General features: G+C 34.4%; 1 protein-coding gene and 1 pseudogene across 1 annotated transcript; both read left to right on the top strand.

Moving 5' to 3' along the window:
* The first annotated feature begins 16721 nt into the window (after positions 1-16721).
* LOC131152120 (glycine--tRNA ligase, mitochondrial 1-like) lies at positions 16722-57883 on the top strand (annotated as a pseudogene).
* A 3852-nt stretch (positions 57884-61735) lies between these two features.
* On the top strand, positions 61736-69858 carry LOC131151085 (ATP-dependent 6-phosphofructokinase 6-like). The gene is made up of 13 exons (XM_058102274.1): positions 61736-62176; positions 63929-63975; positions 64067-64106; positions 64437-64499; positions 64586-64723; positions 66245-66403; positions 66525-66578; positions 66756-66824; positions 66942-67071; positions 67892-68148; positions 68701-68749; positions 68854-69008; positions 69420-69858. The coding sequence occupies exons 1-13, from the start codon at positions 61952-61954 to the stop codon at positions 69600-69602; spliced, it is 1569 nt and encodes a 522-aa protein (XP_057958257.1). The 5' UTR covers positions 61736-61951; the 3' UTR covers positions 69603-69858.
* The last annotated feature ends 2231 nt before the right edge of the window (positions 69859-72089 follow it).

Here is a 72089-nt window from a genome sequence, read left to right as displayed (position 1 = left end):
CTTATGAGCTTTTCAGGAACCCCAGATAAGAGAGCGGGAAAAGCCCCGCTGATCTAGAATTGTCAGTTCGCCCTTTTTTAAGGGTCAGTTTTTGGTAGGGGATAGTATGGTTTTGTGGGAATTGTCCTTAGATTTCATTTTTGGGATGTATATATGAGGTACAGTGATTATAGTAACTCTGGTATTGTAGTGCATGTTATGATAAGATATATAAGATTGTACGCTTTTTGCTGCGTAGGCTTCTGCTATATATATATATACTCTGATATATCCCTGGTACCCACAGGTCTAGGTGGATTGTGACCTGCTGAGCTGGAATGTGTGATGTGTGGTATTGATTGATGTAGATTTCATGATGATAATAATAATAATAATAATAATAATAATAATAATAATAATAATAATAATAATAATAATAATAATAATAATAATAATAATATATGTGGAAAAATGAGCAAGTCGTGACAAAAATGCAACTTTACAGGCCGTTTGGTATCATTATCAAAAATTAAAAAAAAATAAAAACTAAAAACCAAAAAACTGAAAATAAAAACTAGAAACGAGTAACCTATTTGGTCAACATTTATAAAATTAATTCAAATTAAAAAATTTAATTAAAAAAATGCTCATTTACATCTTTAAATCAAATAATATTATAAAAATATGATTAAAATAACAAAATTATGAATAAACATGTTAAAAAATTACTATAATAAAAATAAAATTTAAGATAGTTATTTTATTTAATTGTTCTATTTTCAAAATTCACTTTACAATAAAAATTTTATTGGACATGAAAATTGAAAAAATAGTAAAAGTATTTTATAATTGACTTCATTATTATTTTTTGAAATATATATTTTTAATTATATTTAAATTCATATGTTTATTTAATTTTTATTTTAATTTAAAAGTGTATAAAATGAATAATTCAATCCAAAAAAAAAAAAACTATTTTGAATATTAAAAAATCCGGAAAAGGATGCCAAAACAACTAAAAATCATAAAATCTGATTTTCAATTTTTTGGCGAATAGTTGAAAATTGACAATATAAACAAAAAACTAGGGGTGGCAAAAATGGGTTCATGGGTTGGGTTCAGGCGGGTCATAAACAGGTCGGGTCATAAATGAGTTGGAGTTAAAGGCATCACAACTATGTAGACCCTAACCCGTTCGTTTAATAAATAGGTCACCCATTTAAAAATATAATTTATTTATTTTAAATATTTATGACAATTTAAAAAAAAAAACACTCATTCTCCTTCATTTTATTTATAATATTTAAATAAAAAAATATAAAATGTATCTTCACTCTCAGCCCAAACCCAAACACGATTACATGAACATTGCAAGCTTGTCTCAAACATTCAAACGACATATTTGAGAAAGTAATCACTCTTCCGATATGACGACACATGTACTCCATAAACCAAGCACTGTCCATGACAAGAAACCCTAGAAAAATCTATAAAAATCTCCATAAACACAGTCTTGATGAGATCGAGTGAACTGTGGGAAGGCTAGGTGCTCTGCCAGCTGCCGTAAGGGAATTGGGAAATCTGAGATCTCACTCTCATATCTGGCATGCCTGGGGGGTACTGAGTTTTTCTAGTGCCGAATGCCGACTGCTGTAGTGCCAGGAGTGAGGCTTCTGTAGTGCCGAGTCGCCTATGAGTCTGTGACCTATGAGGCTATGTGTCACCATAAAAAAATTGATTTTTAGTGACGAAATTATTAGTGACGGATTCCGTAATAACCAAAAAAAAAAATGTAGAATAATAATAATGGTATTTTAGTTATTCTTCACAAGTGCTCAATCCTCTCTTGCTCACTTATCTTGTAAGATTCATTCCTTGAGAGAATAGAGTGAGGATTTGGTTATGTTTCATATTGGTTCGTTTAAGGAGCATTAAATTGTATTTCCAATCTCTTGTAAGGTTCTTTATGAACCATTGTTGTAAGGTTCTTGGTGAACCGAAGCGAAGGCTCTTGGTAAGCACGGTAGGGGTTTGATCCCGAGTGTAGGGATTTGTTCTCAAGTTGTAAGGCTTCTCCACCAGTGAAGGAGTATCTTTAGTGGATTGTGAAATCCTTGGCTTAGTGCTAAGGCATGGATGTAGGCTTGGTGCCGAACCACGTAAAAATACCGGTGTTGTTCTTTCTCTCCCTTACACTCTTTATTTTATATCATGTGCATGATTTATATTTATATTACAATATAATTTCTTGTATCTTGCCAAGAGTTTTTATTTTGTAGAAAAATACGTATTCCACGAAAAGAGTCTATTCACCCCCCCTCTAGACTATATACTCCGGGTTGGGACTCCCAACACCTACCTTCCGTTATTGCTGTGGCCTTTGGTTCCCATATGGGTGGAAGACCTCTAAGTATTTTTCTAATCATCTCATAGGTAGTGTAGGTTTTTCCTAAGGCATTAAGAGAATTGATTATGTGAGTGAACCTTGTATACATACTAGTAATAGATTCATTTGAGTTCATTTTGAAAGCTTCATATTCACTAGTTAGCATATCAATCCTATTGTCTCTAAGAACGACTGTTCCTTCATAGGTTACCTCTAGCTTATCCCAAATTTCTTTGGCTGTTTTGCGGGTCATGAATCTATTGAATTCGTTAATATCTAGAGCACAATATAAAGCATTTATAGCACTTGAATTAACTTGTAGCATTTGTTATCTAAGTCAATCATGTCCTTTTTCTCCTTAGGGACTTGTTTTCCATCTACTAGTTTGAAGGGTATTAGGTCACCATCCATGACAACCTCCCAAGCTTTCCAATCCATAGTTTGAAGATATATTCTCATACGCTATTTCCAAAAAGTATAGTTCATTCTACAAAAGATTGATGGTCGGGTTGAGGATTGATCCTCTCCAAAGGGAGCTATTCTTATGTGTGCCATTTTGATCTTTATATAGCTTCTTGTTAAGATTTACTATAACCTGACTCTAATACCAATTGAAAGTAGAATAGTGATCCCAAGAGGGGGGGGGTGAATTGGATTATTTAAAAATTTTAAGTTCTTTTTGAATCCTTTTACTTGCTTGTTTAGTAGTCACAAAAAAACTTAAGTAAATTAATCAATTATTAATCAAAACCAAAACACACAACAATTTGCTGAAAACTTAAACAATCCAATCACATAATACCAACAACCAAAATAACCAAGAAGTTGCAACTCTTTGAATTGCTTTCAACTTTTGTAATTAGCCCTGTAATTTGAATGCAAGCCTTGTTTTGATTTTGATTTGTAATTCGCTCTCTTAACCAAGATTTCTGAAAATTGACCAACGTACTCCCTTGTGGGTTTCCACAAAAGGTTAATTAAAAACGTACTTTCTAAAATCAAGAGTCTTCTTTGAATTTAGTGTTTAAACCCTGCAACCTGCACTTAGCATACACAAGAATATATATGGTGTAGAAATTAAAGAGAGTAGGGTTGAGAAGAATACCAAGTTTTACAAGGTTCGGCTTATCCCCAGCCTACGTCCTTGCCTTTGGTCAATTCCACCAAAGGATTCCACTATGTATGCTCTTTTCCGGGTGCAGCAAGCCTTTTACAATATTTCCTCTTTTTCAGGAAGAGAAACCTCTCCAAGCGATCAACCCATGCTTGGTACAATGATCCAAATCAGTTTTGAACCATCAAAATACAACGAGAAGGCTACAAGAATCTGAGTATAATGAAACTCTCAAAACAGAGCAGAGTTGTACAAGTTAGAGCACAGAATATACTTTAATCAAATAATAATATAGAAAATATAAAGCTCAAGTATAGAGATCACCAAGGGTTCTTTTAGTGATTGAGAAAACTTGGTGTTAGAACCGTAGGTTGAAGATTCAGCAGCAATTTCAGAAGTTATCTCTTAGATGGAGTGTGAGCAATAGAGAACTTTGAGAGAAATTGAAAGCTTGAATGCAAGAATGTTGTGTGATTACTTGGTAATTAATTTCTTGGGATTAAATGAGTATTTATAGGCTTTTTAGGATTAGCTTCCTTATTCCCCAAGTTACTTGGAGTGTCCACCAAGTTTTTATAACGTTCGTAATTGAAAAACTAATTTTTAAAATTTTCCCGTTGAAGTTTAAAAATTTGAAATCCCGTGGAGTCAATCGGCTGGACAGGCGACTGAGACCCTTTTGTTTGACAGAAATTAAAGTCAGTAAATTTTCAATTGGCTGACTGAACCACGTTCAAAAAGTGTCAGTCGGCTGGACATTGTTAGTCGGCTGAGTAAGGTTAGTTCATTTTGTCAGTTGGCTAGGCAGTTTATTTAACTGTTGCATTCTTGTCAGTTGACTGACTGATCCTAGTTCATAATGGTCAGTCGGTTGGGCAGGTTTTCAATATATAACTTGTGTCAGTGAGTTGAGCCATTCCAGGGTGTTCTGGTCAATCGGCTGACTAGTCCTTTCTTTTTCCAAAAACTTCCGATTTTGATTTGTAAACCCTTTTAATTTAAAAGACTCAAATGTCACTTTATAAAATCATTTTCCAGGGTTTTCAAAAACTGGTCTCTAAGTGTTTGCACCCTATTGAGCTTCATATTTCTAAATTATATTTGATTTGAAGTACTTACAAACGACTTTACTAAATATGACTTTTTAAGTACTAAGTCTTCGAGTCTCTTGAGGTTCATCTTGGTTTCGAGTCCCACTTAACCTTTAAGCTTTTTCATTTGTCTTTTATTGCTTCAATACTCGGAAACGCTTTCACTTGATTTGACTTTGATTTCCAGCTTACTTCCATGACAAACATGAGTGTAGTTTTATGTAATCCCGAAATAAAATCACTCAACAATACACATTAAAATATCCTTCTTTGTTATCATCAAAACAAGATTGAAAAGCCTAGTTAGGCCAACAATACTCATTTTTCATTTCTTTTCGTTTCATAACTAACATTTTTTCAGTCGTTGTGAATTAATCTCGGCATCTTTTCAGCCGTGGTTGGTTAGTTTCAGCATCTTTTCAGCCGTGGTCAACATCTTTTCAGTCGTGGTTGGTTAGCTTTGACATCCTTTCAACCTTGGTCGGCATCTTTTTAGCTGTGGTTGGTTAGCTTCGACATCCTTTTAATCGTGGTCGGCATCTTTTCAACCATGGTTGGTTAGCTTTAGCATCCTTTCAGCCGTGGTCAGCATCTTTTCAGCTGTGGTTGGTTCCATGATTGCATTAATACTCACATGCAGCATATTTCATATATCATTGTCATACTCAGTTTATTTTCTGTATATCTTGCATCTCATATATATAATATAATTCCACACAAAAAATTTATTTTACTCATGCCACACAATTTAGCAGTAAAATTTATACGTATATTTCTTTTAAAACAAGTCAACCCACATTTAACATTTATATGCTGAAAATATACCTTTCATTTGTTACATAATTATTCTAAAAATATCTTTCACTTTCATCAGTTCATTTTCGCATATATGTATCTAATAAACAGCCCTAAGTTCGGAAAACATAATTTAAATAATTGACATTTTTAAATCTATACTGAAACATATACACGTATATATAACACAATTCATTTTCCATAAAGTTCATAAAAATTCTGATTTAATATATATATTTTCCCTTATCTTGTTTCGTGAACTACACTAATAGGGGACCCCAAAAAGATACCCGCGACGCTCACCCAAGTCCTGAAATAAAAATCATAATTTCATTAAATCAACCCTAAATAAAATACTATTTTAATATTTCCTAGGCCCATAAATTTCAAATAAATAATTATACCCTCAAATATAACCAATTCACTTATTTTTCCAAATCTCACTCTCGCTTTAGAGTGGTGCCTAAGATACCCATATTAAAAATTTACTCCAACCAAAATGACAACGATCGCGACTAAGACCTCGTAGTGGTGTCTGATCGTCGATTTAATGACATATTTAATGAGAAATTAAAGATTTAGAGGGAATATACATTTTCCCATGAGTGATACCTACGTTGCTCCCACGATAAATTAGTTCCCGTAGAAATGTCAGTGGCGGAACTAGGAACCCAACGGTACCTTCCGTTTCCCGATTGGCCAAATATCCATCAAGAAATTGAGGAGAGAGGGAAATGAGACAAAGGAGAGACGAGAGCACGAGACGTCACTGGTTCTCAGAAAAATTCTTTCCTTCCTGAAGCTATTATGAAGCTTCAGGAAGCCTTTAGTATATACCTATTCTATTATAATATTTTACTTTATTATATAAACATATATATACCTTCATCCTTACTTACACACACACACACACACACATATATATATATATATATATAACTAACTAACATATTATTTATTTAGTTAATTCAATTTAATAATGTCTAATTAATTAGTTAATTAATTAATAAATAATATTAATTTAATTTATTTTTACTATTCCTTTTATTTTTTATTTAATACATTAATTTAATAATATTTAATTAATTAATTGATAAATAACATATATATATTATTTTTATTATTTTTATTTTCTTTTTCCGGGTTACTACACCTATACTTGTCGATAAGTAGATCCTGAGAGCATAAAAATCTCAAAGTTGTAAAGATACCGAGAGTAGAAAAATGGGCTCGTCGACGAATGCCCTGTTTTCGTTGATGAGTATCCTTCTCTGGATCGTTGACGAATCTCCTGTGCTCGTCGAATAGTGTGCCTGGGCTGCGAACAGTTTTTTGATTTTGAATTTGAACGTAGGGGTGGTTGGGTAATTGGAGGGAAACCTCCGAAATACTGTTATATATGTCATTTTGGACATGTATTGAGTGTGTGTGATCATTTTGAGAAGTGTATTGTGTATTTTGAGATTTCCTAAGTGAAATTCTTGTACCATTACTTTCGTGGATGTAGGTTTTGTCGAACCACATAAATTTTGTTGTTGTTCTTATTATTTATCATTTTCTAGTTGAATTTTCATTTTTTTGTTTTATTTATTCCGCTGTACTTAATATTTCTCCCAACCAAATCACAATAAAATACCATTACATTTTAAACGTAAGGGCGATAATTTGTTAATATGTTTTCTTATCTGTTTCACCACAATAGAACATACATTCCTAATTATTTATCGTTATAAGATCCTACTCAAAAGTTTGCATGTAATCTATCTTCTATTCAAACACAAAATAAAAAAAATAACATAATGTTCAATACTTAATGTTCTCTTGACTTCAAAGATACCTGAAGGTCACAGGTTCGAGACGTAGAAATAGCCTCTTGCAAAAATATAAGGTAAGACCTTGCATGCGCGAGAATTTTGTGTAGCGAGCTTTATATTATGGTCCAATTATAAATATTTTAAAATTTAAGAACTTATTTGCCAGTAACAAAGTCTTATCAAACATAGGGACGTGGTAGCGTGGGACCAGCTAAAATTTTTTGGAGGAGGACATGGTAGCGTGGTATGGTGTAATTTTAAAAAGTAAGCAGAGACCGAAGAGACCATATATATATTTGGCCCCGTCGCCCTCCCCACAATCCTCCAGCTTTCTCCCTTCCGCCATTTCTACTGCTTCCTTTCACATCATCTCGCCTTTGCTGCTGCTGCTTCTTCTCTCTCTCTCTCGAGTTTTTTCCCGTTTTATCCCTTTCTTTTTTAAATATATTAAATAATACCTTTTCTGGGAAAATATTTCTCGGAATAACCCTGACGTAATCTCGCTACTTGGAGTAGCGAGATTTGCCACGTGTCATTTCCATAAAAAAATTATTTAATATATTTTTTAAAAAAATAAAAATTCGAGAAATAAATTATTCTGCGTAATAAATTATTTCATAATTTATTACGCAGAATAATTTATTTCTCGATTTATCATTTTAAAAAAAATATATTAAAAGAATTTATTGTATAATAAATTGAAAATTTGAACTTTATTTTAAATTACCAATTTTAATTGTACCTGAAATTAATATATATATATATATATATATATATATATTGACACAACAAATATTATTTAGAGTTTGACACAACATATATATATATATACACTAATAGTTTGTTAAAGGGATAGAAAATATAACGTTCAAAAATATTATTCATTTTTAAAAAATATTTAAAAATAATAATATATATTTAGAGTTTGAAATTTAAATTATAAATATGATTTTTATGTATTTGTACAAAAAATAAATATTTTTTTTATAATTTTACCTAAATTTAAATTTGACTCTCGAATTCAAATTCCCAAATATAATTTTTTTATTTTAATTATTAACATGAATAGAAAAAATCAAAGTAAAAAGTTGATTCTTTTTAAGAAATTAAAAAAAAAAAGTGTGTTAGAGGTTAAATATTCTTAAGTCAAAGATTTGTATAATTAATGTATTTATTTGTGGATTCTAATTATGTGAGATACTCTTTCTAAAACTACTTCTTAGGTGTTTCCCTTATTGTTTTATTCAATTAATAAAAAAAATAAGAGAAGATTAAGATATGATAATTATGTATACATTTATTATTCAAAGTAAAGATGGATTATCTTTATTATAAGAGACGAGAAAAAAAAATGTTAAAGACTTGCTTAGTTGTGGAAGATATTTTTTATTTTCTAATATTTAAAATTTTAAAAAGTTATAAAAATTTAGCTTTTTTTAAAACATATTTTGAATATACATATAAAAAAGGTATAAAATTGGGTGTAAATACCCAGAAAATATAATAAATAAAAGAAATTCGAAAAAAAAAAATTTTGGCTGAGAAAGGAGAAAAATTGGCGACAATTTTCTAGAGATGAGAGAAAACCGGTGACAGTTTTGGGGATTTGTCGCGGGACAGTAAATAAAAACCATTTCAAACTCTAAATAATTCTCTTTACATTTTGTTAATTTATTATTTATTAAATATAATTCCGCCTAATTATCAACAAGACATTCAAACTAGGATCATTTGTTAGCAATTTTTAAAAATTAAATTGTGATATCCAAAATAATATGTGAATCGCTTTAATTTAAAATTTTAAATAGAAGATAGTGCTTTTGAGATTTAGTGAAAAATATAAAAATCTATATTTTAAAATTTTGAGATTTGTTCAAAAAATATATATTTATCTTTATATTTAATATGAAAATATATATTTTAAAAAAATTATTCTGCGTAATAAATCGAGAAATAATTTATTACGCAAAATAATTTATTTCCCAATTTATCATTTTTTAAAAATATATTAAATAATATATTTTTTATGGAAATGACACGTGGCAAATCTCGCTACTCCAAGTAGCGAGATTACGTCAAGGTTATTCCGGGAAATATTTTCCCAGAAAAGGTATTATTTAATATATTTAAAAAATAAAGGGTTAAAACCGAAAAAAACTTGAGTTTTTTCCCGTTTTAACTTTTTTTCAAAAAAATATATTAAATAATACCTCATTCTGGGAAGTATTTCCCAGAATGACTCTGACGTAATTTCGCTACTCCAAGTGGTGATATTTAACCAAATCTCGCTACTTGGAGTAGCGAGATTTACTTTTGACTGAATGGCTCGTGCTAATGCGTGGCAAATCTTGCTACTCCAAGTAGCGAGATTTAATTGGGATAATTAATGCTCTGCCAGCCACCTTTCGACGCATGGTAAATCTCTGCCAACCACCTTTTGACGCGTGGTAAATCTCGTTACTCCAAGTAGCAAGATTTTGTTGGGATAATTAATGCTCTGGCAACTGCCTTTTGAATTACCATCCACCCGGCTTTCGACGCGTGGCAAATCTCGCTACTTGGAGTAGCGAGATTTGCTTCAGAATAACCTCGCCCGTTCTTCCTCCTTTCTTGTGCGAACAGAGTACCTGTTGCAGAGCCGAGCAGGTTACCGTTAAAGGAAGACTCCAGAGCAGGTGACCGTTGCGGGCTTCATCAAATCGAAAGTTATATAAGGAGATAGGGTAAGTTATATTTTCCATGTTCAGTGCATAGATTTTTAAATTATTTTTATTTCATCCAAAGCTTTGATAATCGGAGAGAGAGTTTGTGATTTGTGTTAAAAGATTCGTGGATAAACATTACTCTTAAGTTTTGTATTTCATTGCTTTGGTATTTGAATTTAATTTTTTGCCGATAATATTTTATTTTTTCCATTCAAACTGTTGTTCAATATTTATTTATTTTTTTTGGATTGTTGTTTCATTGTAAAATGCATTATCTTTCCTGCCCTAGAATTTGTTGAAGTTTCCTCCACACTAAATTTGTTGAATTTCCTTCTACTTTTTTGAATATAATTGTGCAATTATTATTAGATCATATGGTTTACTTTCAAAATGGGAAATTTTGTTATTCAATCCTTGAATTTTCTTCTACTGTTTTTAATATAATTGGGCACATCCACTAAAGTTTTTCAAGAACATGTAAATTGTATGGTTTTAATTGATGGTTTGAGTTAATGTGAGTGCACATTGTAATTATAAATTGTATTGTCATTTATCGTATTAAGTGCATATACTTTTCTATGAGTTAACGAAATTTAGAATTTAAATTTTGACTTATTTTATTTCCTACACAAACTTTAATAATTTTAGCTCATTTAAGAATGTAATGCCTATGATATATTTCATAGATAACGCATAGAGTATATATATACACGTGCCTTTGATGTTTCTTATATTTAATTTCAAGTTTTAATTTTCCTTGAATTTTAGTTTCAATTCCTAATGAATCAATTGGCGCCTAATGTTGCGCAACACACGCTGCCCTGGTACAGATTCAAGCTGGACATGCACCGGGAGCACGAGGTAGTGTCGGTTATGTGTATTGATAGTATTTTTCAATATTTGCATATATTCCCATCCCACCTCTGACATTTACTATATGTATACGCGCAGTTCGTATGGGCGCCCTACACTGATGACATTGTTGCCGACCTACCAACTGGTTATGCAGTTGGGTCGGACCTCTGGGTTGCCCGAGTGCCACTCATATGTTTTCATATTGTCGAGTGGCATCTCCCAGACCGAGTGATGCGCCAGTTTGGCTTTCGACAGGGCATCCCCGGTCGCTTCTGTACTTCGGGGGTCGATGTACATGGGGAGGACTTGCACGAGATTGATGGTCGTGGTCGGGGGAACACAGATTGGGCTGCAGAGCACGCCATGTACGTCAGTATGTGGGTGCATAGGCACGAGTACATTGTCGAGGGAGTGCGGGCAGATGGCCCGATGCGTCCGGAGGATCCGTATTACGCGTGGTACAGGTCGATCACACGTCGCTTCGTAAATAGGACTGTAGCGATCCACATGAGCCTCGTACACTTACTCAAACGTATACCTAATTTGTTACCGTTTACATTAGTAGTTCAATGTTGTAACCACTATTTTCGTATGCTGCAGGCTGACGTATTATACCAGGTCTACTCGCTATCATCAGACCCCGCTGTGAGCAATTTAGCGAGAGTTGGTTTGGACATTGTCTACGAGGACGAGAGACGGATCCCTGCCCCACACCGGACCCCGGCCCCACGAGGTGGTCGAGCAGCTCCAGTACGAGGGGGTCGAGCAGCTACCTCCAGTCGTTCATCGAGTCCGGCCTTCTTACCGCCCATTGTACATGAGGAGTATGTGTTTGGGCCGTCCGCATCGTATGCCCCATCGACAGTTGCTGATTTTGCGGGACCCTCCAGTAGACTGACGAATTATCGATCTGACTCTGCCGCAACGCCATCGATGTCGTACTTACTAGACGACCCTCTCGATGCGGAGGAGGTGGACGCACCCGGCTTGCCAGCTCGGACTTGTCCAGAGACTACATACGACATAGCTCTCCGTCCGCTTCACCTAGAGAGGGATTATCCAGTACGTATGGGCGGAGAAGACAGACATGTAGCCCCTCGACGTGACCGAACGCCAAACGCGGACGAGCAGCTAGGTGAGGGCAGACGCACACGGCAGCCACCCCGACACCGGAGACGACCTCCATGCGGTACCGAGTAGCCGATATATGTATTTGTTAATTAGTTCATACTTTCATTTGTACATCAGATATATGTTTACAACTTCATTTGTACATAATGTATTTATTCATTATTTATTTGGGCATAATGTATTTATTAATGACTTCATTTGTACAGCATCTATTTGTATAGAATATATCATTTGTCTTTTATTTCTACTTGTTTGAAGTATCATTTGTACATAATGTAATTGTTTGGAGTATCATTTGTACATAATGTAATTTTCTTAATTCTGAATCTATAGAGCAGCAATAGGTAAAGTGACAAGCAGGTATCATTTAGTGTAGTAATTTGATATGTTGAATGTATACGAATCTGATGAATGTAACATTGTGAACATACTGGTATCAATTGTATTTGAAGAATGTTCTCTTTGCACAGGTGCGTGGATGGATATGCTCAATTTGTAAACAGGACTCTGCCGAAATTAGTATAGTATTTTGATAGGTTCAATGTATACGATTCTCGTGAATGTAACGTTGTGAACATACTGGTATCAATTGTATTTGAATAATGTTTTATTTGCACAGGTGCGTGGATGGATATGATCAATTTGTAAACAGGACTCTGCCGAAATTAGTATAGTATTTTGATAGGTTCAATGTATACAAATCTCGTGAATGTAACGTTGTGAAATATAAATTAGTCTCTCTATGTATGCTTCTTAGGTTTTATTTCTACTTTTAATTTCACAATATTGAAAGTAACACCAAATGGGCCCCTGAGGAAAAAGGAAAGAATTCAATTAGGTTCAATTCAACTTGAATAGGGTTGAAATGTATACTCAGTAAAAGAGCTGTATGATATGATGATTTATCTTTAGAACTACCAAAAAAAATATAATCCTAAAAAGTGTATACCGAGCTATTTGTATTTCTATAATAGTTGGTTCGTGGCATCATTGTATCCTTCGACTTTCGGATGATTCAGAATTGTGTTACTGAAGATACAAAATTTTCATGAACATAAGAATTTTAATGTTTTGACCACAAACATATTGCTAATAGATTCCTTGGCATGGAGCATTAATCTTTTGTTCATAATAAGATTGATATGGAAAGGAGGGTATGTCTTCTTATTTTAAATATAAATTAAGATTTTTTGTTAATTAATACCAAGTTGCGAATTTAGATATGAATGAACAGCTTCAATGAAAAATCTTTATTCTCGATAATGGAATTCAAACTAAACGAGGGAAAACATTGGAATACTTTGGAATCATTGAATGCACAAACCAAATGCTAAGCAAAGGCACAATAGAACCAATCATTAAATTAGAAATGTAATGACAATCCAAAATGTAGAAAGTTAAACATGAGCCAGACAAAAATAATAACCTATGATCTGTAAAGGAGGAAGTTCTATTAACTCCTATCGATAATGGATACATATATGATAAAGAAGTAAAAGTTAAAAAACATTAAATGCAGGACAGTGTTGTCCCAACTCTATATGCTAGAACATGTTAATAACATAGAAAAAGGAAATAATTTACAAATTTTAGCTCATTTTGTATGATTCATGAAGGGTGAAACCATTTAACATTCGGAAATGTAAAAACAATCTGAAGGGGGATTGTCGTCTGAAGGAGAAGCAGAATCAGAATTCACCTTCTCTCAGCTCCTCTCTGCCTTCTCTTCATTACCACCTACCCTGCCGAACACTGAACTGCTCTTCTTCTCTAGTGAAATACATGGATTCTCTGCAGGCATCAAAATGTCCGTCAGCAGCTTCTGGCCTACTAGCTGAGGCTGTTGCTTATTATCTTGTCCTCTTTTCTTTCATGCAGTTGTTGCTGTCGATTTAGCATTTGTTGCTATTTGTTTTCTTTTACCCCCATTCTTTCCATATTCTGGGCGACCAGCTACCACATCCACCTTAAAATCTTCATCGCTGAAATCATCGTTTTCATCTTCCCCATCAGATATCTCTGTAATAGTTAACGACTTTTCTATGCTGCAGCCTTTGATACTTTCTTCCTCGCAGACACTTGGGGAATTTCATGTTAATTCCCAACATCAACAACAATAAGTTTTGAAATGAGCAAAAGACTCCATAAGTATAATTGTAGTAGTCATTTGAGGAATAATGACTAGTCTATCTGATCTGAGATCATTAGGGTGTTCCCTTACTTTGACAAATGGTACGGTTTGGAGCAAATTGGCCAGGGTGATTGCTAAACAGAGATGGATTCTGGGGGATCTGAGGGCCTAAAAAAACCTGTAAAGGCTCTTAATGCATCTGACTTCTTCCAACAAAAACTGCACGACATTCCCTCGGATGGTGACCTGCAACTACTACTGAATGAAAGGAGAGGGACTGTGAAATTATAGATGGGAAAGGAGAGGGAATGTGAAATGATAGGTGGTCTGGGTGTGCTGGATCTGAAAGCCTGGCATCTTTCCTTGCTCACAAAAACACTCTGCAATATCCACTCTAAAAAGGCTTTGTCTGGTCCAAATGCGTCAATCAAATCTACCTAAAAGGTTCAAGTCTGTGGGAGGCTAGGATATCAAATGATGAATTCTCACTATACAAAAAGCTCAATAGAATTAAGAATCAGATTATGTGAAGATGTGCGAACCACCTGGATGCATTGTTTCAGCCTTTTGAGGAATAGGACCTCGATCATTCTAGCTCTTTCATTTGCTATAACTTCTAGATAACTAAAGGAACTACGGTTCCTTGGTCCATGGTGGTTTGGAAGAGTGGAAGTACCCCTATACCTGCTTTCACTCTTTCGCTGGGAATTATAAGGAAACTACTTACTTCTGATAGGCGTATTGGGTTTGAAGGAAACCTGTATTGTTCCTTTGGGTTGGTAAGAGAGTTGGTTTAGCCTCTACTGTTTATCTCATATGGAATGCCAGAATTAGGAAAAGGTTTGAAGGAAAATTCGTATCTCCAATGGAGTTGATTGTGACAATTTAGAAACATATATCAACAGTACTAGGCCAAAAGGTCCCTACAGTTGCTCAGGCTCTCTTAAGATCCTAAGTGTTAACTTTATTGCTTGTAATTTTGATGGAGTTCATTTTCCCCCCTATATCTGCCCAGTGTTCCATGTAAATACTCATTTTGATCAATATATTTACTTTTCAATCAAAAAAACAATATGATAAATTGATGGATCATCGACTTTCTTTGTGCGACAGATAGCGGTAATAAATGGAACATAATATTTAAATATTTCCTACTCAATAATAAAATATATAAATATTTTCCTATTTAATTAAATATAGTTAATATATTAGCATATGAGTGCTGAGCTAATTTCTAAAATCCCCTCGAAAAAAAATTATTAAACAATAGTTTTTGTTAAACTTATTTTTATTAAGCATTCACTTTTTACGTGTCTTATTGTAATTTATCATTATCATTATGGAATCTTTTAAAAAAGAAAAATTGAAAGATTAGGAGTTAGGTAGGTAAAAGAGAAATTAAAATAAATCATAATTTTGAAATTTAGAGATGGATTTGAGTTTTAATATTTTATAAAAAGGGTAAAAAAAATTTCCAATATATATTGTATAATACTTTAATTAATTCTTGGCTTGTAAAGTAAAAGATAACTTGATGCTTGTACTATGGGGGGGATATCATACAAATTTGTTATGAAAAATATTAAATTCAAAATTTTGAATAGTATATGAAACAATTTTGAAATGAGGATACACTTCTTAATTTTGTTGTCTTGCCTGATCTTAATAAACATTTAAATGGATCCAAAAACATAAGGGGGCAGCAATACAATATTAATGAATTTTTTGTAAAATTATAATTGTATTATTATTATTATTATCCCTAAGATCCAGCACTATTTATGATAAGTATTTTTGTCATTTGACTTAATAAATGAAACTGTCGAATCCTTCTAATTTAAATATTAATATGAGTAAAGATATTTTTAAAAAATAGGCTAAAATCAACAAAATTAGATTTAATTTTTTTAGTTTTATTTTTAAAAGTAACTAAGACTTAAAATTGGGATTAAGGAATTGTGTTACAGATGACCTCCTCTTCCTCTTTCTTAATTAGTCTCAAGCGATAACCACCCTTAAGCCTCCCTATTAAAGAAACTTTTTCTTTTTAAGAAATGAATTACTAAAAAGATGAATTACATTTTTATTGTGCATGTCAGTCTAATGGATGTGATCTGCAGGTTAGAATTTTGAACAGTTGCTGCAGAGCATGCACAGTAGCCTGCATATAGCCATTATTTCTTACCATCCTATTTTTGCTAGCATCCATCAACTACAAATACTAATAAGTAATAAAAATAATATAATGTATATATACATATTTAGTAATTATTTCTATAAAAAATTTTAAATCCCATCTTGGGATTTGCTGCCGTCCAAAGAGACTAAGCTCTCTGTCAACCATTTGATATTGTCCAATAAGATACTGACAAATCTGAGTTGACGTGGGCCATCCAACTCTGCTTATTTTGGGGCTGTCCACCCGAGACGATCCATCCAACGAACCAAAAAACACCATAGCACAAGGAACCGAGTTTTTTTCCTTATTTATCATTTTTTAAAATATAGATATTAAATAATATTTTTTTACAAAACTAATTCTTAAATAGACACGTGGAAAATCTCGCTACTCCAAGTAGCAAGATTTGGTTAAATATCGCTACTTGGAGTAGCGAGATTACGTCAGGGTTATTCTGGGAAATACTTCCCAGAATGAAGTATTATTTAATATATTTTTTTAAAAAAAAGTTAAAACGGAAAAAACTCCAAAAAACTCTCTCTCTCTCTCTCTCTCTCAGTTATCTGTCAGCCTTCTGCCCCCTGCCTCTCGGGTCTCGCCGTCGTTGCCGACCTGCATTCCAACTCTCCGTCTGACCCTGTCTATTCCTCTGTCCTCTTTGTCTCAGGTGAGTCATTTGAGCCTGCTTAAACTTATAGTCTATTTTTGTTGAATCTTCAGTGATTTAGAATGGTTTTCCTTTGCCGTGATCGAGTTGAGATTTTGGGTTTAACTTGGTGCCTTGAAATAATGGAACTTCGCTGTCTTTGTTCGTTTCAACTACGTGTATAAGCTTTTGATTCTGTGCTCTATTAATGGGGAAAGTGGGCGTGTGTGTGTGTGTGTGTTTTTTTTTTTTTGAAACATAAAGTTCAGTTCTTAATTTTATTTTTATTCCTTTCCTAAACAGTGCAGCCATTTATTTATTTATGTTTATTACTTCACTTGATTGATCAAATTTTCTTAACTCCTTCATTTGTTTTTTATTGACCCATGATATTGGATTTTTCCTTTGTTGCCAAAATTTCAGCTAAAAATTTGTGCAGAATCTTACTGTTGGATTCTAAATTCTAATTTTGATTCATGATTCAAACCTAGATTTGGCAAAGCTCTCCATGAAATATTTGATCAGAAATGCATGGTTTCACGATCCCGTGTCACACGCGTACCTTCAACCTTGTGAGACGGTTTTTACAAGGTACAACCGTGAGCTAAAATGGACAATATCTCACTGGGTCAAGATCATTACCGTTGGTATAGGGAACAAGTCGGTCACAATGAGTGGACGCCTCAACTGCACAGTTGGAAAAGACAAAGTATATAAAGGCATTCAAGGCAATAGTGGATGAACTTGAAACGGTAGAGGTGGAATTTGTTGAACTCTAGACGTTTGTGTGAAATGTGTTAAACTCTAACCTTGCCTTTGGGAGGGTTTCAGGCCTTGGATTTGGACTTTTGTGGATTTGAACAAAACATAGTATAAAATTATATTGAGTTTCATTCAAATCTACGGAAATCCAATTATGAGGTCTGAAATCCATGCTTGATGCTCCCAAACACTACCTAAGGGTGTGCCAAGAGAATTTGAGGCCACCCACGAGAGCAACAGAGGAGTCTTTATAGCTGCTGCTGCCTGTGTTTGAGGAAAGGGTTTCTAAATTAGAGAACCTTCTTCCTTGACTGAAATCCCAGAGAAAATATAAGGATGCACATACCTCGTGATTAACATATAGGGTCATTGTTCCCCCTCTTATCCCCTTACATTATGCCCACAAGACATGGCATTTTGATTTTTTTTTTATTCTTTGTTTAAGGCCAGGAAAGGTATGACTGAAAGAAGAGTTGGAGTTACCTTTTGCTCAGTCACCCCATAAAAAAAAATTTCAAAATTTTCTAGGTAGGGATTGGAACAAAATTTTTTGTCTTTTGCATGTAATGAAATTTGATCAAAGGAAGAGCTGGAATTACTTTATAGTAGGGGCATCTGCTTAATTTTTTTTCTTGTCTCCCAGTATTTTATTTCACATTTCTCCAATTTATTTTGTCTAACTTTGTTGGTCATACTTATTTACCTTTTTTTAAGGGGACATTTCTTTACCTTTGTGATGACTTGATATTGCATTTTTAATTTTTTGAAGGTGATGAGTTTGTGTCCCTCTCTCTCTCTCTCTCTCAGCCATTGTACATCGCCTCCGTAAACGTACTTGTGCTGAAAGTTGGTCTTGTTATTGTGTATGTGTGCATGCAAGCATTTACCTTTTAATTGTCAGAAGACTTTATTTTTTAAGCAAGAGATAAGAGTCATACCTTAGCTCCGGCTGGGATAACAAAGCCAAATGGCCATATACAGTTGTACAACTTGGAATGAACAAGAAGCCCATCAAGAAATTCTAGTGAAGTCTCAAATGCTGAAAGTCACAGTAAATCTTACAACTAGATTTATCTGTCGTAGAATCAGGATTCCATGGCAGTGATCTTCTGTCTATCAATATTTCATCAGTCAATCAAGAACTTCATCCTCTTATCCTTGAGCATTTGGATTTTATGTTTAAGACGACCCAATGACATCAGTGATTACCTTGATGTTCTCATATATGTAAGCATTTCTTGCTTTCCTAGAGTGGTGAACTACAACAGCCCAAATACGTTTGCAGACTTTTTCATATTTCGAAGCTCCCATATTTTTGATAGCCAGGTCAAGTTTGAATTTCAGTCTATAAAAGCTCCTTGAACATTCAGAACTATCACTTTTTTATATGTGCATTGTTATAGAAAGAAAGAACAAATGGTTCCTTGTTCCTAGGCTTTGCTTGCAGAGTATACACACTTGATCTGTTAATTTACCACAGGCTGCAAGCTTTTCCAGTGTTGTTCTATTTTGAATAGCTAGTCAAACTATGAAAGCATGTCTCTTTAAATGCTTAGTCCATATAGCATTTGATCAAGGATCAAAACAGTTTCATTTCCAATTTTAGTTTTCCTAAGAATTACAAAAAAAAAAAAGTTTGTTAATTTTTTAGTTTTACAACATTTGAATAAAAATGAAAAACAATAAAAAGTTTTGGCACTATTCACTTGTGGACTAGTTTTATTTTTCATTTCTAATTTTTCAAATGATTCCAGTAATGCCACATTGTTATCCAATTTTCTAGATTTATATAGGAAGTTAGAAGACATCTATCTATTTTTTTTGTATATTTTTTATTTCTTACTGTCATTGTTACTAAAATCTCGATCTGGATTGTAGAATTGTATGATTCTATGATCCAGGTATACCCAAACGATCCAAGTTCCAATGAAAATAGGAATCAAGTAGAATCGTGGTAGAATCGTAGGATGGGAATTGTAGAATCTTTAAGTTGAATTGTATGGATCCAACTTTTGTTACCTGGGTTGGATTTTTTAATTTTTTAAATTACCCCTTTTGGGCTTCAATAATATGGCTTAATGTGTATTTTTCTTGGCCCAAAGGCCCCAAAAGTTTATGTTTGGTTGAAGTCTTCAAAAACTGGGGCAAAATTGCTCTCCGCCTCCCATCAATGAACAGATTCAGTAGAATCTGCACCTGACTTCCCTGGAGTTTGACATCTCAGTCCTACACTCCTTATTGAAGTTTAGCAACCCAGCAACTTAATTCCTCTCTTGTTTGACAACCAGAGAGCCCTCCATGTAGTGACTGGTGTTCGATCAGCAGTAGCCAGCAGTCTTGCTGTTTGATCTGCAGCTCTTTGGTGTTTGACAACCAGAGTTCTTGGTGTTCGAGAATAATTCAGTCCTTTGTCCCCTTCCCTTTTTGGTGTTTGACAAGAACACCTCAGTCCTCTTCAACACTGTTTCTTGTTTGATCAGCATAAGCCAAGAAAAGAGCCAAGCCAGCAGGCCTAGCAGAGATTGCAGAGGTATGCTTCAAAACATATCTGCTTCTTGAAAAGACTCAACTGTGGGCACTGTTTTCCTAATGCTACTTTTCCTCTTTTTCTTGCTCTTCTTCTTTTTCTTTTTATTGTTTGAACTTTTTCTTGGATTTTTAACTTCTTATACTGACTTAGTTACTAATCAAGCTTTTAGTCATAAGACTTGTCATAAAGTTCCACATATATAATTTTTTAATATTTATTTTACATTGAAAGTATAATCTTACGATTCTCGATCCGATTCTACGATTTGATCCTTCAGACCCCTTCAATGACCCCACTTAAGAGTCCCAATTCTAGCAACCTTGCTTATTGTGCGTTTGGAAACTTGGAATTCGGACCTTAGATTTAGATTTGTGCGTATTTAGGCAAAATATAGGATAAAGTTGTATTGAATTTCTTTCAAATCCACAGTGATTCAAATACAAGCTCTAGGATGCATGCTTCCAAACACTAACTCATATTGTTTTTGGAAAATTGAATTATAAGTTGTCTCTTTTGTAATTATTTTAATTCTAGAAATAAAAACTGGAATTGTTTTATACAATATACAGACGCTTTATTTTCTACCTTAATATGAATCTTAGAAAACTAAAAAGTAATTTGGAAATTTAAAATTTTTTAGAAAACTAAAAACTCTTACCACAACTAAAAATTAAAAATGAGAATTGTTTTCCACAACTAAACGGGCCCGAATTTTTTTTTTTTGAGTTTGATACTTTATTAATTATATTTGTTTGTTTCAGATGTAAAAATTGCATATGGTAATTTGTATATAGACTTTATGTTGATTTTTACTAGTTAAAAGATGTGAAAGGAAATATTGTAATGATATCTAAATTTTCCTGAGTTCTTTTGTCCATAAATGTTGATTTTTGTGATTAAGAAATCATATATGATCTTTGTGATTACGATTTTTTTTTTTATCTAATCAACAAATATGCTGACTTTATTTTGATATATATGGCATAGGTTGGACATGATTGATTGTTTAGTGATCCTTGATTTGATTAGGATTATGACCTTTGAGTTTAGGCATGAAATTTAGTATTGTTATTTGTCTTGGAGATAATTTTTAAAATTATTTTTGCATGTTCAAAAAATGTGGAAGGTCTCCCCAGAAAAGTGAAGAGGTTATGTTGCTGGATTTTCAATTGCATCTATACAATTTTGAATGTTCTTTTGTTTATGTGAGTGATCTTGGTGTTTAGGTATGATAAAAAAGCACATGGATTTTTGTTTTGGTATGCATGTCACTATTTTGGGTAATACTTGATTGATTTCTCTGTGGTCGTTGGTTTAGTTTGGATTATGGTTGTTGATTTAGATGTTGGATTGAACACTAGAGAAGTATGGATTGAACATGGGATATTTTATAAAGAAGTTTAAAAAATGTGGAATGTCAAAAAACAAAGATGAAGATGATTATCAACTAAAATGTACTAATCTTTTTATTATGAAAATCTTTTGTATTATATCAAATTCCGTGCATATTGGTGCTGCTATTATCTATATGTATGAGGGGATAATGGGTTTAATGGATGTGGGCACTAGTAATAAGTTGCTTTGCATCATGTAATCAGCTTGGAGTGAACATGGGCCACATTTCAGACAGAGATCACCACCAAGCTGCACTGAACCACCACCTCAAACGACTATTCTTTTACATTCCATCTTTCAAGATTTATGGCAATTTGGTTGGTTTTTACGATTATGGCCCACCAGGTTGTGCCATCAAGTCTAATGTTGTTGCTCTTTGGCGTCGGGTAACTTAATGTTCTCCTGTATCTTCTTTAGATATGATGTTAATTTGATATTATTGTCCTCAAATATTCAAAAGAATGATCAGCAGTTAATTTCTTAATGTTGATTTATTTGATTTTCAGCACTTTGTTCTTGAGGAAAATATGCTGGAGGTTGATTGCACTTCTGTCACTTAAGATAATGTCTTGGAGGCTTCAGGCCATGTTGATAAGTTTACAGATCTTATGGTTATTGACCAAAAAAATAGAAATAATTTCTATTGAGCAAAGGACTTGCTTGGAATTTTCATCAATAAAATGGTACAACATAAGAAGAAGAACAAAAACAATAACCACTTCAACATGACTCAAAATGAAAATATTGTAATGGAAGAAGAACTCAAACATGTACTTGGCATGATAGATGGTTTATCTACGGAAGAGTTGGGTGCAAAAATAAAGGAATTTGGTGTCATGGCTCTTAATACAAGAAACCCTCTTTCAGAACTCTTTCCATTCAACTTATTGTTTCAGACATCAATTGGTCCTTCTAGTCCCAGCTCCATTTGCGGGTTAGTGTTTCATTGTTTAATTTTTTCTTGTGCGTAAAATAAAATACAAATTATAATTGTTTTGTCTTATTATTTTTCTAGGCCAAAAAAACTCTAATATATGTACGGTTGGTCTATATATAACTTTTTGTTTGGCCTATCAAAAATAAATAAAGATAAGAGAATACCGGCATGCATAAGCATATATAAGGCTTTCATCACTATTATTAATAAATCCATATGACCACAGATAGGCTTGGTCAAAGTTGGTGATAGGGGCTCAGTCATCTTTTTTGCTTTATGCACATGTATATGAATAGATATCGTCAAAGTTGGAAATAGGGGCTGGATCATTTGTGTTTTCCATGTGTATTCATAGACACACACTCACATATGGTATCACTTTATAGCACGAGCATGTTATATGATCCATATCCTGTCATATGAAATATCTAATTTGGCTTGCGTTGGTAATATGTATTTAATTTAAACTGGAAGGGTCTTTTAGCCTATGTTTATCTAACTTAATTGTACTTAATTGTTAATAATTGTGTAAAATGGAAGACTGAGCTTCAAGGAAATATTCTTCTTCTCTTTATAATATATTTCAAGTACAATACCAATGACTTGGGTGTGGCGAAAAGCGGGCGAGGGTGGGCTAGGTTGTCGCCTTGAAGCGATGCGCCGTGTTGGCGCCCGGGTACGGTGTCAAATATGTGAGGGTTCTTGCTTCATTTTGGACGTGGGCAGGTAAAGACGTTAGTTTAGGAAATTAGGATTAGATTAGCAACTTGGAATATAGGGACACTTATGAGTAAAGACATGAAAATTGTGGATACAATGATCAGAAGAAGAATTAATATAATTTGCAGTGGGTGGGGGAGAAAACTAGAGAAATTGATAAATCAGGATTTAAACTTTGGTACACTGGAAAAGAAAAACATAAGAATGGAGTAGGCATTATTATTGACAAAAACTTAAAAGATAGTGTTGTGGATGTAACTTGAGTAGGGGATAGAATTATAAAAATCAAGATGGTATTAGGACAAGAGATAATAAATATCATTAGTGGTTATGCTCCTCAAGTCGGCTTAGCAGAAAATCTTAAGAGACAATATTGGCAAGATATGGATATTATCATACAAGGCATACGAGGGACTGAGAAAATATTTATAGGAGGAGATCTGAATGGACATGTTGGAAGAGATAATAAAAATTATGAGATGATACATAGAGGATATGGATATGGGGACAAAAATGAGTCTAGGGAGATGATCTTAGACTTCGCTATGTCATATGATTTTAATATAATGAATACTTGCTTTAAGAAGAGAGAAGAACACTTAATAACCTTTAAAAATGGACAAAATAGAAGTCAAATAGATTTTTGTTTAACTAGGAGGGTAGATCGTTTATCATGCAAGGATTATAAAGTTATTCTAGATGAAAGCCTAACCACACAACATAGACTTAGTGTTAGATATATGTATTAAAAATGGAAGAAAAAAGATAAAATAAACCAATGTAAGAGAACTAGATAGTGGAACCTAAAAGGAGAAAATATAATAAAATTTAAAGATAAAATGATCAAAGATGGGGATTAGACCATAGAGGATGGGATAGATACAAATACTCTTTGGAATAGATTAGCTAGCTTTATTAAAAAGATATCAAAAGTGATTTTAGGTGAATCAATGGGAAAATTCTCGAATAGCAAAAAGAGTTGGTGGTGGGATAAAGATGTACAAAAAATCATAAAGACAAAAAGAATTTGGTATAAAATGTGGCAAAAATATAGATCATTTAATAGTTTGTATGATAGATTAGGTACAAAAGAAGGGGAAAGAGATATATTTAAACTTGTTAAAGTTAGAAAAAGGAAGAGTAAGGACTTAGGAAATGTAAAATGTATAAAAAGTGAGGATGATATTGTCTTGGTTAAGGACGAAGACATTAAGAAAGATGGCGAAGTTACTTTAGTAAGTTGTTTAATGAAAACCAAATAGAAGGCTTAAACTTAGAATTGTCAAATGAGGAAAAGACTAAAAATATGAGATTTATTTGCAAAATTAGAGTTAACAAAGTTAAGTTTGCACTAAAAAAGATGAAAAATGGGAAAGCTAAGGGACCAGATAACATCCCAATTGAAGTTTGGAAATGCTTAGGTGATAACGAAATTATATGGTTAACTAATTTATTTAATACAATTATAAAAACTAAGAAAATGTCAGATGGATGGAGGAAAAACACTTTAATACCTATATAAAAAAATAAAGGAGATATTCAAAATTGTAATAACTATCGTGGAATTAAACTTATGAGTCATACGATGAAACTATGGGAAATGGTAGTTGAACAAAGATTAAGGTTAGAAACGAAGGTCTCAGAAAATCAATTTGGTTTTATGCCCGAGAGATCTACCATAGAAGCTATTTATCTTTTAAGAAGATTAATGGAAAAGTTTAGGAAAAAGAAGAGGGACTTGCATATGATATTTATTGACCTTGAGAAAGCATATGATAGGATACCTAGGGAAGTTCTATGGTGGGTTTTAGAAAAAAAAAAGGGTGTATGTAGTAGGTATACTGATGTCATTAAGGATATGTACGATGGAGTAATGACTAGTGTAAGGACTATAGATGGAGAAACTAGGGAATTTCCAATCACCATAGGTGTACATCAAGGATTTGCTTTGAGTCCTTATCTTTTTGCTTTAGTGATGGACCAATTGACTAAGAATATTCAAAAGGAGGTTCCATGGTGTATGCTGTTTGCAGATGATATTGTATTAATTGACGAAATTAGGGACGGAGTAGAGGCTTAGTTAGAATTATGGAGTGAAGTTTTGGAATCTAGAGACTTTAGGATAAGTAGAAATAAGACAAAATATATGAAATGTAATTTTAGCAATAATAGGAGGAATATTGGAGACAAAGTTAAACTTGATGATGAAGAAATAAATAACACTTGTAGATTTCGATACTTTGGATTTATTATTCAAGTTGAAGGAGAAATTGAAGATGATGTAATGCATAGAGTTAAAGCAGGATGGGTAAAATGGAGAAGTACTTCAAGTGTGCTCTGTGATCATAGAATACCCTTAAAATTGGAAGGGAAGTTTTATAAGACAGCTATAAGACCAGCTATGCTATATGGAACAAAATGTTGGGCGATGAAGAAACATAATTTCCAAAAAGTAAAAGTTGCCGAGATGAGATTGCTTAGATGGATGAGTGGTATAACATTGAAAGATAAATTAAGGAATGAACATATTCGTGGTAAGTTAGGTGTAGCTCCTATAGAAGATAAGAGAAGGGAGGGACGACTCAGATGGTATAGACACCTGCAACGTAGGCCACATAGTGCACCTGTAAGGAAGAGTGACTTAGTTACTATGAGAGGCAGTAGAAGGGGTAAGGATAGACCTAAAATAACTTGGGAGGAGATAGTGAGTATGGATTTAATATCCTTGAATCTATCAAAAGAAATGGTTCATGATCGCATAAATTGGCGAAAAAAGATTCATATAGCCTAAAATAAGGATAGACCTAAAATAACTTGGGAGGAGATAGTGAGTATGGATTTAATATCCTTGAATCTATCAAAAGAAATGGTTCATGATCGCATAAATTGGCGAAAAAAGATTCATATAGCCGACCCCACCTAGTGGGACTAAGGCTTGGTTTTGTTGTTATTGTTGAAGTACAATACCAATGACCATAATAGCCTTACTAACTTATGCTTACTAACATAACTCTAACACAAAATAATAATGGAACTAAATGACTAAATAACCATTAACACTCCCTATCAAGTTGGAGCATACATATCATATGCTCCTAGCTTGTTTTTAAATGAATTTCACACGAGCACCTCCCAGGGCTTTAGTGGACAAATCAGTAAGCTGAAACTTAGACTTCATATGAGTGGTTGTAGTGAGCTTCTGTACAAGTTTCTCCCGAATAAAGTGGCAATCAAGTTCAATGTGCTTTGTTCTCTCATGGAAGATCGCGTTGGAGGCAATATGAATAGCTGCTCGATTATCACGCATCAATTAGGTTGAGAATGTGGAAAACCTAGTTTTTTCAACGTACAAGTTCACATGTAGTCTGCACCAGAGTCTTATACTTTGACTTAGAACTTGACTTGACCACCACAGTTTGTTTCTTACTTTTCCAAGACACTAAATTACCATTGACAAGGATATAATACCTGGTTGTGGATTTTTGGTCATAAGGCAACTTGTCCCAATTTGCATCTGTACATCCTCTTAATACAAGTGTAACCTTGATCTTATATAAGAGACCTATCCCTTGTGCACCTTTGAGATATCTTAAAATGAGAATTACTACACCTAGTGACTTGTTCTCAGAGAATTGATAAACTGACTCACAACACTTGTTGCAAAGGATATATCTATTCGAGCAAATCTCTAGTACTATCCTTGGTTAGGCAACAAATCATCCATATTTGGCACTAACTTACTATTGGAATCCATGGGTATATCAATAGGTTTGGATCTTGGTAGGCACATCTCATTTAAGAGATCAAGAACATACTTCGTCTGTGACAAGACAGTTCCTTTACGAGATCCCGATACTTCTATACCCAATAAGTACTTCAATGGTCCCAAATCCTTTACATGAAACTTAGTCTACAGGAAATGTTTTATCTATAAATACCTTGATCATTAATCACAGTATCATCCATATACACTATAAGCAGATTCCATCTGGATGGGGTATGACGATAAAGTACTGAATGATCTACTGGACATTGTTGGAGGTCAAACTCAAGTACTACAACACTGAAGCAAGCAAACCATGTCCTCGGAGACTTTTTTAAACCATATAGTGACTTCTTGAGCCGATACACTAAGCCTAACTCCCATGAGCAACAAACTCAGGTGGTTGTTCCATATAGACCTTTTCTTGAAAATACCATGTAGGAAAGCATTCTTCACATCTAATTGGTGTAGAGGCCAATGACAAGTGGATAAGGAGATGAACAAACATATTGTGATGAGTTTGGCTATAGGGGAAAATGTGTCTGAATAGTCCAAGCCATACATCTGAGTATATCTGTTAGCATCAAGGTAGGTCTTCAATTGAGTCCGGGAATCATTTGGATTGTTGTGATGTATTACTCATATACTTGATGGGATGCATGTACAAGGAGAAGACATAGTGGAAAATCGAAGTGTTGAGGAGCAATAGGAAACCGTCGACGGATTGGCTATAACCATTGACGGTTTGACTGAATTTTTTAGAGAGCAATTTGCTTTCGGTATCTTTCTGTCGACAGTTTGGCTGAAACTGTCGACGGTTTCACTTGGGGATTCAGCTTAGATTTTCAAATTGAAAGGGACGTTAATTTGGTTTGGGGTTTTGGAGGGAAGGCCTTCGAGAACTTTATATATGCACTGTTCTGGGTGTATTTGTGTTGTTGTAAGATTGTAACAAAGTTGTTGTGTCTTTGACCCTAGATAATAAGAATTATTTGCTGATTGCTCCCGTGGATGTAAGCATTGTCGAACCACGTAATTCCTTGTGTCACTGGTTATTTTCTTTCATATATACTGCGTGGTTGTGTTCTTTCTTGGTTTATCATTGATTGCTGCATTGATATTCCCATGTACAAATATGTTTTATACAACAAATTGGTATTAGAGCACTTGTTGTAATGACATCCGGTACTTCGTTTGTGAAATTTGACAATGTCAAGTTTGATGAAACCGGGAACTTCAGTTTATGGTATGGAAGGGTGAAGGATTTGTTTGTGTAGTAAGGGATGTAAAAGTCTTGTATGGTTTTCAGCCGGAAGGCATGGATGAGGCAGATTGGAAGGAATTAGAAGCAAAGGCAGTGGCAACAATTAGGCTGTGTTTGGCTGATGACCTTCTATATCACGTCATGGAAGAGGATTCTCCTGCGGCTGTTTGGCGAAAGCTTGAAAGTTGGTATATATCTAAATTTCTTACGAATAAACTTTTTCTTAAGCAAAGGTTATATTGGCTTAAGATGTTGGAAGGTTCGAATTTGAACCAACACATCAACGCATTCAATCAAATCATAAGTTATTTAGTGCGGGTTGATGTGAAATTTGATGAGGAAGTAAGGTGCTGATGCTATTAAATTCCCTACCTGCGTCTCACATGTATGAGAACTTGGTTATTACTCCGACATGGGGCAAAGAAAGCCTGAATATGGAAGAGGTGACAAACGCATTGCTCGGTTTTCATCAAAGAAAAATGGCCAACGATGAAGTTTCACATGGTGAAGGGCTTGTGGTGAAAAGTAATCACGAATGCGGAAGACGTAAGCCCCTGAGTGGATCTCGGTTGCAGTCCGGGAAGAGGAAGGACAAAGTTTTTTAAGTGTAGTAAAAAGGGGCACATAAATTCGGAATGTCCAAAGTGGAACAAAGGGATTGATGAAAATCAGCAGGGTTTGTCAAAATTTGCAAATGTAGTGGAAGGAGACTCAAGGAGTAGTGATGGTGATATGCTATGTGTTTCATCGGGTTCTAAGCGCCTCACAGATGATTCTTGGATCCTAGATATCAGATGTTCTTATCATATGACAACAAATAGCAAATGGTTCAATACCTACACGTCAATTAATATTGGTTCAGTTTTGATGGGAAATGATATTTCATGCAAAATAATTGGTATAGGAAATGTCAAAATCAAAATGTATGATCGTGTTGTGAGAACCCTGTGTGATGTAAGACATGTATCGGGTCTAAGGAAGAATGTATTTTCATTAGGCACTTTAGATTGTAACGGATAAAGTTACAAGTCTAAAGGTGGAGAAATGAAAGTGTGTGAAGGCGACTCGATGGTGAAGAAAGGAGAAAAGGTAGCGGGAATTATCTATGCACTGCAGGGTAATACGGTTGTAGGTGGAGCTGCAGCTGTAGAATCTGAGTCGGATGTTCTATGGCATATGCGGATAAAGCATACTACATGTATTCAGATGTTTGGGGACCGGTGAGGATAGCATCACGGGGTAGACATATGCTTTTTGTGGGTGTATCACGAAAAATCTTGGTTTATCTCATGTGACACAAGTCTGAGGTGTTTAACAGTTTTAACTTGTGGTTGAGGTGCAGAATTAGATTGGGAGAGAGATCCTTAGGTCAGATATTGGGACTAAGTATGTTGGTTTTGTTCAAGAAGTTTTGTGACCAGAACATGTTATATATGCAGGGCTTGCAGGATACTTCTTGGTGAAGTCAGTAATGTTGTTCGTTGCAGACTCTTAGGAGCATGGTTTTAAATAACGGCCGTTATGTAGTGTAATGGCCGATACGTAATTGAAATCGAAGGCTCTGAAACCGATACGGGCCAATAAGGCGGTTCGGAAAAAATTCACAGCTGTAACGGCCGTTATGGAGACGTAACGGCACGTAACGGCCGATACCCCAACGTTACACGTCATAACGGTCCGTTATGGACCGTTACATGGCCGACAGCTTGTAGATTCCATGAAGGCTTTCTGCTGCAGGCTGCAGCGCTGCTTTCCCCCTCTCCCCACACCCATCTGCCATTCAATCTAAGTCTAACATTCAAAGAGTAAAATGGAATGTAAAAAACTTACCTTGAAAATTTGTTGCCCGAAGCAATAAGAAGACTTCATTTCTTCGAAGCCTGAGAGTGAGCACACTCAGCAGATCTATTCATCTTCGCAGCCTTCTAGGACTCGGGAACTGCAGACTTGCAGTTGCAGTAGCTTGGCAAGTCACCGGCGACAGGTCTGCAGCAGCTCCGCTGCCTTTGCGACTCGCCGATAGCCCGTCAGCACCTTCCTCCGCCAGTCGTCGCACTCGCCACTAGCCAGCCCCTCGATTTCAGCTTCGGAGCTTGGAGTCATCGCTGCCGTTCGTGCTTCGTAGCCTTCGCTCCTTCGAGGCTCCTCCGAGTCCCCTCCCCTCTCTCGGTCTCACTCGACTCCCCAGCGTATGAAACACTCAACACTCAACACCCACAGCACTAGCCACTAAGTCTTATCATTATGTTTTTTTTTTTTAAAATTATATTTTGTTGTAAATTATGTTTGTTAAATTGAATTAAAAAAAAAAGAGTAATTTAATAGAGTAAAAAATTAGAAATTATTAATAATTATGTAAAATAAAATTTTCTTAATTTATAAATATTTTAATTGTCTTATATTTTTTGAAAGGTAATTATGAAAATCTAGTTCCATCACATATTTCCTGTTTATTAATATTTTTTAAGTGTTAAAACATCATTTTGACCTTAAATTTAAAATTAGGTAAAATAAATCTTTACATGATCTATTTTTTGTTTTTAGTTATCAAATAAAGTAAAAATTGATAACTTAATAAAAAAAAGTTTAACCTAATAGTTAATACATTAATAATTCTGATTTTTACTAATTACTACTGGAATTTGTAGAAAATTTTTATTTTAATCCATATACTGAGAAAATGCTTAAAAAGTCAAATAGTCAATTTGTAATGTATGAATCTCTATTAGTGATGCTGTGATGTATATGAAAGTAGAGCAAAAGTTTTTTTCACCTTTAAAATTATAATGTTAATTTCTTATAATATAAATGAAAATAAAATCAAGTTATAAAAAATAATGAAAATATCTTTTTAAAGATAAAGGAATATATATTTTTTGTAATAAAATATCTAATATTTTATAATTTTGTTTATTTAAATATAAAAATAATAAACATTACTTATTATTTTTAATCAAATATTATATTTTATTTTTACGTAATAAGTATTTAAAATTAGAAGGACTATTTAGTACTATTATTTAATATTTACTAAATTACTAATTATATTATTCCTGTCATTTTTGTAGAAAGGTTGTAACTTTGTATTTTCTCTATGTTTTGTGTAGAAATCATCAAATTAAGTCTATCAATATGTCACGTGATAGAGGAAATGAGAACTTACCTAGTGAGGATATTGGATGGCATTTTAGTACTGCGGTGGACGGTAATAGACATGTTATTATGTGTAAGTTATGTGGGAAGATAATTAAAGGGGGCATTACACGCTTGAAACAACCCTTGACACATAAAAAGGGTCAAGTAGCTGGATGCTCAAATGTGACCACACAAGTAAGAGAACAAATGATGAAACATATACAGCAGTATGCTGAGAAGAAAAGAGATAAACAAAAAAGGCAAGAAGAAGCAGAAGCCCAAATTAGAGGAGATTTTGAGAATTTGAGCGATGAAAAAGACTTGGAAGAAGAAAGTATGAGATTTGCTCGATAAGAAAGCATACGAACACAACAACAATGGGAAGAGAGACAAAGATTTTGAGCAAGAACAACTGGAGGGGGGGTAATATTTATGAAAGGGAGGTGGCTCTGGCAGTGGTGCTACCAGTGGTTTCAATAGAGCAGGAGTTCGATCTTATAGTGGTCGAGAAGCTGGAGGTAGTGGACGACAATGGATCAATCCTGATGCCCATGAAGTTAGACTAAAGGCAATGGATCCTATTTTAGAAAAGAAGCAAGAGTGCGAAACAACCAATCAACACTAAGTTACTGAAAGGTTTAACAAGTAAATTAGGAAAAGCAGTTGGAAAATTCCTAATTTATAATCGGATTCTAGCGAATGTAGTTGACTCTTCATTTATGCAGCCTATGTTTGATATTGCTGCAGAGGTTGGAAAGGGGGTGAAGGGTCCATTACTCTATGAGATATCTGAAATTTATTTGGAGTAAGAGTATCAAGAAATTAAAAATTATATAACTTCTTTTGTTGGAATTTGGAAGGAGAGAGGTGTAACACTTATGTGTGATTGTTGGTCAGGACCAACTAGAAAATACATTATAAACTTTTTAGTTTATTGCGATAGAGGCACCGTGTTTCATAAATCAGTTGATGCCTCTGATGTGCCAAGTAGAACAGCTGAATATTATTTCAGGTAATTTTCTAATTTTAATTGTATATGCAAATAGTATTATGAACTTGCATGTTTTTAATTAAATAGTAGTAATTATTGAATCTATAATTTCATTTCAGATTAATGGACGAAGTGGTTGAAGAAATTGGAGAGGCAAATGTTGTCCAAGTAATGACTGATAATGAAGTTGCAATGAAGGCAGGAGAAAAATTATTAATGCAAAAGAGGCCAAATCTTTATTGGACAGCATGTGCAGCTCATTGCATAGACCTTATTTTTGAAGATATTGGTAAGAAAAGTAACGTGAAGAAGGTGTTAGAAGATGCAAGAACAATAACCTCATTTATTTACAACCACACATGGACAGTGAATTTCATGAAGAAATTTACAAATAATAGAGAGTTACTTCGCCCTGCCATCACTTGATTTGCCACAAATTTCATTCCTTTGGAGACTATTGCCAGACATAAACAAGCATTAAGAGAAATGTTTACATCTGATGCTTGGAAAACTTCAAGATTTGGGATGGCAAAATCAGGCCAGCATATGATTCAAAGAAAATTATCTTAGACAAAGAGTTTTGGCAAAAGGCCTCTGATATAATTAAAGTGTAAGAACCCTTGGTGAAAGTTCTTAAATTGGTTGATGGTGATGAAAAACCAACAATGGGCTTCATATACAAGGCAATTGATAGGGCGAAGTTGGTCATTCAAAAAATTGCCGGTTTTACAAAGACTATTGGAAAATTATTGACAACTGGTGGAGTTTTCAATTGCACCAAGATTTGCACGCTGCTGGTAAGTATAAATCAAATACAATTTCTTATTATTTTAACTTTTAAATTATGCATAGTTGCATTACAAAACTATTGATTAATATGTTTCTAAATTTAATTGTAGGGTATTTTTTGAACCCACAATTTCTTTATGGTGCCCCACCCTCTCCAGAAGTTGCTAGAGAAGTCATGGATGGGTTAAAAAAGTGATAACCAAGTTGGCACCCGATATAGATACTCAATTCAGGCTATTAATCAAGTAAGTATTGGTTCCATAAAATTGAATAATGAATTGTTCTAGTATTCTGTAATACTTTCAAGAATAATTATTAATACATCTAATTAATTAATTATATTTCACAATCATCCTTTATTAGTTGTTGCTATATCGAGATAGGCAGGAGGCTTTTGGAATCCCGTTGGCTCAGAGGGCAGTAAAACAAATAAATCCTGGTAAATATGGCTATATAACTAAATAATGGATGAATAACTCTATTTTCTCTATTTATGTTCAAATTTGACTTTTGAAATATAGCTATACTAACATAAAACTCTTTTTAATTATTCATACAGCTTAATGGTGGATTCATTATAGCTTGTGTGCTCCTGAGCTCCAAAGAATAGCAATCAGAGTTCTTAGCCAGACCACATCAGTTTCGAACTGTGAGCATAATTGGAGCACCTTTAGCCTCATCCATACGAAAACAAGAAATAGATTAAAGTACATGAGACTACAAAAACTTGTTTTCGTACATTACAACATGAGGTTAAAGTTAAGACGTACAATGAGAAGAAGCCAACGAGAAATTGAAGAGGGTTTCAATCCTATCAATTTGGACTATATTTTGGAAGAAGATGATCCTTTAAGTCAATGGTTAGAGGAGAGAGAGACACCATTACTCGACGGTCAGGATAATTCAAATTGGTTAAATGAAGAAGTTGGTGGTACTACAGAAGGAGGTGATCAACCACCAATAAACGCGCATGATGATTCAAGTTCAAACCCTAAACGTACACAAAGTGATGACAATCTTGGTTTGAGTCCACCAAGTGATGATGATGGTAATATTGGTGCTGGCATGGTTCGAAATCGTGGTCGCGGGTAACGTCGCGTAACGGCGGGTGTCGCGGGTCGCATGAGATGTGGGTGTTATGTAACAGGAAGCGAGCGTAACGGTCGTGAATTTTTTTCACACATGCACAACCATCCCAAAATAAAAAATAAGCATGAAATCCCTTAATACATAGTTTTTAATGAATTTTGAAGGCTTTCATTCAACCTACAAATGCTTTTTAATAGGCATTATGATTTTTATATTAATTTTAGTGCGCTGTTTAAAAAAAAAACATATTTTTTTTATAATTTACATTACTCTAATGAGTAAATCGATGTAGAAATTTAAGAATCAATTAATTAAAGTCAAAAAATTACTAAAAATGAATCAATAGACTCAATACTCAATACATGAATTTAAAAAGTGATTAATATCAAATATCAATAAATAGTTGAAAATACATGAATACAATACTACAAATTTATAACATAACACATGTCACCACCAAAAAGAATGACGTGGAGGGTCTTCATAATTTGCATCTGTATCTTGAGATTGGGATGAGAAATTATCTCCCCATCCTTGTGGAAATACGTAGTTGAATAAACCCAAGTTTGCGTCATTTCATTGTTGCTTTTGAAAATGTACTGGTGGTGAAAATCCTCCTGAATAATGTCTATAAGTTGGGGCAGGGGCTGGCTCTGGGTAGTGTGTAGAAGAAGACTCACTAGATTCTGAGATTCTTAATCCACTAGGATAAAAATGTGAGTCACGAGATGCATAATGTGGATTTGCTGGATGAAATCAATATGATTGTGATGATGAACTATCTAAACTAAAGTCGCTAAAACTACGAACCACAACATATGAATCTTCAGTAGAATCACTAGGGTCACCACGAGCACTCCTTCTCCTAAGTTGTGAAGATTGGTTTCTTGGAGGAATACCCAAGTCATAATTTTCAGGTATGTCATGTAGTCCATAAAGATCAGAAAGATGTATATGCCTTACAAATGATGTCCCTGTGTCATATCCATAATTATATTCTGCACCGCCGCCTCCACCACCACCACTACCACCACCCCAACCCCAGCTCCAGCACCACTATTACCATCATCATCACTTGGTGGACTCAAAACAAGATTGTCATCACTTTGTGTACGTTTAGGGTTTGAACTTGAATCATCATGCGCGTTTATTGGTGGTTGATCACCTCCTTCTGTAGTACCACCAACTTCTTCATTTAACCAATTTGAATTATCCTGACCGTCGAGTAATGGTGTCTCTCTCTCCTCTAACCATTGACTTAAAGGATCATCTTCTTCCAAAATATAGTCCAAATTGATAGGATTGAAACCCTCTTCAATTTCTCGTTGGCTTCTTCTCATTGTACGTCTTAACTTTAACCTCATGTTGTAATGTACGAAAACAAGTTTTTGTAGTCTCATGTACTTTAATCTATTTCTTGTTTTCGTATGGATGAGGCTAAAGGTGCTCCAATTATGCTCACAGTTCGAAACTGATGTGGTCTGGCTAAGAACTCTGATTGCTATTCTTTGGAGCTCAGGAGCACACAAGCTATAATGAATCCACCATTAAGCTGTATGAATAATTAAAAAGAGTTTTATGTTAGTATAGCTATATTTCAAAAGTCAAATTTGAACATAAATAGAGAAAATAGAGTTATTCATCCATTATTTAGTTATATAGCCATATTTACCAGGATTTATTTGTTTTACTGCCCTCTGAGCCAACGGGATTCCAAAAGTCTCCTGCCTATCTCGATATAGCAACAACTAATAAAGGATGATTGTGAAATATAATTAATTAATTAGATGTATTAATAATTATTCTTGAAAGTATTACAGAATACTAGAACAATTCATTATTCAATTTTATGGAACCAATACTTACTTGATTAATAGCCTGAATTTGAGTATCTATATCGGGTGCCAACTTGGTTATCACTTTTTTAACCCATCCATGACTTCTCTAGCAACTTCTGGAGAGGGTGGGGCACCATAAAGAAATTGTGGGTTCAAAAAATACCCTACAATTAAATTTAGAAACATATTAATCAATAGTTTTGTAATGCAACTATGCATAATTTAAAAGTTAAAATAATAAGAAATTGTATTTGATTTATACTTACCAGCAGCGTGCAAATCTTGGTGCAATTGAAAACTCCACCAGTTGTCAATAATTTTCCAATAGTCTTTGTAAAACCGGCAATTTTTTGAATGACCAACTTCGCCCTATCAATTGCCTTGTATATGAAGCCCATGGTTGGTTTTTCATCACCATCAACCAATTTCAGAACTTTCACCAAGGGTTCTTACACTTTAATTATATCAGAGGCCTTTTGCCAAAACTTTTTGTCTAAGATAATTTTCTTTGAATCATATGTTGGCCTGATTTTGCCATCCCAAATCTTGAAGTTTTCCAAGCATTAGATGTAAACATTTCCCTTAATGCTTGTTTATGTCTGGCAATAGTCTCCAAAGGAATGAAATTTGTGGCAAATCAAGTGATGGCAGGGCGAAGTAACTCTCTATTATTTGTGAATTTCTTTATGAAATTCACTGTCCATGTGTGATTGTAAATAAATGAGGTTATTGTTCTTGCATCTTCTAACACCTTCTTCACGTTACTTTTTTTACCAATATCTTCAAAAATAAGGTCTATGCAATGAGCTGCACATGCTGTCCAATAGAGATTTGGCCTCTTTTGCATTAATAATTTTTCTCCTGCCTTCATTGCAGCTTCATTATCAGTCATTACTTGGACAACATTTGCCTCTCCAATTTCTTCAACCACTTCGTCCATTAATCTGAAATGAAATTATAGATTCAATAATTACTACTATTTAATTAAAAACATGCAAGTTCATAATACTATTTGCATATACAATTAAAATTAGAAAATTACCTGAAATAATATTCAGCTGTTCTGCTTGGCACATCAGAGGCATCAACTGATTTATGAAACACGGTGCCTCTATCGCAATAAACTAAAAAGTTTATAATGTATTTTCTAGTTGGTCCTGACCAACAATCACACATAAGTGTTACACCTCTCTCCTTCCAAATTCCAACAAAAGAAGTTATATAATTTTTAATTTCTTGATACTCTTACTCCAAATAAATTTCAGATATCTCATAGAGTAATGGACCCTTCACCCCCTTTCCAACCTCTGCAGCAATATCAAACATAGGCTGCATAAATGAAGAGTCAACTACATTCGCTAGAATCCGATTATAAATTAGGAATTTTCCAACTGCTTTTCCTAATTTACTTGTTAAACCTTTCAGTAACTTAGTGTTGATTGGTTGTTTCGCACTCTTGCTTCTTTTCTAAAATAGGATCCATTGCCTTTAGTCTAACTTCATGGGCATCAGGATTGATCCATTGTCGTCCACTACCTCCAGCTTCTCGACCACTATAAGATCGAACTCCTGCTCTATTGAAACCACTGGTAGCACCACTGCCAGAGCCACCTCCCTTTCATAAATATTACCCCCCCTCCAGTTGTTCTTGCTCAAAATCTTTGTCTCTCTTCCCATTGTTATTGTGTTCGTATGCTTTCTTGTCGAGCAAATCTCATACTTTCTTCTTCCAAGTCTTCTTCATCTCTCAAATTCTCAAAATCTCCTCTAATTTGGGCTTCTGCTTCTTCTTGCCTTTTTTTGTTTTTCTCTTTTCTTCTCAGCATACTGTTGTAGATGTTTCATCATTTGTTCTCTTGTGTGGTCACATTTGAGCATCCAGCTACTTGACCCTTTTTATGTGCCAAGTGTTGTTTCAAGCGTGTAATGCCCCCTTTAATTATCTTCCCACATAACTTACACATAATGACATGTCTATTACTGTCCACCGCAGTACCAAAATGCCATCCAATATTCTCACTAGGTAAGTTCTCATTTCCTCTATCACGTGACATATTGATAGATTTAATTTGATGATCTCTATACAAAACATAGAGAAAATACAAAGTTACAACTTTTCTACAATGACAGGAATAATATAATTAGTAATTTAGTAAATATTAAATAATAAGTACTAAATAGTCCTAATTTTAAATACTTATTACGTAAAAATAAAATGTAATATTTGATTAAAAATAATAAGTAATGTTTATTATTTTTATATTTAAATAAACAAAATTATAAAATATTAGATATTTTATTTCAAAAAAAATATATTCCTTTATCTTTAAAAAGATATTTTTCATTATTTTTTATAACTTGATTTTATTTTCATTTATAACTATAAGAAATTAACATTGTAATTTTAAAGGTGAAAAAGACTTTGCTCCACTTTCATATACATCACAGCATCACTAATAGAGATCCATACATTACAAATTGACTATTTAGCTTTTTAAGCATTTTCTCAATATATGGATTAAAATAAAATTTTTCTACAAATTCCAGTAGTAATTAGTAAAAATCAGAATTATTAATGTATAACTATTAGGTTAAATTTTTTATATTAAGTTATCATTTTTTACTTTATTTTATAACTAAAAACAAAAAATAGATGTAAAGATTTATTTTACCTAATTTTAAATTTAAGGTCAAATTGATGTTTTAAAACTTAAAAAATATTAATAAACAGGAAATATGTCATGGAATTAGATTTTCATAATTACCTTTCAAAAACTATAAGACAATTAAAATATTTATAAATTAAGAAAATTTTATTTTACATAATTATTAATGATTTTTAATTTTTTACTCTATTAAATTACTCCTTTTTTTTTTTTTTAATTCAATTTAACAAACATAATTTACAACAAAATATAATTTTTTAAAAAAAAACATAATGATAAGACTTGGTGGCTAATAATGTGGGTGTTGAGTGTTGAGTGTTGAGTGTATCATACGCTGGGGAGTCGAGTGAGACCGAGAGAGGGGAGTGGACTCGGAGGAGCCTCGAAGGAGCGAAGGCTGTGAAGCACAAACGACAGCGATGACTCCAAGCTCCGAAGCTGAAATCGAGAGGCTGGTTGCTGGCGAGTGCGACAATTGGCGGAGGAAGGTGCCGACGGGCTATCGGCGACTCGCAGAGGTGGAGGAGCTACTGCAGACCTGTCGCCGGTGACTCGCCAAGTTGTTGCAACTGCAAGTCTGCAATTGCCGAGTCCTGGAAGGCTGCGAAGTGCGAAGATGAGTAGATCTGTTCGGTGTGCTTACTCTCATGCTTCAAAGAAGTGAAGCCTTCTTATTGCTTCAGCCAACAAATTTTCAGGGTAAGTTTTTTACTTTCCATTTTACACTTTGAATGTTAGACTTAGATTGAATGGCAGATGGGTGTGGGGAGAGGGGGAAAGCAGCGCTGCAGCCTGCAGAAGAAAGCCTTCAGGGAATCTGCAAGCTGTCGGCCATGCAACGGTCTGTAACGGACCGTTACGACGTGTAACGTTGGGGTATCGGCCGTTACGTGCCGTTACGTCTCCGTAACGGCCGTTACGGTTGTGAATTTTTTTCGAACCGCATTATTGGCCAGTATCGGTTTCGGAGCCTTCGATTTCCGTTATGTATCGGTCGTTACGCTACGTAACGGCCGTTATTTAAAACCATGGGTGCTGGAGCTAGGGTTGGGGGGGGGGGGTGGTAGTGGTGGTGGTGGAGGCGGCGGTGTAGAATATAATTATGGATATGATACAGGGACATCATTTGTAAGAGATATACATCCTTCTGATCCTTATGGACTACATGACATACCTGAAAATTATGACTTGGGTATTCCTCTAAGGAACCAATCTTCACAACCCAGGAGAAGGAGTGCTCGTGGTGACCCTAGTGATTCTACTGAAGATTCATATGGCGTGGTTCGTAGTTTTGGCGACTTTGGTTTAGAAGGTTTATCATCACAATCATATGGATCTCATCCAGCATATCCACATTATGCATCTCGTGACTCACATTTTTATCCTAGTGGATCAGGAATCTCAGAATCTAGTGAGTCTTCTTCTACACACTACCCAGAGTCAACCCCTACCCCAACTTATGGACATTATTCAGGAGGATTTTCACCATCAGTACATTTTCAAAAGCAACAACGAAATGACGCAAACTTGGGTTTATTCAACTATGTATTTCCACAAGGATGGGGAGATAATTTCCCATCCCAATCTCAAGATACAGATGCAAATTATGAAGACCCTCCACGTCATTCTTTTTGGTGGTGACATATGTTATGTTATAAATTTGTAATATTGTATTAATGTATTTTTAACTATTTATTGATATTGATATTAATCACTTTTCAAATTCATGTATGTGTAATGTGTATATTGAGTATTGAGTCTATTGATTTATTTTAAGTAATTTTTTGACTTTAATTAATTGATTCTTACATTTCTACATCTTTTTACTCATTAAAGTAATGTAAATTATAAAAAAAATATGCTTTTATTTGTAAACAGCGCACTAAAATTAATATAAAAATCATAATGCCTATTAAAAAGCATTTGTAGGTTGAATGAAAGCCTTCAAAATTCATTAAAAATCGTGTATTAATGGATTTCATGCTTATTTTTTGATTTTGGGATGGTTGTGCATGCGTGAAAAAAATTCACGACCGTTACACCCGCTTTCCGTTACATAACACCCGCGTCTCCTGCAGCCCGCGATACCCGCGACTGTTACGCAACGTTACCCGCGACCGCGATTTCGAACCATGCTTGGGAGACTCTCTGCCATTGTCATTAAAAGTCAAGGTAAGCTGCAGTTGCTTTTGATTTGTTTTCAGTGTTCACTTTTCATTTTTCAATTTTCAATTTTAATTTCCTGCTGCAGCTGCTGATTGTTCCTGTTCAATAAACAAAAACATGTCTGAAGGTGAATCAAAGGGGCAGAAAAAAGATTGTTTGGAAATACATAAAAGAAGTTGATGGAGAAAAATATTTTAGATACAAATTTTGTGGTCGGACTTGCATTGGACTATGTTTAGTGCATGATCTTTCTTGAAAAATTCCAAGAAGAGAAGTGTAAAAAAAATGATCTTCTTGAAGAGATTGGGATGGGTCCAAGAGGAGGGAGTCAAAGTGCTACTTCTACATCAGTTGGAGATCTTGGGCAATAGAATAGTGGGATTGGCCTTAATCCTAGGGCTAGAGGTCCAATGGATATTTTTTCATCTTCACTCACCAAACAAGCCACTCTAAACTCAAAATGGAAGAACGAAGAGAGAAATGAAGTGTGTATTCTGTGTTTAGCAATGCTCTACCATTTAGTTTGATGGATGGCGTATATTGGTGTGTTATGGTGGATGCTATTGCTTAGTATGGCCAGCTTTCAAGCCTCCTATGCAAGAGATGAGGATGCGGATCCTTAAAGATGAAGTGAAAGACATCGATGGCATGTTGAAAGAGCATATAAAAGCATGGAAGGAGTATGGATGTTCTATCATGGTTGATGGATGGATTGATGGGTGTTCAAGGGTCTTGGTTAATTTCCTTGTGAATACCTGCTGGGACATTGTTTTTGAAATCCATTGATGCTTCTGACTCTATAAAAAATGGTGATTTGATGTTTAAGTATATAGATGAGGTGGTTGAGGAAGTTGGTGAGGAAAATGTTGTGCAGGATAACTGATAATGCAAAGATTATGATAAATGGTGGAAAGAAGCTTATGGAAAAGAAGGAGAAGCTCTGTTGGACTTCATGTGCTGCACATTATTTCGATCTCATGTTGGAGGATATTGCAAAATTGAAGATCCTTGCAACCACAATCCTAAAGGCCTAGCAAGTTGTGATATTTATAATCATTCCTATGTACTTGCAATGATGAGGAAGCATTTCACCAACAACAAAGAACTCATCCGCCCGGCAGTGACGCGCTTTGCTACTGCATTTTTGACGCTTAAAAGCATTTACAAACAAAAGCGGGGCCTTTAATCTGTTCTCTTTGGAGATGTGGTGCACTTCCACACAAGAGAGTGTTGTCCCTCTTGTACGTGTTCTAAGGGAAGTTGATTTTGAGGAAAGATCAGTCATGGGGTTTCTCTATGAGTTGGTGGATTCGGTGAAGGAAAGAATTGCTCAAAATTTTTCTAGGAGTGCCAAGAAGTATGGACCCATTTGGAGAAAAATAGATGATAGATGAACTCCACAACTTCATCACTCTTTACATGCTGTGGGATATTATCTAAATCCCCAATTGCGTTATAAGGAAAACTTCTCTGATTGTGAAGTGAAGAAGATTATTTGAATGCATGGATAAAATGTTGAGATACGAGGAGAGGCTAGCAGCAGACATCCAATTGCATTTGTTTGATTATATTATGTTATATTATATAAATTATCATATTATAATAAATTGGAATAAGATTACTGTAAAACAAACGTTAAGAAGGGGAATCAATCATTCCAATTCTGATTCCTAGAGTTGATTCCCAATCACCAAACACCACGTTATTGTAGGAACCTTGAATACTCTTCCTCTGAGATGGTTATTGTATACTTTTCATCTGAACAAATGCCTGACGATGGATCACACTTTTGGGATTTGAAGCTGCCATCCCAAGTGTGCGCACAACCTCGATACAGCAGCAAATCAAAGTACACAGTGAACAAATGCTCTTGAGATTCCAAAAAATGAATTCCTTGACCAACTGAAATAACAAGTGAACTTCCTGATCAATCGAACCAAACACAAATGAGTCAACTGCTGATTCAACCAGAAACGAGTGAGCAACAACTGGACATAGCACTGCCACAACCCTGCAAAATCAATGTATAAATGCTGCCACTGCTCCAAGAGACTTATACAGAGTCTCAAGAAACCAACACACGACTTTAGCAGTTCCAAAAAGCCTCTATGCAGTAGAAAATCTGAAATACACAGCGAACAACATCCTCTTCGAACTCATGGACACCGTCCTAACACGCACAGACTTTGACAATTGAAACAAGCCACAAGCACACAACGAACAAAAAAGATAAAAAAAAAAAAAGAATCAAGAACACTGCAATACCAATGTTTCACGACTCAATAAACACTATAAGCATGGATCAACAGCTTCAGGCATTAGCAAGCAATCATTCCTGAAATGCTGTTAATCACCAACTAAACAAGGTGATATCTTTGGACAAAAATGATGACAAACAACTTGCTATTATGGTGTGTGGAAGGATTCAAGACATTTGGGAGGAAATTGGAGCAAAATGGCTGCCCAAAAATGTCTCATGGGCATGGTGGTGAGTGGAGGCTCCTTTGGCTGTGAAATTTTGAGGGCTGGCTGCTGGCAGATTGGCAGGTTCTTGGCTTCCTATGTGGTTAGTTTTGCAAGATATTAGTTATTTCTTGAGGGGTTGAAGAAGACAACAGTGTCCAGGATTCTTCTGATGAATGCAGCTTTTCGAGCAATTGCTGAACCTGCTTCTGGACTTTGGTGATGCTGATGACCCTTCCACAGCAGCAGGTTGTGTGATATTATGATGTTTAGGGTTTGATTTAGTGGCGGCGTGCAATTTGTGTTTAGGCCAGATCTTGCTTTGATACCATGTTGAATAATTGGGTAAAATGGATGACCTAACTTCAATGATAGGTCTATCCTCTATTTATAATATATGTCAAAGTACAATTCTAATGGCCATATTACCCTTACTAACTCTCACTTATCAACATAACTCAAACACAATAATAATAATAATGCTAATGACTAAATAACCATTAACATTAACATTAAAATTATATTGACAGATGTTTTTATCACAAATCTTGAAACAGTTAAATTTATGAACCTTCTTGATTGAATTTTCTATTTTAATTTATTGGATATTATTGTACGTTTATTTTGCATCTTGATTGATGCAGGTACTTGTGACCTGAAACAGCACAAGGCATATTTTTAAATTTCGGAGAACTGTATTACTATAATGGGAATAAGCTCCCTTTTGCTGTTGCACAAGTTGGTCGGGCATTTCGGAATGAGGTAGATACAAATTCTTTCAACTCTTTTGTTAATTTGTTTGCTTGCATGTTCATACTTAATTTCTTATTGTTTCTAATTAATTATGCAGAAAATATTATTTATTTAGTATTATAAAAGTCATTACATTTTAAGTATTTAACGTAGCAAGTACATTAAATATAATAACATTTCTAAAATTAATGACTGAACAAGGGTCTCCCTGTTGCTTCTTAACAGAAAATTTTTTGTTTTGTTTTTTTAATCTATGATATATATTAATTCACCCCAATGTTTTAAAAGGCTCAATGGAGGCTTGCTTCATGGCTTGGCATGCCTAAAATTCCTTTGAGGCTTATGTGTTTTGGGTGTGTGATTCTCAAGTTAGATTTGATTAGAAAATTTTTACTCCATTTTTTATAAAAAGAATGTCATAATATGAGTTGATTTCTAAAACTTGAACCTCAACCTTTCCAAAATAATTGAGAGCTGTCTTGAAAACAATATGAACATTGAAATGTTGTTTTTTTTTTTTTCCCCTTTTTTGATAAACAATGAAATTTATTAGAAGAGATAAGAATTTATAACAAAATAAAAAAAGTGGAAAAGAAATAATGAACTGAGAGCATAAGATATCCTTTCTTTAACACAAAAAAAAATAAAAATTACACAAGTAGATCATCATATCTGAAAACCAAGTCAATGAAGCAGATCCTACCAATCCTGCTGCAAGTCTCCCATAGAAGCATGATGAAAACAGCCATTAGCAGACACCCACAAAGGCACAAAATAAACTGCTTTACTCCAAACCAAATTATTAGCTGTGGCCATCCCTTTGAAAATTCATGCGTTTCTCTCCAACCAAACACGCCAAATAACAACCATAATAGTGCATCTCTGCAAGGCTTTCCTATCCTTTCCTTTGCTGAAACCTCCAAAAGTGATAAGAGAAAAATGCCTTCAAAGTGGAGGGACAAATTCAGTCCACCAAATATACAAAATATTTTATTCCATACACCCAAGGGGCAATGAAGAAAAAAATGTGAGCAAGTCTCTCCATTACTCCAACAAAGGACACAGACATCCTGTGATAGGGCCTTATTAGGCCTTCTCTTCTGAAGCACATCATTAGTATTAACTCTATCAAATACTGCAGTCCAAATAAGTGCTTTTATTTTTGAGGGAGCTTTAGCTTTCCAAATCAAGGAGTACAAACCAAAAAGATAGTCATTAGGCTTGTGAGTCAAATAAGAGAAAAAAGATTTAAAAGAGAAATCTCTTGAAGTGTCCTAGCTCCAAACCCTTTTATCATTCCCCAAATTAACATGAATAGAATCAAGCAAACTAGTTAAAAGTGCCAACTCATCAATCTCTCTATTATTGAGATTTCTCCCAGAATGGAAATTCCAAGAGAGACTATCCCCTTGCAGAAGAAAAAAATCAGAATAGGGGTATCATGAAGAATAGAGACTCAATAAAGATAGGAAAAAGCAATAGCCAACGGCATCTCCCAAATCCAAAGGTCCTCTTGGAAACGAATTTGCTCCCCGTTACCCATCATGTAGTGGATTTTAAGAAATAAATAACCTGACATATAAACTTCTAAGGACTCGCTTGAGTAATATTAACCCCAAGTTTAGAATCCCACCCATTTTGTAATAGACCATATTTTACTATGAATTACCTTATGCCAACGAATATTAGATTCTAAAGGAAAGCGCCATAACCATTTCCCCACCAAGTAAATGTTTTTGGACACCAAATTACCAAGAGCCAGGCCTCCCTCTCTTTTAGACCTGCACAGTCTCCCAACCTACAAGGTGATCTCGTTGACTCTCTCTCCCACTCTACCACAAGAAATTCCTCACTAATTTCTCAAGCCTGCATGCCACTCAGGAATTATAAAAAGAGGAAGATATGCAATAAAGTGGTAGAAAGAATGCATGGATAAGAGTAATCTGGCCCCCTAAGGTGAAAATTTCTCCTTTCCACCCATCTAGTTTCCTAGCCACTTTCTCAAAAACAATCCCCGAAAGAATCCGCATTAGGATTACCACCTAAGGGAACACCTAGATATATAATTAGCCAATCCAGACTGCACAGCCCACCAGCCTAATAAAAGGGTAAACATTAATGCAAGGCCCACCATAGCACTCTTGGAAAAGCTAATCTTCAAACCAAAAGCTTTCTCAAAGACCTAAAGGATTGTTAGCAAATTAGGAAAACAACCCATTTAATCTGTGAGGAAGAGAATAGTATCATCTACAAATTGGAGACGTGAAATGACACATTCCTCATTTCCTACCTTAATCCCCTCCACTGGCCCTCTATCAACTCCTTGCTCAATCATTCTGCTCAAACCATCAACCGCAATAGTAAAGAGAAAAGGCGAGAGGGGATCCCCTTGTCTAAGACTCCTGGATGCATGAAACCAAGGTCTGGCCTCACCCATAACTAAAACAGAGAAAACAACAAAAGAGAAGTGTCTTCTGATCCATTTTCTCCACATTAGACCAAAACCTTTTCTATGCATAGACTTGTCTAAGAAACTCTAGTTCACCCTATCATAGGCTTTTTCAAAGTCCAGTTTCAGAACTAGATTCCTCTTTTTCCTACAGACAGCATCTTCAACCATTTCATTAGCTATAAAAGCAGCATCAAGGATCTGTTTATCATCTATAAAAGTGCTCTGGCTAAGAAGAGTGGAATCTCTTAGATAACACCTTTGTCAAAATCTTATATACACTTGTGATTAAGCTAACTGGTCTAGAATCTCTGACTTTAACTGTATTTTAGGCACTAGGGTAAGGTAAAATTGATAACAAAACGACAACAAAACAAAGCCTTAACTCCCACTAGTTGGGGTCGGCTATATGAATCCTTTTTCGTCAATTTATGCGATCATGGACAATTTCTTTTGACAGATTTAGGGATATTAAATCTTTACTCACTATCTCCTCTCAAGTTATTTTAGGTCTACCCCTACCCCTTCTACTGCCCCTTATAGAAACTAACTCACTCTTCCTCACTGGTGCACTATGTGAGCTATGTTGCAAGTGTTCATACCATTTGAGTCATCCCTCCCTTATCTTATCTTTTATAGGAGCTACACCTAACTTAGCGTGAATATGTTCATTCTTTAATTTATCTTTCAATGTTATACCACTCATTCATTTAAGTATTCTTATCTCGGTAACTTTTATTTTTTGGATATTATGTTTCTTCGTCGCCCAACATTCCGATTCATATAACATAGCTGGTCTTATAGCTATCTTATAAAACTTCTCTTTTAATTTTAAGGATATTCTACAATCATATAGCACACTTGAAGCACTTAACCATTTTATCCAACCTGCTTTAATTCTATGCATTACATCATCTTCAATTTCTCTTTCAGCTTGCAAAATAGATCCAAGGTATCGGAATCTACGAGTGCTATTTATTTCTTCATCATTTGGTTTGACTTTGTCTCCAATATTACTCCTATCATTACTAAAATTACATTTCATATTATTTCTACTTATCCTAAAGCCTCTAGATTTCAAAGCTTCTCTCCATAATTCTAACTCAGCCTCTACTCCATCCCTAGTTTCATCAATTAATATAATATCATCTGCAAACAACATACGCCATGGGACCTCCTTTTGAAGACTCTTAGTCAGTTGGTCCATCATTAAAGCAAAATGATGAGGACTCAAAGTAGATTTTTGATGTACACCTATGGTGATTGGAAATTCTTTAGTTTCTCTATCTATAGTTCTTACACTAGTCATTACTCCATTGTACATATTCTTAATGATGTCAGTATACCTACTACATACACATTTTTTTTTTTCTAAAACCCACCATAGAACTTCCCTAGGTATCCCTATCATATGCTTTCTCAAGGTCAATAAATATCATATGCAAATTCTTCTTCTCTTCCCTAAACTTTTCCATTAATCTTCTTAAAAGATATATAGCTTCTGTGGTAGATCTCCTAGGCATAAAACTAAATTGATTTTCTGAGACCTTCGTTTCTAATCTTAATCTTTGTTCAACTACCCTTTCCCATAGTTTCATTGTATGACTCATAAGTTTAATTCAACGATAGTTATTACAATTTTGAATATCTACTTTATTTTTGTATATGGGTATTAAAGTGCTTTTTCCTTAATTTATTTAGCATTTTCTTAGTTTTTATAATTGTATTAAATAAATTAGTTAACCATATAATTCCGTTATCACTTAAGCATTTCCAAACTTCAATTGGGAGGTTTCCCATTTTTCATCTTTTTTAGTGCAAATTTAACTTCGTTAACTCTAATTTTGCGAATAAATCTCATATTTTTAGTCTTTTCCTCATTTGAAAATTTTAAGCTTAAGCCTTCTATTTGATTTTCATTAAACAACTTACTAAGTAACTTCGTCATCTTTCATTAATTTCTTCATCCTTAACTAAGACAATATCATCCTCACTTTTTATACATTTTACATTTCCTAAGTCTTTACTCTTCCTTTCTCTAGCTTTAGTAAATTTAAATATATCTCTTTCCCCTTCTTTTGTATCTAATCTGTCATACAAACTATTAAATGATCTGTATTTAACTTCACTAACGGTCTTTTTTCCATCTTTTCTCACCTCCTTATACTTTTCAAAGTTATCACTGTGTCTACATTTTTGCCATGTTTTATACCACATCTTTATCCCACCACCAACTTTCTTTACTATTCAAGAATCTTCCCCTTGATTCATCTTAAATTTTTTTTGCTATCTTTTTAATTGAGCTAACTAATTTACTCCAAAGAGTATTTGTATCTATCCCATCCTCTATAGTCCAATCCCCATCTTTGATCATTTTATCTTTAAATTTTATTATATTTTCTCCTTTTAGGTTGCGCCACCTAGTTCTCTTACACTGGTTTATTTTATCATTTTCTTCCATTTTTTAATACATACATCTAACACTAAGACTTTATGTTGTGTGGTTAGACTTTCACTTGGAATAACTTTACAATCCTTGCATGATAAACGATCTACCCTCCTAGTTAAAAAAAAATCTATTTGTTTTCTTTTTTGTCCACTTTTAAAGGTTATTAAGTGTTCTTCTCTCTTCTTAAATCTAGTATTCATTATACTAAAATCATATGACATAGCGAAGTCTAAAAGATCATCTCCTCAGGCTTATTTTTGTCTCCATATCCATATCCTCTATGTATCCTCTAATAATTTTTATTATCCCTTCCAACGTGTCCATTCAGATCTCCTCCTATAAATATTTTCTCACTCCTTAGTATGTCTTGTATAATACTATCCATATTTTCTCAAAATTGTCTCTTAAGATTTTTTGCTAAGCCGACTTGAGGAGTATAAGCACTAATGATATTTATTATCTCTTGTCCTAATACCATCTTGATTTTTATAATTCTATCGCCTACTCTATTTACATCAACAACGCTATCTTTTAAGTTTTTGTCTATAATAATTCTTACTTCATTCTTATGTTTTTCTTTTCTAGTGTACCATAGTTTGAATCCTGATTTATCAAGTTCTCTAGCTTTCTCCCCCCACCCACTTAGTTTTTTGAAGGCATATTATATTAATTCTTCTTCTGATCATTGTGTCGACAATTTCTATGCTTTTATTCGCAAGTGTCCCTATATTCCAAGTTGCTAATTTAATCCTAGTTTCCTGAACTAACGTCTTTACCTGCCCATGTTCAGAATGATGTAGGAACCCTCGCATATTTGACACCTTACCTGGGCGCCAACACGGTGCGTCGCTTCGGGGCGACGACCTAATCCACCCTCACCCACTTTTGGTTACACCCTCATAGGGGACGCCCTAACAAATATTCGGTAAGGATTCATATCATAGTGATCTGACAAATTTTACGCTGGCTGTCAGCTACCTAACGCAATCTCCTCCTTATAATTTGGTAAGGTAGAATTGATGCTCCTTATAATTACCCCGTTATCAAAAAATTCAAGAAAAACTTTGAGCAGGTCTCCCTTCAAGATATCTCAACAATCCTGAAGAAAGCCATAATAAACCATCCAGTTTGGTGGCTTCTCTCTATTCATTTCAAAAACCAAAATTTTAATCTCTTCTTCCTGTGGTTTCTCTAGCCAGGTTGCTTTATATATAGGATGCCAGTCCAACCCCTCGACCATAACTCTCCCTTTATCCTCCTCTGAAAAGAGATTCCTAGAAAAACAGTAATCAGACCCACAGTATGATTCAGATCCCTAATAACCTCTTCTCTATCATCCTCAAGCCCTTTAATAAAATTCTTTCTTCTCTTGCCATTAGCCTCCCTATGGAACAGTCTAGAATTGAAATCCCTGCTCCTGACCAAATTCATCCTAGATTTTTTCCTCCAGCTCATCTATTCCCTGAAAACAACCTGCTCAAACTCATTGGACAACTGGATATGTCTTCCAGCAATGTCTTCTGAAATGAGACCCTACTCAGCCAGTCTATCAATTGCCCCCAATTCCTCGAGAATATTCTTTTTCCTAAATCTAACATCATCGAAGGTCTCAACATTCCAAATTTTCAGTTTCTCTTTCAAATACTTCAGTTGTTTCATAAAGCAATATCCTTTCCATCCTTCCACAGTGTACTGCCCCACCTACTCCTAATCAAACTCCGAAAATCAGTATGAGTAAGCCACATGTTTCAAATCTAAACGCAGTTAGGCCTCATTTAACAGGATTATATTCAAGAATCAAGGGACAATGGTAAAAAAGAACCCTAGGGAGGGAGTACTTCTTGAGTAAGAGTAGGAAAAGCATCTTCCCAATCTGTAGTAAACAGGAACTTATCAATCCTAGTAGCTATAGATCTAGAGCCATCGGCGAATCAAGTAAAAAGAGCATTTGAAAGAGCAATCCCTTAATTCAAAATTCCTAATAAATATATCAAAACCCCTCCTGCTCGAATGACATTAAAATATCCTGCCAAACAACAATTAGGGGAACACATGCTATGGACCACAGCTAACTCTTCCAAAAAAATACTTCTCATCTGAGGATCATTGGGACTATAAATTGAGGTAAATGATCATTGGCCCCTTACTTATGACTTCTAAGTGAACAGACAATAGGAAAAAAACCAGTGAGAACATCCAATTTGCTAGCAGGTCTGGTATACCAAATAATAACTATGCCCTCTGAGGAGCCAGTAGACGTGAACCACACCCAGTCTCTAAATTTAAAATCCCAGATACTACTAAATTTAAAATCCCAATTTATCTTAAAAGGTCCTGTGGGTTCCGGCATCCCTTTCACCTCCCCTCCTACAGGATCTAAATCTCTTTGACAAGAAAGATAATTTGTTTCAATTAGATCAGTCCAGGCATAGATAGGATGCCTTTGCCAGAAATAAATGACTCATTATGAGCATGAAAACTCACAAAACCCAGAATGAAGATTGAGAGGAGGAGAAGAACACGAAGATTTCCTCCAGAGATTATCAGCAACCAAAGCTTTCTCAGCAAAAAGATTTTTTGAACCTATGGAAAAACTCGAAAGAAAGTTACCAAATTGATCAGAATAAGATGACTTGACATGAGTCACTGCCACCTTCGATTGTTTGTGTAGAGTTAGCAGTTTGACACTTGCTCAAATAGTTCTTTGAATTTTCAGCATGCACTGAATTAACTGTATCTTTCAGAGAATAACACTCATCTTTCCAGCCGGGGAATTTGTTGGAGCTGAGACGTAGGAATGCCCACGTCTTCATTTTCCCAAATCTGTTCCAGTAGCAGATTATTGTTGTCTCCATACTAGTCTTCCATTTTGTTATCCTAGCCAGATTTATGATCCATTTGTTGGTTATCCAACAACACCCTGTGGCTGCTTCCTTGCTTATAAGAATCTATATTTTTCATATCCAAAGCCCTACTCGAGTTCTCGCTGTTTATTACTTCAGTTTCCATAATATTTTTTGCATATCCAGCCTGCCTTGTATATTTTTCACATGACAATTTCTCTGAAAATTCTGCTGTATCCACGATACACTACTGGCAGATCTGATTAGGTGCATGAAATGCGACACCTTTCCTGGACTTCTGCATTTGCAGAACCTGTGGATCTTCTACAATTGGTGAAAGTTGATTGTTATCCTTGTTCAAAATCAAATACTGCTCCAACTTCGCTTCTGTTACTGCCCTCGAAAACCCTTTATTGTTCACATCCAGGCCCCCATCGTAATAAGAATTCCCTTCAGGCTCAAGTTTTAAAAAAATGTGGGCATTTCTTTCCCTATTCAAGCTAGACCAGCCCATTTGCCCTACCTTGGGCCTAATGAGTAAACTGGTTTCCAACATTTGTCCCCTGGCTGAAACCGTGTGGTGTAAAAATTATTCTCCATATCAATGAGTTTCAGCCCATTTTTAAGAGAGAATAAAATTTAGAATTTGAACCAGATTTAGTTCTGATAGAAGTTTGAGAATCAGTCCCTCCCAGATTTCCTCTTTCCATTTTTGGCGATTTGCCGTTTTGAGTTTTCTGGCTAGTTTTATCGAAAATTTTCCAGCTTTGATCCCCATAACCTTCATACTTTACCATCTTTGCAAAGCTGCAGTCACTTGTGAACCCCATTAAACTCAGGGTTACTATACTTTTTCACTGTGTCTCTTGATCTGCAGTTCTTTCAAGAGAGACCTAGATTCTGCTGTGACTGTTTATCTATTTTTCCTTCGCCTTATAACAAAGATTTGCAAGAAGACCACCAACTGCAATCCTCCTTAGCCTCTTGAGTTCTCAGGGAGAATCTACCCTGGAATAAAAAAATTTCGCCATGACAATCAAGCGTTCAAATTCATTTGATATCGGGAGCATACTTAGTGATCCTCCTAGCTTTCTCATTGTTTTTACCTGAGGATGATGAGAATTTTGTGATCAGAATTTGCTGAATTGGTGGAGCTCACTTGATTTCATCTGCCAACAATGTGCATCAAAATACTCTAGCTCCAGATCTTTCCCCAATAGTGAGCGCATGCAAATTGGTGACCCATTCAAAGGAGAACACTTTCCTATCAATAATGATAGAAATACCATAACAGAAGATCGCTTATGGTCAAAGGAAAATCAAAAGAAACTGTCAGAGGTTCTATCGAAATGGCTTGAGTGTATTCTGGAAACCAGCGAAGAGTTACTCAAAAGCTTTCCCAAAAGCGAGGGGAAAAAAAAAAAACAAGCATACTGGTGTAAGTTAACTAGGCTCTGATAGCCAAGGAGGATTTGCCAGATGATGTTCTGGAAGTGAAAAGAAGCTATAGCGGTAGGAGTCAAAAGAGAAACAACGAGGCCAGAAGCACAGAAAGGGAAGGTCAAAGTCTCGTCCAGATAGGGCTTCTTTGGTAGCAAGCTGCCACGATGGAGACAACACAGAGAATCGTCAACGAGGAGAATCATTTTCTCGAGAGGTCTAGTCACAAGGAGAACCATCAATGCAATAGGTACCTACCAGAAGAAACTAAGGGTCATGAGCCTGAGAAACTTCACAAAGAAAGAGATTGTCAGGACAAAAAGGAGCTTCAAACCCTAGCATAGAGCTTCAAGCAGCACAAAAGATCGATGGTGCTTTGAAACCCTAGCAGGAGCCATTTCCCACAGAGTCTGTTCTTCCATTTTGCTCCAAGAGGTTCAATTTAGTAAGACTGTCGTGCTCAAAGCTCTTGCACAACCACCATTGATTTAAGTGTCAAAGAGGTTCCCAAAGGCGACGCAGGACTCCTAAGGTATTTTTCAGTTGTATGTTTATAACTAATTCTTGTCATGATTTACGTAATGAATTCAAGTTAAATTTATTATGAATTGCTGGCAATAGTTTGCACATTATATTTATTTATTTTTACATTATATCTGTGAGTCGCTTAAATTTTCTTCTATTTTAAAAATATATGAAATGTATTTACATATTTTTATCTAAAAATAAAATTCTCAAAAGGCTTATGCCCCTATGCCTTAAGGCTTACACCTTGCCTCTTAGGGTTGGAACACCTCACATTAAGCCTTTGCCTTTTAAAAAACATTGCTTTGCGTATGCATGACTGCTAGAAAGGTGCAATGTAATTTGACCATGGGGAAAAACTAAAACTAAGGATAAGTTACTTTCGAAGCATTGGTGGGAAAAAACTAAAACTAAGGATAAGTGATTTTTGAAGCGTTGATCTTTGGTTCTGATTCTATTGTGTGCTATAATTGACTCATTGAAGCTACCCTAGGCATTTGTGAGCCATTTAATCAATGTGTAATTGACTAGCTCCGTAGGGTCAAAAATAGCATTACTGTATGTCACAAATATTTTAATTTGATGCATTTATTATAATTTTTGGGAATACAATACTATGATGCTACCCATAACAAGTGTCCTACTCTTTCTGCCTGTAGTACCCCTAAACTGATAATGATAATAATAATTTTATATATGTAGTAATAATAATAAAACAAGGGACATTATCGTGTATATGTTTTGGGATAATCTTGAATTGCAGGCGTGTATGTTGCATGTTTCCTAATGTACATATCTATTATTTTGGAGATTACAGTCTTCAAAATCCTGTAACCTAACTTGAAACGCTTTGTTGAGGTCACCATGGGGCCTTTGTGATTTGTTATTTCCTCATGTCATAATTGACTTCTAAATGGGGAAACTAATACCTTTTTATTCCTTGGGATAGTTTACAATCACGCCTTTTGTAATCCAAAGAATGGAACTTGACTCTGAGATAGTGACATTGTTAATTTTTTTTTTAGATATTCCCTCACCATGGCATTTTGAGAGAACGTGAGTTCACAATGGCAGAGATTGAGCACTTTGTTGATCCTGAAGACAAATCTCATCCAAAATTTTCGGTAGTCACGAACTTGGAATTCCTGATTCTCTCTGGACATGAGCAAAAGTCTGGACATCCTGCAAGAGACTCCCACTTAGCAAAGCAGTTGCAATGGTTAGTTCTGTTGTATCATAATCATAATTATGTGGACTGAAATGCACGCATACACACACGTGGAGAGAGAGAGAGATGGCTCAAATGATTTATCATCCACACATGCATATCCTTGACCATTGAACTAATTTGACTGTGTTGGCCAGGGAATAATAGACGATGAAATGCTTGGTATTTCATTGGAAGGGTATATCTCTTCCTTACGCACCTGGGTATAAAAGAAGTGAGGTTACGTTTCCGGCAACGTCTTGTTGAGGAGTTGGCACACTATGCAGCTGACTGCTGGGATGCGGAGATTGAGTGTTCATATGGTTGGATCAAGTGTATTAGTATTACAAATAGATCTACATATGACTTGTGGGTTCACAGTCACATGGTGCGTATGTAGTTGAGGTGTAACTTCTGAAATTACCTCCATGTATGCTTATGTCAATATGTAGTTTAGGTTTAATTGTCATTCTCACATTAATGCTGTACAAGGAGAAAGCAATCTTCTGATTGTTGTATGTAAATGTCATGTTTGGCCTTGTATATTGTGTGTGTATTCATTATATTCAATGGATTGTAATGGATTCTAGCTTATATATGAACCAATTGAATTTGATGTTGTTAGCATGAATTACTTGCTAATCTGGCTGAAGATTAGGATTCAATTTACAGGTTTAGTACTAATGTATATGTAAATTTTTTTTCGTTGCAATAGGCGAAAGGCAGGGGGGCTAAAGTTGTGGCACAGAAAAAAATGTCAGAATCCAAAGAAATTAAGGTAAAATATTACATGCAGTGCTTAATTGTCAACTGTCTCAGTTGCTGTATTAGAGCAATTTTATACATACTTTATTATTCTCAGTTTTTTACTCACTGATGTGACATTATCTTGGGCTGACAATTCACTAATAAAATGTTTTTCTTTTTAAAAAGGAAGATTCCTTATAAGTGATGTGAGAACACTTCTACGATCATTACATTATTTTTATGTGTGCGTATATTGTTCAAATCTTTATGTGATTGTATGATTTAAGAAATTTTGTATTGGTGTTGAATTGATTTTAGGAACTAGTCATAACTCCAAGAAAGAAGGAGCTGGGCCGTGTGTTCAAGGGGAACCACCCGCTGGTCATCAATGCTTTGGAGGTAATATAATTAGGTAGGGCTCTGTAGAGCTATGAGTTGATCTCAAAAAGTCAATATAATTTTTTTGTTAATATTGAGAGGTATTACTGGCATTCAAAAATTTTTGCTGGCATTCTTAGTTTAAAATATTGAATGACAGGCTCCTTGATTTTCCTTACAAGAGACGAGACATATTTGTCATTCCAAGGCATGAGAAAAAATGTTGGTTTTCCCATGGTTTTTATTTTCCCCCTCTTCTTTGTGGTGTGCTAATAATGCCACCATTTATTAATCTGTGATTAAATATTTAATATTCATTTAACTTTTGGGTAAAAGACGCTGACCTCCCCTCAAGTTTCAAAAATTTCAAGGACCTCTATGAGATTTCAAAATTTCATAGAGATCTTTCGAGGTTTGTCAAAAAGATACAAACCTCCTCATATGTTTGGCAAAAAAGACAGTTTTTTAGGGGTATAAGTGTCCTAAAAGTCAAATTCCAGGGGAGGTCTGACATTTTTAAAAGCTCAAGGGTGGTTCCTCGTCATTTTTGTCAAATCTCAAAGGAGAATAGTGTCTTTTTTCCAAGACTTTTTTGTGGTTATTTTAGTTGTATTTCTTCTAAACTAAGATATTAGTATAACATCATGCACATTTACATAGGCGATGGGTGAAAAAGAATGCTTGGAGATTAAAGCTGCTCTGGACTCCAAAGGAGAGGTGGAAGTTGATGTTAATAAGCTTGGGAAATGTGTGGTAGTCAAGAACGTGGTGACCATGTCAGAGAATAACAGAATTGTTTCCGAAAGAGAATTCACACCATCCGTCATTGGCCTGTCCTTTGGTATAGGGCGGATAATGTATTGCTTCTTTGATCATACTTTCCATTTGAGACCAAGCAAAGATGGCAATCGATCCTTGAGCTTGTTCTGTTTTCCTTGCACCGTGGCACCAATCAAATGCACTGTTCTCCCTCCCATTCACAGGAATCCAGAGTTTTCGGGCATTGCAGGGCAAATATCCAGATTGCTGATTGCTGCTGAGATCCCTCACAAAATTGACCTGACAGGTAATTGATTTGTAATTCATTCATAACTTGCTAAATGAATTTGTTAATTAATAAATTTTAAGATTGTTTGTCTGTACATATTTAATTAATTACTGTAATTGCTCCCAAACCAAGTAGCTAGCTAGGATGGATTTTCATGTAAAACCTTGGCTTATTTGATGCATGCAACTTTCTTTTCCTAGTTACGTGTTAAGATCTTACAAGCACTCTTTTAGACAGACTTTTCTGGCAGCTTTAGGTCCAATATTTCTTGTCTTGCTAGTGCAGATGTAGGATCAATCATTAATTAATCTACTGATGATTAACTAATTTATAATTAATTGTGCCCCAAGCTCTTTATTAATTGATTTTGATGTGTTATTACACAGCTGCATCAATTGGGAAGCGGTATGTTAAAGCAGATGAACTTGGCATTCCTTTTGTCATCACCATTGATTCAGCATCATCAGTCACGATTCGTGAGAGGGATACCAGAGATCAAGTCCGTGTAAACTTGGAAGAAGTCGTACCCACCGTGAGAAGCATGATGGAAGGACAACGCAGCTGGGCTGCAATTTGGGAGAGATTCAAATTCTAAGCTATGACAATAATTCATTTGTTTATTTACCCATTAAATTAACTGAGGTGGCTATTTCAAAATTATGCAAATATTAAGGAGTTAGTTATATAAAAGAACAAATTTTTGAAGTCCATTTTTTTATTGTATAGAATTACAAAATTGCCAATTTGTCAGCAGTTAAAACTTTTTGTACAGGAAACCACCTACTTCTTTCTTTCAAAGTAGCATAAACAAATTAATGCTATGTTTGTTATGCGGGAATGGAATGGAATGGAATGTGTATTCCAACATTTTTATTCCGTTCCCTTGTTTGGAAAGGCTTATAGAAGTAAGAATGTGCATCCCCTGGAATTCCCATTCCAACTTGAAGTGGAAATAAGGATTCCTTTCAAATGTGGGAGGATTGACCATTCACCCCAAAGTGGGAATCAATCCCAAACTGTCACAACTCTCCCCCTTATCAACTCGCTTGACTCTCCTTGACTTCCCGGCTGGTCTCCTCAACTCTCGCCTTTCTCCTGCTGTAAATCAATGGAGTCTTTCACAAATAGAAACAGCAATTGAGGAAGGAACAAGAGGAACATCAAATCAGAGCCAGCCATTGGATCTAGTGGTGCTCTCCAAAATCAAAGCTAGGGTAAGTGTCTTTTTCTTTGATCTTGGTTTGTAGATATCAAAATATTCAGTTTGAATCTCGATCTATGTCAACCACTAAAGTCTAGCCATGGTAGTGATGTTTGATTTTGGACTTTTGTATTGTTTGTCATTCGAATAGTTTGTAGCATTCCTGCAACTGGATCCTACACCAATTCAGTGTTTTGAGAGTTCTGTAATATTATGTCATTAGCCAATATGTTTTTTCTTGAATAGTTTTCATATCTAGTTTTCTATTTATTTTTTCCCTTTTAATTTCATTTGGCTCTGCTGATCTGCCTAAGTCAAGGAAGGGGACAGTAAATTTTCATAGAATAATTTTCATTGTGATTCTGGGAAATTGGTTTGTGATTTGTAAAGCTGTGATTCTGCAAAGGAGCTCGCTATACAAGGCATGTTCTATTTCCAGATGATGAAAGAACGGGGGGAAACAATGGCAAATGGAATTGTTAACAGATTATTGCCATTTTGTTGGATTTGTTTTTTTAAAGAATCACCGCTTTTGTATGGTTAAATAAAAACATATTGCACGCGTATTATTTGGTGTGTTTATGTCTAATTTATCCAAAATTAAGTATATGCAGCATTCCTCTCCTGTATCTCTCCAGCTAAACAGAAAATATACTGCTGCATCACATGACAACCTCTCTAGCTTTCAGCTGACAGTACTCATGTTAACCAGACACAAGTAGTACTCCCACGTAGATGTATATAATCTCCTCACCCCTTGTTTCATTAAGAATCCTAGAATGACAAAAATAACATTATTTTTTTACCTATAAGCAAAACAAACATCAATTGATCTTTTGTAAGCAAAACCAAACCCCACAACTGGTACAAGGTAATCCAATCCCAGGATATTGATTTTTTCTTCTTTTTCTTTTTACCTGTAAGATGGCTCGGAGAACCTGGATGAGGGAATCCTGCTCATACACATGTAGACATCAAACTGGATCTTCTTCTGTAGATCACAACAAATCTTGAGTATATGTTTGAATAAAAATAATTAACAAATTCAGCATCTGAGCAGCAGGGTATTACACGTAGCTAGTAATAAATGTTTAGTGGCATTCTCGCATCCCTTTGGGTGTACTGCAGTCCAACCTGACGAGAGATTGGAGAGCAGTGCTCTTGTGATTGATACTTGTTCTGTTCTTCTTGTTGTTTTGTGCAAGAAAGCCTCTTTCTGTGTTTCCCGAGGAATTGTAGTTTAGCTGAAGATACAAAGCACTGACGAAGGACTTAATTTATAAAAAGAATGTGGTTCCTTGCATATTCTTGAGACTAGGAAAGAGATCCGCATATGCAAACCTACACAAAGCAATAAATATCTATCAGTAACTTTCTTTGTAATCCGTATAAAAAATAATGGTAATATTCCTTAACCCCTTTTTATCTTTACATTTGTGCTAATCTTTTATTTAGACGTCCATTTTTTGAGTATTAAGATAATCTAAGCAAAGACCAAAGTTCATCTTGAGAAACATAATGGATCTATGTTGAGTTTGATATAAGGAATGTACAGTTGGGATTAACCAACCTCGTAAACTGCAATATTGCTGAGAACTGTTGATTTACCTCCCTGCAGGGTCTTGGGGTGGAACTATGAGGCGTGGGATTAGTCTCTATTGCGATGCATCCCAGGCTAATATGGTAGATGCCAGCTGAGGACACCCGGCGTAACCAAAAAAAAAAAAATATTGCAGAAAACTGCTGCCAACTAAGTTAAAATAATGTCAAACTTTTTTTATTATTCTTTTATGAAGCCTTTAATATTAAGAGATATAAGCAGTGAAGTTCAAGAAAGGCAGAAAAAAAAACTCATCTATAAATTCTATGTTTACTAGGGTCATGCCCAGCTTAATTGTTGAATGTTAATTTTTGATTTGAAAATTTATAGGAGCGGAAAAGATTTGTTGGGTTTCAATCTTTCATTTTTTTTTTTTTTTTTTGGAGTTATAATGAACTTTTAGATTACGAACTATCAGTTCTTAGTGGTAACATGATATAGTTTATGGAGTCACTACAATTGGATCTCCATATAATTTTACTTTAAATTTTAGTGACATTGTATATTATATTAAATTTTAATGATGCATCCATTACATTAAATGCTTCTTAAATGTATTCAAAGACACTCGTGGTCTCGATAAAAACAAAAGGTTCTTGAATCTTGATTGGTTTATGTAACATTCATGTAATGTTATATATATATGGATAGTGCTTTACTTATGTTTACTAATGAAATTAAGCTTCAGTGTATTTTTTTTAAAGAACCATAAGAATACAGGACAATTTAAGGACAGGCATTATCCACACTATCATTCACTTTCTTTAATTTTTGGGAAAGATTGTGCAAATGGAAAGGATACTGAAACTCCTGTTGATGTTTTGAAAGAATTGGAAAGAGAAGAAAATGTCAAAAGGAAATAATGATTTGGAGGATGAAGATGTTGGAGATGCTTTTCAAATGGAGTTCTCTGTTGCCCGTGCATGTGCCCTAACTACTAGTTTTACTTACATGAATAAGGAGTTGTTAATTAGTAGAAACGATTAAATGATTAATATAGTTACTAGAAAAGTTACGCAAACTAATTACAAGTTTTTGTATACAACTTAAATTATCATGACACAAAATAAATGATTAATAAAATTATATTTGAGAATGACGGGTTATCCGCCATTCGCCATGAATTATCTAACCCTAATCTGCCTCCAATATGGATTATGATTTCTTCACTCGATAATTCGCCTTATCTGCCACGGATTATCCGACCTCATCTGCTTTGCTAAGTCTAAGATGAAGGACATAAATAATAAGCATTGCATAGAGATATAATAACTTACAAATTGGAATGACACTAGTTTAAACAAATAATTATACAAAAAGAATAATATTATTCCGTTGCATAGAAAATATAAATTTTAACAAAATAATATCATATGAATCTTAAAAAATAATTAACTCATAAGAAATACGTCAACATTCTAATATATTGGTCATGCAAGAGTTAGCGTTATTCTAATAAATGTAAATAGATATTCCTATACTAAGATTCCAGAAAAATATTTTCTGTAAATTTTTATCCTTTAAAAAATTATTAAATTAGATTACCTAATTTAAGTAAATTAGACTATTAGCTGTCTCCTCCTGAAAAAAACAAGGGAAAACCCCTCAATTATGGCAAACCCCTTCTCTACAAAACAGTCATTTTTGAATTTGGAACTTTTAATTTTGTAATTCTCAAGTTTTTATTTAAAAAGAAAATTTGTGGAAAAAAACCAGCAAATAAAAAAAATAAAAAAGAAAAGAAAAATGCAAGACAAGAAACAGAAAAAGAAAAATTCTATCCCGTTTTCAACGACGCTGGCTGGACGAGAAAGTTCTAAAACCAGAGAGGGGGCAGGGGGTGGCGCCTCCTGTTTTGGCAATCCAAAGTTCGAAACTGTGACAGGGGCCCTGGGACCTGGATTCGCGCGTCCCCATGGGCAGCCACAGACGCTGAATATAAAAGGGGCACTGCATCTTCATCCCTCTTGTCCGTGTATGAACACTGCGTCTACTCCCTCTGCCATCGCTGCACCTGACGATCTGGTTTCCCGGAACCGCTTTGGGAGGTACTCATCTGGTTGCGCATTGAATCGCACCAAATCGCGGGAATTAGTGCCAATGGGTCTCGCCGACGATTCTCTGGTTAAAATCGAGACAGGGGATGCCGGATACGTGCTCGAGGATGTTCCCCATATCATCGATTACGTTTCTGATCTCCCTGTATGTTTATTCCTCTCTCTCTCTCTCTCTCTCTCTCTCTCTCTCTCTCTCTCTCTCTCTCTCTCATGGTGTTTGATTTTGATTCATTGATTTTTTTTCTTCCCACCAGTTTATTGCTGTTCATCTCTTTCATTTTAGTTTCTAAATATCTACTCTGCATATGGGATTATATGGGGTTTTCATATATGACGATGGAATTCAGTTATGTGAGCTTTTGATAACCTCCCTTGGTGTGCGTATGTGGTGTTTGCATGATTTACTTTATATGAATATGAGCTTGGTCTTTTTATTTGGATCCGCTCTGTTAAGCAAGAACTCTCCCCTTCTTTGTTATTATTTTGATCTTATGAACAAACACATTCTCTAGGAGAGTTTTCACACAACTCTGCCTTCTCTCCAAAAGCGAAGGAAACAGGAAACGAAAAAAACTAAACTGAAATGGACCTTTTTGGGTAAATGATGCGGAATGAACCCTCAACTAAATTTTCCGATAGCATGTTGATCTTGCTTTTAGCGAATCTTACGTCCACTTTGTATTTAGAGTATGATTAGATTAATGTATTTTTGGTAACTTTATTGATTAAGTAGATCTCCGCTGAGCAATTTGAGACCAACTGCAATTGCCTTCTTAAATAAAGAATTCATGAATTATTTTATAAACAGTTGTTCATTTTTTTTAGCAGTTGGGTGTGTGTGTGTGTTTTGAATAATCTTTTCTATTGCATTGCAGCGTCAGGAGATAGTTTGGGATTACAATGTTCTTTTCTTCCATTTTGAAAAGAAACAATAAGCTTTAGGCAGCTTTTTTTTCTTGGGCATGAACAGAGCTTAAGTTTCATTATATATATATATATATATATATATATATATATATTAATAAAAAGTATGTTAAAATTGGTTCTGGAAATGAACTAATTCGTTGGTTATCTTTTCTGTGGATGTCATAGGCATTATGATATAAATTAATTTCACTTCTGTTTGCTCATTAATGGGCTGTTTGATATCATTTTTGTTTTTGTTGTTGTACAGTGAAGAAATAGGTGGTGACAACACGTTTGTAATTGATGTTAGCTTTCATTTTCTGTTGTTGGAATTTTCTTTTTTTTTTGGCAACAACTTAAACCAGTTTTGAGCTTTTTAGTTGTCACCGCAGCCTATTGCCATGATTAAATTATTGTTTACACAATATTTTAATGAAGAAATAAAATAAATATTTATGTGAATTTATAATGGAATGAGAATAATAATATTCTTAATATTTCTAAAATTTTGGAAAATAATAAAAATTATCCAAAAATAATTTTCACCATTTTCATATGCAATTTGGTTTTTCTTGGAGTACTAATAAAATATAATAATTACGTAAAATAATTGTAACTAAGTGTCATTTTTATTGTTATATCTTTTAATTTGTATTCTTTTGTATTTCCATAATTTTAATACTATTTATTTAATTGTGATTTGATTCAAGGACAAAAATTAACTTATATTTTTAAATTTGGTTTTCAATTTGTTTTTGCTTTGGAAGTATTGACCACCAGATTGTCAGCTATCAGTTTTCAGTTTTAGTTTCTAATTTTAATTTTTAGTGTTTATACTTTTTGACAATAATATCTCTTAGTTATTTTAAGGGAGAGATTGGCAGCATTTCCCCTGACAGAAATGTGAACCGTCTGTGGGCTTACATGTTGCCTTAACATTTGGATTTGTTTATTATATATTTGCTCATTTGACTGCTGGATTATGTTTCAGACCTATCCCAATCCGTTGCGATTCAACCCTGCATATTTAGTTGTTAAGTAAGTCAACTTTAGCTTATTGTATGCTGAATCTTGGCTGTTATACTTGACCTTTTATATGATGATTTATGTTGTGGATTTCTGATTTCAGGCAGTATTTCGTTCATGTGGATGATACTGTTCCCCAAAAGGTGAGCTCTGTTTAGCTTGTTTGAAATTTGAATGCCTGGACAATACTTGCCAAAATATTTCTTACATTTCACTTATTCCCCAGAATGTTTTTCTCATTTGTTCTATATATAAGCTGTAATCTATATTCTTTGTCTATTCTAGTGTAAAACTTCCTTAAAAAGTACTGTCTACACATTTATGATAGCACAACGGGATATGGAAAAGCTGGTGGCCATACAATAGTTTCAAACTTTCATTAATTATAGCTTGGCATGAATAAGAGATGCCACACTTGTATGTTCTTTGCTAACATTAATCTCTGCAAACATGTTTATTTGACTATTTTATAGGTTGTTGTTCACAAGAATGGTCCAAGAGGGATTCATTTTCGTCGTGCAGGACCTCGCCAAAAGGTTTTCCCTTTCTTTGGTATGAAAGCTAGGGAATTTGTAAGTTGTCATTGTGTATTTACTAGCATATGCTCTTGAATGCTTCTCAGGTGTATTTTGAGTCAGATGAAGTGCATGCATGCATTGTAACATGTGGTGGTCTGTGCCCTGGGCTCAACACAGTGATCAGGGAAATTGTCTGTGGCCTTTACCATATGTATGGTGTCACCAAAATCCTTGGGATAGATGTAAGTGCTTAGACTTCCAATTTCAATAACAACTGCATATTATCTGAAGATGATATCTGAACATGCTTTGGTCAAAATTGAATCTTTGTTGAAGTTTCTACTTTCCTCCAATTGCTTGTATTTTTACCAATAATTATCACTAAATTCGTGTGTAATAATGATTAATGGTTCAATTGTTGCGAGCAGTGCATGTGTAGACCTAATTGTGAGGGATTCAATTTTGTAAGAGATGCATACACATGATAGAGTCATGAACACATGTTTATGTATTTACTTGTTTATAAGTTGGAATCTAATGGCCATAAGATGGATCTATTTTATGCCACTTGTTTTAAAGTCCAAGCTTATACAATAATATCAAACTAGTAATATAGTTTTTTTTCCACCCTGATTTCTGCAGAGAATGTAGGACATCCTGTTTCTAGTTTAAAAAAAAAAAAAAAAAAAAAAAAACCAATAACTTCTTCATGATTCAATGTAAATATGTGCTTGCATTAATCGTCTTCCCCAACCCTTCTAATGAAATTTATAGTCTTAATATAATTGGAGTGTCTTGAGATCATGTCTTCAGTGAAATAGTTTCTGGATAGAATTGGTGCCCCCACCCTCCCAAAGCAAAGAGAAGATTCCTTTTTCTTCTAGAATGTGATATTGAAGTAATAACTCATGTCTATTTTGAACTGCTTGTTGGTGTGTGCTCTCTCTACGCATGAAATTGTGAAATTAAGAACACTGTATTATTTTTGAATTAAGATTTTATTTGGCCCCAACTGTTTTTGGCTTAAACTTTATATAACTTTTAACACTTCCATAAATTTTTTGTTTGCCAAAACATCCAACACTCACATCTACTTTTCAACTAATTTTCATTTATATTACCAAACAGTCTTTCAACAACATTTTCTTGGTGAAATTTCATCAGCTGCTTTTCATCTGCCATGTGGGGCTGAACTATATCCTTGTTTAACTAATGAGGCATGAAATGAAGCTATGATTTAAGATTTAATTTAGATATTTATGCTTTCATTTTCATAATTCATGTGCAAGTTCTCTGCTTTTGTGGCCTTACGTGTGGCAGGGGTTTATTAGTTTTCATAGATTTTTACTATGCCAACATCCAAAGACTAGCCAGGCATTTCTGAGTTTCCACAGGTTACATCCCTGCTGAACTCTGAAGACTAGGAACCATTATTTTATTAATTTATTATTTTAATTCATAGAATCTAATAAAATAAAAATTAATTGCTAAATACATATTAAGAATAAAAATCATGCATGCCTGCTTTTTTACAGAGGCTGTCTAGATTTTCCACCTATGCATTTTTCTCATTAATTTGGGACATTGTTGGCACACAATAGTTATTGTTGATAAAACCCTAGTTTTTATGGTGCCTCCGTAACATCTGTTCTGTGTTTAAGAGTTTTGGGTATTTCTTAGGGCATAATATTTTTCTTTCATACAATATTTTGAACTACATAATTTTGTGGTCTCATCAACAAATGATATTGAGTCATCTGTAGGGAGGATACAAGGGTTTCTATTCTCGAAATACTATCACTTTGAACCCCAAGGTTGTGAATGATATCCATAAACGTGGTGGAACCATACTTGGTACGTCACGAGGAGGCCATGATACTTCAAAAATTGTTGACAGCATTCAAGATCGTGGAATTAATCAGGTACAGAAGTTTTTTTTTTCTTTCGTTAAATGAAAATTTTCTGTTAAGATGTTTGCTCTTATGTATTGTATAAATTAGAGGGTCATTATAACTGCTACCGCTATCTTTTCCAATGGTCCAGGTTTATATAATTGGAGGTGATGGAACTCAAAAGGGTGCATCTGTTATCTTTGAGGTAAATGTATTTGCTTAGGATGGAAAACATTCATCCTTCAACTAGGCCTTTAATCTGAATACTCAGTTTATCTCAATTAGGCCTTCGATCTTTATTCCATTTAATCCTAGTGTGTAATTAATCGTGTTTCTTACATATTATCCATTCTGAAAAAACAATCCAATTCTTGTAATGCAGGAAATTAGACGGCGTGGCCTCAAAGTTATTGTTGCTGGAATCCCCAAAACTATAGATAATGATATTCCGGTACTTTACATTAGTTGTGTTTGCATTTTTCCTGAATGAATGTAATCAATCATTCTTACGAGGACCATGCACTGATCTTTAATATACTTTCATGTTGAACTGCTTCTCTTGGTTCAGGTCATTGACAAATCCTTTGGTTTTGATACTGCTGTTGAGGAGGCTCAACGTGCCATTAATGCAGCACATGTTGAATCTGAGAGTATAGAGAATGGAATTGGTGTTGTGAAGCTGATGGGACGCTACAGTGGTAAGATTGACATTTCATTTGTTATGCTCTTTTTTGCTTCTAAGTTCATTATTGTATAGCTGATGTTAGAGATGTTGAATTGAGGAAATTAATAACAAATTTTCTATCAAGAGATATTGATAGGTCAGGATGTAATAAAAATCTGCGTTGTCCTTCATAGTTGCAGATAGCTGCTGCAGCATAAATCTGAATTTTAAGCTTTTAGTGTTTGACTTTTGTTTGACCTTGAGGACTAGCCACTTGGACACCTGACAACCATGACCTTTGAATAAAACTATGCTGTTATGTTGATTTAAAAATTGTTCATCTTTGCCTCATGTTGCCTCATGATTCTAACATAGTTTCTGCAAACTTGAAGTTATTACACTTGTACTGCAACCCCCCACCCCACGCCACCCCACCCCAAATTTCAGTTTTTAGTGTTTTCTCTGCCTCCAAAATACTCCAAGCACAAGATGCTCTAATGTTTTATATTTTCATATCTATGATGCTATGCTCTTAGGAGGAAAAACCTGCAATGCTTGTACCTTAATAGTGTCATGGAGAAGTAATGTGTCCTCTGTTCATGAATGAGTCGATCCATTTTAATGGTAATGCGAATTTATGGGGAAGGGTGAGCCTTGATCTAAGGATTAGTGTGTTTGATCCAATCCTAGAGGTAAGGCTGTGTGCATCATGTAGTCCTGAGACTGATTGGCATGGGAGCCTTGTGCACTTGTTGCATTTTAATATGGTGGTTTAATGCCTGTGTGGCGGTCCTAATTACAGTTCCTTAGCATCTTCCTGATTTCCTATAATCTAATTGGATATCCTGGTGCAGGGTTCATTGCAATGTATGCTACTCTTGCCAGTCGGGATGTGGACTGCTGTTTAATTCCAGAGTCACCTTTCTTTCTTGACGGGAAAGGTGGACTTTTTGAATTTATAGAGAAAAGGCTTAAAGAAAATGGACACATGGTTATTGTGATTGCTGAAGGAGCAGGACAGGAACTTATTTCAGAGAGCGTAAGCCAGCAGGATGCTTCAGGAAACAAGCTACTCCAAGATGTTGGGCTGTGGATATCTCAGAAAATCAAGGTTGGTTATGAGTCTTGATCTAGAATAATTTTCTTAAATTAAGGGTCTTCGGTTTTAAATTGATATTTCATAGTTTGTTTGCATCTCCTGAATGTATGTCCACATATGTGAATTTATGTTCTTGTGGAATTCAATTTCTCTTTTCTTGGGAAAGTACAACCTTGATTTATGTAAAAGAGTGAACTCATTAAACTAAAACCTCTTTTTTTTTTAAAAATTTGTTTTCTGTTTTATTTTTATTATTATTTTTAAACATTAGAATAGTACATTCCTTTCCACTTTTGGTTTAAGTCCCTTTCATGGGAGAGGCAATCCAAATAGGAACACAGCATGGTGATCTGGTTCCAGTTTTATCGATTTCCATTATGAGCAGTGAAAATCAACCTTTGAGGTGTCTGCTTCAATTCCTCTATTTTGAGACGCATCAATTATTTTCCATCCACAATGGATGATTAGCAACAGATGAATCTATGCTATATGTGGGCTCATAAATATAAGAAGAATATAAATTTCTTCTGTGATATCTTACCGTTCTTTTTTCTTCTGTTATAGGATTATTTTACAAAACAAAAAAAGATGGTCATCAATCTTAAATATATAGGTCAGTAATCTCTTTGCCTTGATTCTTCATTAGTTTTTTCTGCTTATGTGGATAAAATGTGGAATAGGGCACAAATACTCCAACTAAATCATATTTTCTGGCAGATCCTACATACATGATCCGTGCTATTCCGAGCAATGCATCTGATAACGTGTGCTGCACGCTGCTTGCTCAAAGTGCTGTTCATGGGGCAATGGCAGGGTATACAGGCTTCACAGTTGGGCTTGTTAATGGCAGACACACCTACATTCCTTTCAACGTATGTATCTTTGGACTCGTTAAATCTGGTATTCATTGACAGAAATAGTAGATGTTAATGGTTAACTGGTCAAAGATTTTTTCCAACATGCCCTGATTGGGAAACCAACTCAAAACTGGATGTCATTACCCATTTATCCCATTTGTTTACTCCAATTAGTTAAGAGGGCTTCACCTCAGGGGTCACCCTCCACCCCTTGTCGACCCTCCCCTCGCCACCCCCACCAAAAAAGAAAAAAAAAAAAAAAAATGATAAGCTACAAAGTTTGCTTATTTGCAGTTTGATTATTTGAACGCTAAACAGTTTTAACTTATTGGCACCCCACCCCCCCCTGCCCCCCCAACAAAAAAAATCTGTACAGCGATTTTGCTTCAAATGCCTCGATTGAGTGCTTGAATGTTTTACGTGCAGCGGATCACTGAGAGGCAGAACAAGGTAGTTATAACTGACAGAATGTGGGCAAGGCTCCTTTCTTCAACCAACCAGCCAAGCTTCTTAAGCCCCAACGATGCCAATGAAGCCAGGAAAGAGGCAGGGCCTCCAACAGGGTTGTTGGATGGGGAGAATTGCAAAGAGGAGCATTTGGAAAAGTAGACACCAGTATGGAGCACCAGAGACTTGTTTTCAGCACTCTCTTCATCACCTTCTGCTTCAGTGTTGACGTATTTGCCAACCCAAGATCCAGGGTTGATGACTGATTGTGCTTCTTTCTTACGACCATATTTTCTTTTAAGTGTATTGTATTGTGTTGTATTGTATTGAGGTGTACTTCTGTTAAAATGGCACAAATCTGTGATATCTTTTTTGGACGTTTTAATAAAATGTCCTTTCACTCTTTTGTCTCTACAAACATTGATGTTCCTTGCTTCACTTTTTATTTGTTGGTTTACCATCTCATATAAAAAGTAAAAACAGAAATTAGTGCTTTTTTTTTTTTTGGTAATTGACATATGAGTTATAGAAAGATGTGGAAAAATGGATTCATAGCAAATATTATTATATTTTTTTTCCAAAAAAAAAGTATACACATTCTTCACATGTGCATCTTGTCACATGACCAACTACAGGTATTTACTTTTGGATGTAGGTTAAGCTCAGGGACAATAGCTGTCTACATTCTTAAACATTTCATCTTCCTTTCAAATATTTAAGTCCAAAAGGCAAAGTTGAATTTTAGATTTTGGTTACTTACTGCATCTCTAATATTAATAATAACAACACCAACCACAACCCCAATATTAAATAACACATGATCTCCGTGTTAAAATTATGTAAATTTTTTTTAACCACTATTTTAAAAATCATATTTTTTTGTCTTAATATTTTAATGATAGGTTTCACCTTTTTTTTTTGTTTTATCTCTACAAACATTTCAAAAATGCATTAATCTTTTTTGTCTTAATAAAATATTGATTTACACTTTGTTTTCTTTGTTTACCATCTCTTATAAAAACATAAATTAGTGGATGTACTCTTTTTTTGACATCTAAATTATAAAAGGGTTTGGAGAAATAGTTTGATAGAAAATATTTAGGGTCAATTTAATTGGGAAGAATATTATTTATTTATTTTATTAAAAAAATTATAAAAAGTTAAATAATTTTTAAATTTCTTTTACATTTGTATGAAATAAATGAAAAAAATAATAATTTTGACCCTATTTACTTGTGCAAATAGTTTATTTTTTATTTTTAAAATTTCAAATAGTTATAAAATTGCCACATTATTTTATAATTTTTAAAATTTATATGAAAAAATTGGAAGATATATTTTTTTATTTCTAAGTTTTACTTTACATGGGAGCATGGAGTTTGGATCTTGAACTTTAATTGTTTGGATTATGTAGAGAGTTTCTTCTAAATGCACATAAATCTAAATTCAAACTCCAAAATTCATTATCCCAAATATTACCTTATATACTTTTTGAAAAATTGAAAATAAAAAATTTATACTTTTTTGTAATAATTTTGAAATTTAAGAATAAAAAATTTAATTTTTTTTTTTACAATCTAAACAAAATAGTTATTTTTTTTACCTTCTTAATACGAACCTTGCAAAAAAAGTTAAATTTTATAATTTTTATAAAAATTTAAAATAAAAAAGATTTTTTACAACTAAACAATCCTTTGATATTTTTATTTAAACAAGTGTATATCTTCTCAAAACATGCATCTTGCGGCATGACTAATTTAAATTCATAAACATAAATGTTAGGGTAAAATCTAGTATCACCCCTTGAGTTTTCTGAATATGATACTCCATACTCTTGAAGTTTTTGAAAACTATTGAAAACCATCGTGAGATTTAAATTTATTGATAATAGACTTTTCACTAGTTGACATTAGTCAACCATTAAGTATATGTGAAAAATGATTTTTTGTCTACTAGCCTGACTAGTTTGGATCAACCAATTGACATAAGCAGACAACATAATTAAGTTATTATTTAAAATTTATAAAATATATAAAAATAAATTAAGAATACCAATAATTAAAAAAAATACTTAGATAATTATATTGTTCCAAAATGTTTATTACATACAATTTTCATGTAAATTAAATGATTAAATATTTCTTTAAAAATATATATATTTTAAAATTTGGCTTGATGAGCTGGTTAGTCAAATTGTGACTTGTTTTTCTAGATTTAGTTAAATCTCATATTTAATAAGATAGCAACTTGGATAAAATCATAAAAGAGAAATTAGCGAATTGACTCAAAAGATCAATCAATTAACATAAGTTTGAGTTTTTTTTATCATTTAGCATTTATTTTTTACAATAGAAGAACTGACATTCAAACTTACAATTTTAATTTTTAAAGTATGAATTTTAAAATTTAAGTTTTTTTTTTTTAGTTCTGTGTTTGATAGGTTACTTGAATTTAGAGATATTGAATTATGTTTTACTTGTTTTATGATATGTTTAGTTATTATTTTTTATGAAAATTATATCTAACAAACTATTTATAAAATTATAATTATTAGGTCTTTTTTATGATTTATTAGTAATTTTAAAAATATATATATAATAAATTTTTTTTGTCATGCAATTGATTTATCTAAAGTGATTGGACTGGTAG

Source organism: Malania oleifera, chromosome 3, assembly GCF_029873635.1.
Source record: "Malania oleifera isolate guangnan ecotype guangnan chromosome 3, ASM2987363v1, whole genome shotgun sequence".
NCBI classification, from domain to species: domain Eukaryota; kingdom Viridiplantae; phylum Streptophyta; class Magnoliopsida; order Santalales; family Ximeniaceae; genus Malania; species Malania oleifera.
Note: the sequence above shows the minus strand (reverse complement) of the source record. Positions and strands in the feature narration are given on the sequence as shown.

Coding starts and splice junctions, on each gene's coding strand:
- LOC131151085 (XM_058102274.1), top strand. CDS start 61,952: ATGAACACTGCGTCTACTCCCTCTGCCATCGCTGCACCTGACGATCTG. Junction 62,177..63,928: donor ATTACGTTTCTGATCTCCCT/GTATGTTTATTC, acceptor ATTATGTTTCAG/ACCTATCCCAATCCGTTGCG. Junction 63,976..64,066: donor CCTGCATATTTAGTTGTTAA/GTAAGTCAACTT, acceptor TTCTGATTTCAG/GCAGTATTTCGTTCATGTGG.